Source organism: Salvia miltiorrhiza, chromosome 5 (assembly GCF_028751815.1).
Source record: "Salvia miltiorrhiza cultivar Shanhuang (shh) chromosome 5, IMPLAD_Smil_shh, whole genome shotgun sequence".
In the NCBI taxonomy this organism is placed as follows: domain Eukaryota; kingdom Viridiplantae; phylum Streptophyta; class Magnoliopsida; order Lamiales; family Lamiaceae; genus Salvia; species Salvia miltiorrhiza.
Window position 1 is genome coordinate 29,139,112 of NC_080391.1, and position 72,089 is coordinate 29,211,200.

General features: G+C 37.0%; 5 protein-coding genes, 2 long non-coding RNA genes and 3 pseudogenes across 23 annotated transcripts in view; 7 read left to right on the plus strand and 3 right to left on the minus strand.

The window, feature by feature from the left end:
* Window positions 1-2,607: 2,607 nt before the first annotated feature.
* On the plus strand, window positions 2,608-6,250 carry LOC131026343 (pentatricopeptide repeat-containing protein At2g37230-like; annotated as a pseudogene).
* Window positions 6,251-8,889: 2,639 nt separating this feature from the next.
* LOC131025768 (uncharacterized) lies at window positions 8,890-9,693 on the plus strand (annotated as a pseudogene).
* A 13,697-nt stretch (window positions 9,694-23,390) lies between these two features.
* LOC131026345 (alpha-glucosidase-like) lies at window positions 23,391-26,598 on the plus strand. Its single transcript, XM_057956200.1, has 4 exons — window positions 23,391-23,701; window positions 23,774-24,429; window positions 24,518-24,748; window positions 24,823-26,598. The coding sequence occupies exons 1-4, from the start codon at window positions 23,484-23,486 to the stop codon at window positions 26,376-26,378; spliced, it is 2,661 nt and encodes an 886-aa protein (XP_057812183.1). The 5' UTR covers window positions 23,391-23,483; the 3' UTR covers window positions 26,379-26,598.
* Window positions 26,599-26,957: 359 nt separating this feature from the next.
* LOC131026346 (uncharacterized) lies at window positions 26,958-28,430 on the minus strand (annotated as a pseudogene).
* A 430-nt stretch (window positions 28,431-28,860) lies between these two features.
* LOC131025769 (uncharacterized) lies at window positions 28,861-33,305 on the minus strand. Its single transcript, XM_057955553.1, has 2 exons — window positions 33,141-33,305; window positions 28,861-29,784 (listed from the first exon to the last, which is right to left on the minus strand). The coding sequence occupies exons 1-2, from the start codon at window positions 33,303-33,305 to the stop codon at window positions 28,861-28,863; spliced, it is 1,089 nt and encodes a 362-aa protein (XP_057811536.1).
* A 7,903-nt stretch (window positions 33,306-41,208) lies between these two features.
* LOC131026347 (alpha-glucosidase-like) lies at window positions 41,209-44,892 on the plus strand. Its single transcript, XM_057956201.1, has 4 exons — window positions 41,209-41,438; window positions 42,105-42,769; window positions 42,845-43,075; window positions 43,178-44,892. The coding sequence occupies exons 1-4, from the start codon at window positions 41,209-41,211 to the stop codon at window positions 44,683-44,685; spliced, it is 2,634 nt and encodes an 877-aa protein (XP_057812184.1). The 3' UTR covers window positions 44,686-44,892.
* LOC131026348 (uncharacterized) lies at window positions 41,949-43,343 on the minus strand. Its single transcript, XR_009102251.1, has 2 exons — window positions 43,210-43,343; window positions 41,949-43,111 (listed from the first exon to the last, which is right to left on the minus strand). It is a non-coding gene; the product is annotated as an uncharacterized LOC131026348 (long non-coding RNA).
* Window positions 44,893-48,377: 3,485 nt separating the features above from the next.
* On the plus strand, window positions 48,378-49,163 carry LOC131026349 (cell wall / vacuolar inhibitor of fructosidase 1-like). The gene has a single exon (XM_057956203.1). The coding sequence runs from the start codon at window positions 48,471-48,473 to the stop codon at window positions 49,089-49,091; it is 621 nt and encodes a 206-aa protein (XP_057812186.1). The 5' UTR covers window positions 48,378-48,470; the 3' UTR covers window positions 49,092-49,163.
* Window positions 49,164-54,348: 5,185 nt separating this feature from the next.
* On the plus strand, window positions 54,349-57,846 carry LOC131026350 (uncharacterized). Of its 6 annotated transcripts, none has more exons than XR_009102257.1 (5): window positions 54,349-54,560; window positions 54,680-54,801; window positions 54,900-54,985; window positions 55,065-57,357; window positions 57,539-57,846. It is a non-coding gene; the product is annotated as an uncharacterized LOC131026350 (long non-coding RNA). The 6 variants fall into 6 exon arrangements; XR_009102255.1 differs by having other exon boundaries at window positions 54,350-54,560; window positions 54,880-57,185; window positions 57,284-57,357; XR_009102254.1 differs by having other exon boundaries at window positions 54,350-54,560; window positions 54,880-54,985.
* A 10,890-nt stretch (window positions 57,847-68,736) lies between these two features.
* LOC131026351 (alpha-glucosidase-like) overlaps window positions 68,737-72,089 on the plus strand; it is a 3,389-nt gene continuing 36 nt past the window's right edge. Inside the window, exons 1-5 of one of the 12 annotated variants that reach the window (XM_057956213.1) lie at window positions 68,737-68,838; window positions 69,342-69,455; window positions 69,561-69,606; window positions 70,951-71,028; window positions 71,111-72,089. The exon at window positions 71,111-72,089 is cut by the window's right edge and continues 36 nt beyond it. In XM_057956213.1, coding sequence (XP_057812196.1) covers window positions 69,344-69,455; window positions 69,561-69,606; window positions 70,951-71,028; window positions 71,111-71,309 — 435 coding nt within the window. In that variant the 5' untranslated portion in view covers window positions 68,737-68,838; window positions 69,342-69,343 and the 3' untranslated portion in view covers window positions 71,310-72,089. The other 11 variants (XM_057956210.1, XM_057956212.1, XM_057956211.1 and 8 more) reach the window with 11 other exon arrangements.

A 72,089-nucleotide genomic window follows, 5' to 3' on the forward strand; every position in this document is an offset into this window, starting at 1 on the left:
GAACTCAGGACCACGAATTCATCCAAAAGGGTTACGAATCAACCGTAGATTTTGATGATCTAAGGGCTGAAAATCATTTATATTTTATACACTTAAGAGTGTTTTTATTCTAGCCCTCCCCTATATATATATATATAGGGGTGAGCTACTGTGAGATCACATTTTAAAATAAGGAGGTGTATTCGTTCAGGATTTTAATAGATTTCTACATACTTTTAAAATGTGGGTGTATTCGTTCAAATATATTTTGCATTCTCTTTGTTAACTCAATTTAGTATAAAATGTCGATTAATATATTCATGTATAATATGGATATACATTATAAATAGACTTAATATATTAAAATACCCACTTCCATAATATGTCTATGAAAAATACCCACCCCCTAGTAAGGGGGTGGGTATTCAATAGGCCGTATTTTTAGTTTCGATTAATTAGTTTTTTTATTTTTCAGGTTAAAATTTTGGACTCTAACCTTAATTCACTCGATTTTGGACTAGTCCATTGGATCCGTAAGTTTTTAATTTATTTACTTGTATAATTTTTTGTTTATTGATAATCATATTTTATAAGAAAAATAGGCCGTATTTTTTAATCAAGACACTTCGCCTCGTATTAAATTTAAAAAAATAGTGTTATTTCAACGTAAATTTACATAATAGTTAATATGTAACTTCGTTATCGATAAGAATTAGATATATATTTAACATAAATGACTATTTTTCTTTGATTTTTATGTCATAGACGTTGTTATTAATCATTGGAAAAAACCAAAATACATTCCACAAGTATCAAAATCTTATTATCGAATTAAAAAAATAAAGTAATAAAGTTTAAAAATTAATTATTAAGAAAAAGTTTGGTTAATCAGGCCAACCCACTTGATTTTTGGGTCAATCCTATTGGAATTGGGCTATTTTTTATTCGAGCCATTCATACTAAATTTTTTTCGAGCTAAAATTTTCAATCCTAATCCTCATTTTTATCGGCCAATTTGGATCGACCCATCTATTTCGAGCTTTATTGACATCCGTCACATCCCTAATAATACCCCTTCAAATTTTGACTAAGTAAGGTCTATTACTTTTAGACCGGTTTAAGCATTAATTATGTAAATCAAAGGCTTATTTACCCCTCCTACTTTTGACAAATAGTGGACAATGTTGTTTTACTATTTTCTTTCTTTATACAATTATATAAATCATTGATTTATTCCTTAAAAATCTAAACTAACATTAGTAGATATGCAACAATTTCTTTATTGAAGTAATCATAGATAGTTTTTGAATTATAAATATTACTATTAATTAATTATACTCCCTCCGTCCCAAACGAAATGTCATGTTTTCCTTTTTGGGTTGTCCCAAACGAAATGTCCTGTTTCCTTTTTTGGCAATACACTCTCTCTCTATACTTAATATTTAAATAATTTCCACCAACCCACTTTATCTACTTTATACACATTTCTTAATCTCCGTGCCGAAAAGAAAGAGGACATTTCGTTTGGGACAGAGGGAGTACTATTTTATAGGTTAAAACTAATTATTAATTTGTGAAATTTTAGACATATTAGCTAGAGTATCTAAATTAAACTATAATATAAATATAATAGTGAAATTAATACTATAAATTATGAAATCGAAAGGAATATAACTAAGACAATAATTTATTGTAATATAATACATTGATCTCATTATTAAATTTATTTTATAAAAATATAGTACTGTGGAAAAAAAGTATAAGGTATTATGAAATTGAAAATAAATAATAGAAAAATAATAGGATTGGATGTAACAGTATGAATAGTGTCACACGCTCATAACATTGTTTAATTATTTAAATAAATATCAAAAAAATTATATGAGTACGTATTATGGTGAGAATAGTGTCACATATTGACCGTGTTGTTCGTTTATTTTATAAATAATAACATAGTGAAATTGAAATCAAACATTATAAAATTGAAACAAATAGCTATAATTGTGAGAATATTGCCTCAAATTGACAACATTGTTAGATTATTTCATAAAAATATATTGTACTATGAAAACATAGAAGATATTGATGAAATTAAAATACGTTAATTAGATTGAAAGAAATTCCTATATTTATTTAATTAATGAATTCGGGCACCCAATGTCTGACATCCAACAAGGAATGCCTAACGCCTGACACTCTAACCCCCGCATCGACGTTAATATTATAACATTATTATTTCACAAAATAATAAGCTATATAAATAAGCAATCATATTCACTATCCACACTGCTATACCCAAATATAACTTTTGATGTATAAGAATTTTTTAGAAACTCAATTGTCATATAAAAATTGTTAAATATATGAATATATGTTTATATAACATTAAAAACCTTGAAGTAAGAGTAGTTACATATAGATGATAACGAAATTAAGTAATTTTTTTAGCATTTAATAATTTAAACATAATATGTTTTACAAAATATCATACAGTTAATTATATTAGTGAACCATCATTTGTAAGTGAAAAAAAGTAAACAAACCAAAATTGCTGATTATATTAATGTTGGGAACACCTATGATGAAATCATTTATGATTTATGATCGATGTAAAATAAATCTATCTATCAATTCTATAAAGTAATACATATTGCAGCCTCCATAGTGATTCTCTCTCCTACATGGCACTCCCACAATCCTTTATTTCATATTATCTCAAATGCTTTCTCCTCACGCCTAGCTTCAGCCTTCACATCTTTTTTCCCACAAATTTTACACAGCCACGCCCGTTACATCTCTCAAAGCTTCTCTCCCAATATGAGTTTCCATCAATCTTGCCACAAATCTCAAACAATCCGCTGTGTAATTGAGAGATTTATTCTCTGTCGCGACTTCTCAAACAATCCGTGTCGAATCTTCCCACAAATCTCAAACAACCGGCTCTGTAATTGGGAGATTCAGTCTCGCTCTGTCAATTTCCATGGCACAAATTAGGGAGGTGCTTCATCCATGGCTGCAACAAATTTGGGAGGTGCTTCATCCATGGCTGCACCCCACGCTACAGATCCATGATTCAAGGTGAGAGTGATAGATTTGGAAAGGCAAATCAGCGGATTTATGACATGTTTACACCTTGATTTTTTATTAAAATTCTTGGCAGGCTATTCCTCTACAAGTGGGCTTTAGAAATTCCAGAGAGAGGGAAAAGTTGCAGGTCATTCTTCGTCCTTGGAGCAATATACGGTAATTCTTTCAACTTTGAGGTTCTGAGTTTTGTGGGAAGGTTCGAGGCTCATTGAAGTTTAGTGCCATGTGTGGTTTAATGTTATTCCATCTCGATCATGGTTTTGGTTTTTTTCATTTTTGGAGAATGTTGTGTTTGTTTCGATTTTTTCAATTTTGGTCGCATATATATATATTGATGTCGTAGATTCAGTTTTCAATTTATTTAAAGAACTAACCACGGATATGCTATTGTGTACAGGTACTACTAGGCAGACCTTCAACGCTTTGATTTGGGGCTTTTTTCTTTCAGGGAAGGTGGAGACTGCGAATAGGTTCTTTGAAGATATGAAGACGCATGAGATTACGCCGGATGTGGTAACATATAACACCATGATTAATAGGTATAATCCGGTTGGGAAAATGGAGGAGGCAGAGAAGTATTTTTTGGAGATGAAAGGTAGGAATATTGAGCCTACTGTAATCACTTATGCGACTTTGATCAAAGGGTATGTTGCAGTGGAGAGAGTGGATGATGCATTGAGGTTGGTGGAGGAGATGAAGGGATATGGGATTAAGCCAAATGTTGTTACCTATTCAACCTTGTTGCCATGGCTGTGTGACTCGGAGATGTCTTAAGATGTCTGAGGCTCGGAGTGTGTTGAGGGATATGGTGGAGAAGCACATTCCACCTACTGATAACTCTACTTTCATGAAACTGATGCTTGGCCAGTGCAAGGCGGGTGATTTGGATGCTGCAGTTGATATGTTGAAGGCGATGATCAAGCTGAGTATTCCGTCTGAAGCAGGTTATTACAGTGTTCTGATTGAGAATTGCTGCAAGGCTGGTCAATATGATAGAGGTGTGAAGTTGCTGGATAAGCTCATTGAGAAGGATATCATATTAAGACCTCAGCGTACTTTGCATATGGAACCGAGTGCTTACAATCCGATGATTGAGTATCTTTGCAGCAACGGCCAGACCGCCAAGGCTGAAACCCTTGTGCGGCAATTGATGAAATTGGGTGTGCAGGATCCCATGGCCATGAATGCTCTCATCTGTGGGCATTCAAAAGAAGGGACACCCGACTCTGCATTCGAGCTTCTCAAGATCATGCTTAGGAGGAAGGTTGCTTCGGAGAAAAGTGTTTTTGATTCGCTTGTCCAAAGCTACTTGACAAAGAAGGATCCTGCAGAGGCGAAGGCCGTGCTGGATAGCATGATTGAGATTTGAGAATGGTCATTGTCCGGATTCTACGCTATATAGGTCGGTGATGGATGCCTTGTTTGAAGATGGACGGGTGCAGACGGCAAGCAGGGTGATGAAGACATGCTGGAGAAGGGGGTGACTGATCATGAAGATTTGATTTTTAAGATATTGGAAGCTTTGCTTATGAGGGGGCACGTTGAGGAAGCCCTCGGGCGAATTGAGCTGCTGATGCAGAGTGGCATTGCGCGCCCGACTTTGACAGCCTGTTATCCGTGCTATGTGAGAAGGGGAAGACTATTGCTGCGTTGAAGGTATTGGATTATGGCATGGACAGGGACTATAGCTGCGAGAAGGTTCTGGACACTCTGCTAGCTGCTGGGAAGACTCTCAATGCATATTCAAGATTATGGAGAAAGGAGGGGTTACTGATTGGAGCAGCTGCAAAGACTTGATCAAGAATCTGAATGAAGGGGGTCACACGAAGCAAGCGGATATCCTGTCTCGGATGATTGTAGGGATGGAGAAGCCAGCTCGTAGCAAGAAAGGAGATAAAAAAGAAGCCATGGCCTAAAAATTGATAATTTTAGTATTAGTTTTGAGTCATCTTGAGGTGAGAATTTGATCCCTCTATCTTTATTACTCCCTCCGTCCCAAACGAAATGTCCTCCTTTCCTTTTTGGGCTGTCCCAAACGAAATGTTCCCTTTCCTTTTTGGGAAAAAATAAGGGATACTAAGTGCCTAATTAAGTTACTAATTGTGTCTTAATTCAAACCTTAATCTGTTAGGCCTAAACTTATTTCAGCCCATTTCCACTCTCAGAAAACCCTCTCGACTGTGTTCTCCCACCGCCGTGCCCTCCGGCGAGACAAGTCGTCGGCGTCGGGGCTGGGGCGACGCCTGTGCCGCCGGCGGCTCCGATGTCTCCGTCTTCTTCCAACGTTTCCATGAGGAAGAAGCTTGTTAGTGTCTGAAATCGGTCATTAATTTTTTCGAAACTTGAAAGATTTTCTTCGATTCTTAATTCTCGACTTTTGCAATCTGCAGAAGCAGACTGTGAACAACTCAGGGCTAAAGCTGAAGCCGCCGAAAGTCGCGGCTGCGGCTGCGTCGAAGCCGAGCTCATCGAATCCGGAGGACTTGGAGATTGAAATCGCGGAGGTGTTGTACGGCTTGATGACTCAGTCGCAAGCCCCTTCATCGAAGAAGGAGGAGTCGAGAGAAATCAACAGATTGGGCAGCGATGCGAAATCGCATAATTCGTCACCGATTTCGAATTCTCCTTCGGCCAATAATCCCAATTTGGGATCCAATTCTGGGCCCCTTTCAGCTGTCGGTAAGTGTTAAATCACGCTGTGCTCGGTTTCCAGATTTTTCTGATTAAGGGAGCTAAAAATCTTGCTGCTATCGTTTTGCAGCTCCGAAGAGGAAGAGGCCGCGGCAGATACCGGAAAACTCGAGCTACGGCGCTCGGAGCAGCCCCGTTCCGGCGAAGCTTGAAGCTTAACTTTCAACCTTAAATAATTAAATGCTTTATTGTAGGACCCACTAAATTTTTAACTTTACACAACACCACTTAATACTCTAATTAACTTGCTCCTTAATAACCGTGCCCAAAAGAAGGAGGACATTTCCTTTGGGACGGAGGGAGTATGAATTAAGGTTTCTGTGTTTTGAATTATTTTGTAGCATAGAAATCCTTTTTTCAGTTAATATCCAGAGTTGATTTTCATTGCTTCAATCTGATTTGGGTGAGTGTAGTAGACCTGGATGTATATCTCTACAAACAGGATAAGGATTTTTGTTTGATCTGATATATCAGTATTTCTGTGGTTTTATATCGTGCTGTGTGTTTTTTTTTTTGAGGTAAAACCTGAACTTTCATTACTAAGGAACAGGAATGTTCAACATGGCTTTGGAGGAGTGAGAAAGGCTTCCCTGATGCTATTGTAGAAACTGATTGCCAAAGGTTGTTTTGGAAAAAAGAGAGAGATATTGGAAAAACAATTCACACAATCTCTGCAAGCCGCCAAGGGAATGAGTTTGCCGATAGATTTGCAAAAATGGCTCTTTGTAATCGCACTTGTCTGCAATCACTAAACGAATGATTATCTATATGAGATTCTTATTTCAAAACGAAGCCAAAGATTCTTGTCATATTAATTTAAACTTCATTATCATAAATTCATCAAGCTAAGGTTATATAGCTTGAAGCTTTTTGATTTTCTTTTCTTTTTTCCTTTTTTTTCTTTTTGGAATTATAAATATAATCCCAAAAAGGTAATAATAAGTCCATAAAAAACATACCCATAAATTAAAACAAACTATAATAAAATTTTATTAAGTCTTGTAACTTACTCCCTCTGTTTTTTTTAAGTGTCCTATTAATATAAATTTATTGTTCCTTTTTAAGTGTCCTATTTCAAAATTTGAGAATAAAAAATGACAAAGTTCCTATTTTACCCCTTTTTAAGTGTCCTATTTTAAAATTTGAGAATAAATTTATTACACTTTGAAAATAATAAATATGAACACTAAAGTAATACTCCAATTTCCTTGATATCTGTACTTTTTTTTCCATGGGACACTTAAAAAAACGGAGGGAATAGTTCTTAAACATATCTCCGACATAGGCAATCTTTGCAGATTTATTGGATTTAATTGTCTATTTAATTTGCATAAAATTCTTCGTTGTCAAAATCAATGAATTTTGATGATTAAACTCCACAATCATTTGATTATGTGACCCACCACTTTGTAGTTTTGTACACTTGTAACACAAATCGAATCTTTGTTCATAAGTCATATCTAATTCTTGACTAAATCGTAAATCATAGCACACCTATACACCTCACACTACCTTAAAATAAAAATAAAAATAAAATTAGAAAAATCAACTATTTCTAATTGCACCAAAATAGGGAAAAAAAGAAAAGTGAAATGGGAAAACCATTCTTGAATGGATATACTATACTCCCTCCTATGTACTCCCTTCGTTTATAGTGTTTTATTGAAAAGCATACACTCAAGAAATAATGAAATACTATTAAGATTAAAAAAAAGAAATATTACATCATATTTATTATTTTCAAAGTCTTATGGCTAACTCACGATAATACTAAAGAAATATGATAAAACCTGAACTTTGTCACTATTTTCATCTCAACCTTTGAAATGAGACACTATTTTTTCTTAATTGAATACTTAATGGAACAAAGTCAGTAAATATATATAATGTAAGTCTTTTCTCAATTGAATACTCAAAATTGCTCTCATGAGCTCTCATCATTTATGTATTTTTTATGTTTTCCATCCGAAAGTGATTGTGTTACTAAACATAAATATATTATTAATTAAAATTAAATTGAGCATAATTTTCCCTTACGGGTTTGCCTTAGAGGGATTTTAATGAGGCTCGGCCCTTAGTTTGCTCTTTGTGCTCTCAAGGGTTTTTTGTTTTTTCTTTTAATAAAATCGCATTTAATAATAATATATGCAAAAGCCCGAAAAAAATTTACATGGTAGAATATAAGGGGGTATTGAATATGCATTCAAAAAGCCCGAAAAAAATTTACATTATGAATATAAGGGGGTATAGAATATGCAATCAAAATGGAGAAGGAAATTGATGGATTTGAAATTTCGTCGCTATTATCTCTAATAAATGAGATCAATGGTAAACGATTACAGTTTGCTCATCAAGGGACCTATAACAATAATAGTAAAAAAAATTCAATTGTTTAAGAATTTTTTTTTGTTGGGGTTCATATTTTGAACCTATAATATTTGAAAAAGTTTTAAATAGGCCAAGAAAAAAATATTTGTTGGGGTTCATATTTTGAACCAATAATATTTGTTTAGCTATTTCTTCAAAAGTTATTATTTTATATGAATAATACATACTTAAGGAGATCAAATGTAACATTTTGTAACAATTGTAATTGATTTCATTAAGGTATAAAGTTTAGATCAAAGCAAATTGAAAGATAATTGAGTAGTGATTATTTAGTTATGGGAGTTCAGTAGCATGTTGGTAGGAAGCTATAACTCTCTCATTCAATACAATTTAAATGTGACTTGTAACCGATATTGAAAATTGCATTTTAAGGTTTTCAAACATAAAATAAACCATATGTTTCACACTTGAAGGAAGAAAGCAGGTAAAGCAAAGTTAGTTGCTTATATAAACATGTTTCAACATCCTGCATGACTTCTCGTATTTTTGTATAACAAAATATTTGATTCAATCTATTATAGTTTCGGGAGATTTAGAAGAGTGTGATCTTTTTCATATTTATTTTTCTCTGTGACGAGGATAGAATTAGGGATTTCCTTTTTTATAGAGAAAGTCATAATAAGATACTTTAATTAAAGCCATCGAAGGCCCAAATATGTAAGCCATACATATACAGATGGTTTGAATACAGAGTCAGATCCAGAAAAATTTAAGGACAAAGCTATCTTGGCTCCCACGAATGAAATGGTGGATACGATCAATGATTACACTATGTCTTTAATGCCGGCCGAAGAAAAAGTATACCTTAGTTCAGATAACATTTGCAAAGCGGATGGAGAAGTGGATGTTGATGATAAAGTGTTTTCTGTTGAATATCTCAACACAATCAAGTGTTTAGGATTGGCAAACCACGAAATAAAATTGAAGAAGGGATGCATCATCATGCTTCTTAGAAATATCGATCCGTCCAATGAGTTGTGCAATGGAACGAGGATGATAGTTACAGAAGTAGGAGAACGTGTGATTGAAGCAAAACTGATTTCAGGAAATAATGTGGGTAAGAAATTCCCAATTGCTAGAATGGTCATGAGTCCGTCGAATTTCACTAAATTTCCGATCCGGTTTCAAAGGCGACAATTCCCCATAAACGTTTGTTTTGCTATGACTATAAACAAAAGCCAAGGACAATCTCTTTCAAACGTATGACTTTACCTACCAAAACCTGTATTCAGTCATGGCCAGCTGTATGTTGCGATCTCACGAGTCACTAGCAAAAAAGGTCTCAAAGTTTTGATATGTGATGAAAATGGTCAGACAAGCAACACAACTACTAACGTGGTATACAATGAAATTTTTGATAGATTGAAAGGTAAGAACGATGTAACCTTGATCATCTTATTCATATCTTTATAGTCCAATAGCATTTATTAAACATTTATAATGCTATTTACTTAACATTGCTATTCTAGATGGATGGGAATGAGTGTTAGATTTCTATGTATGAAAATTGCTTATGTATATCGTATCTTTTACTTGCAGAGGCTATATGCGGATCTACAATTCTGGATTTGGAAACTTCATCTTCAAGCAAAAGCTTATGAAGGTTACTGTAGATTCAGGTTTGAAATGAGGAATTGAAAATTACTATTGTATTGCTTGCTTTTGAAGATGTGGCCAATTGCCTGTTTAATGAATTGTTGTGTTGAGTACCGTTAACTTTACTTTTCGTAACTAAGTTATTGCCAAATGTTGTACGATTTAGCTTCCTTATATGTCGTATATAACACTAATAATTGTTTAAATATTAATTCTAAAATAGAACAAAGATATAAAAAAAATATATCACACAAAAACTTCTACAGATAATATCAAATTAAAATAATAATATATATATCGTCAATATAATTAAAATTAAAATTAAGTATGCTACAAAATAATGACCCGTCGAATTTCGACGGGTTATACACTAGTAAACATATGAATCGTTTCGGGTTCAATATCAAAAACAACACAACAGTTCATGAAAAAAGAAGAAAGAAACATAGTATTAATCATAAAAGATTGAATTAGTTTAAAATTATTTTTGATTTTTAAATATGATAGCTTTTTACTTTCTAATGAATGCATTTATTACTATTCAAGACGGGGGGTTACCCCGCGATCTTAGTAGCTACTAAAATTAGACTAGATTAATTATTGATAGGTCTCAAATTGAATCCACTTCATTACATTTTAAAATATTATTCTAATTAAATTTCATTGATACACATATGAAATCATTTTTTTTATATATAAATTACATAAATAAATAAAGAAATTCCAAGGTTGAATGACAGAGAATTTGAACTCAGGACCTTAGGTCTCGGGCATTAACCTCCTACCATTATACCAACACACGCACATGAAATCATTTGTTTCTAATAATTTATATAGTTGCCGCTAATGAGGCCTAGCTCAAATGGTAAAACTGAGACACCCCAAAAACTCTCTTTTGTGAGAGACCTTGGATTCAATTCCCAGTGCATGCAGTATAATTTTCCCACTGTTGTATGAGTAGTAGCCGTGTGCATACAGTGGGGCCTTTGTGTGGGTATCTATGTCCCATTAAACATGATAATTTAATTTCTAGCACAATTATTAAGAAGAAGAGTGATTAAGGGGGGTGTATTCGTTGTGGATTTCCACAGACTTTAAAAAGTCCATGGAATTTAAATTTCATGGAATTCACATAGATTCCAGACGACTTTCAAAGAATTCGTGGTTGGATTTCACCCCGATTTTCACTGATTTTCGAAGACTTTACGGGATAATTTTGGAATTGAATTCCATGAAACCAGCGCCCGCGGAGACTGTGGAATGAGGAAAAAAAATCGAAGAGCTGTATTTAAAAAGCGTGGGTGGCTGGGCTGCCTGGGCCCAGCGACCGCGGCAACCCAGCGCCCGCGCACACCCAGCGCTCGCTGGACACTCTCAACGATTGCTGAGTTCCAGCGCTCGCTGGCTTCTTGGCCGCGGGCGCTGGAACTCAGCGCTCGCTTAAAACTTGATGGATTTCAATTCTATGGTTCTTGGCCGGATTTCGTCGTGTGTATTTTTTGGATGAAATCCATGAAAGTCATTCCGGATTTTAAGTCAATGGAATAACGAATACACCTAGATTTGTATGGATTTTAAAAAGTCTTGAACGAATACACCCAGATTTATATGGACTTTTAAAAGTCTTGAACGAATACACCCAGATTTCTGCAGACTTTTAAAAGTCTTGAACGAATACACCCAGACTTTTAAAATCCATAGAAATCTATCAAATTTCACAACGAATACACCCCCCTAAAAGTTAAAGTGATAGAGAACGGTGAAGCTCACAACTTTTTGTGAGATAAACAATTTTTTTTATGGAACCATTTGTAATGGGACAATCCAAAATAAAAAAATGGTCATGTTAAATGGAACATATGGAGTACTACTTTAATTAACTAGCACTAATTAAGTCTTAATCACTAATTAGAGAAAATTACTAAAATATCCTATTATATTAGTATGTATGAATAATATTACTCTAAAATTATATCTTGTCTCATGCATTCTCTAACGCCAATAATTAATACTGTGAAATTTAAATCTTAAAATTACTATTGACGTTCATCTACTAGTGTAATAATAGAAGATACAACACAAGTACTAGTAGAGAAACGGGAAATTCGCTTTTTTGTTTTTGTTGAAAACTGAAGTTTGCTTAATTTGAAAACAACGAAAATAATGTACTAGATATCAAATATATAATACGGTTAAGGAATTCTGCGCTCTCCTTAATTCGGGGTCCTACGTGGCATATCTAAAAATTGACCATTTAAAATCCCTGCAATTCTAGAGCCTCTAACCCAATTCTCTATCGCTGACGTGGCAATATAATTCCACATAATTTGTATTTTATTTATATGTTATTTTATTTATTATATTATACATCACAATTAAACATTGTAAATGAATATGGGATCCATAGATTCACCAAAGCCGACCACCCCATTTCTGCAATTTCCTTTCTCTGCGCCGATCACAAGATATCCTTTTCACCCCCACCGGAGATTCGCCCTACCAGCCGCAACCGCGATTTGCCACCTTCCACCGCGATTCGCCGCTCCCTACTTCGGGATTCAACCATGGATTCTCGCCGCATCGGCACCCACCGCGACTCGCCGCGCCATCGTCAACGGCCACTCCGACTCCGATGTTCTCAACATTGACCCGGCCTCCATCGCCGCTGTTTGCCACCTCCATTTTTCCTTCCCCCCCTCCCCGCGATTCCGCGATCTGCCTACGCCACCTCCATCGATAAACGTACCGCCTCCACCGTGATTCGCCGGCCCTGCATCGATCTAACCCATCCCATATTTCTCTCTCTTCAAGCATCTCAAACCATTTCCGACCATGGAGGTGTTGAAAGCTCAAAACTGCACTTCCCCCACCACGATTCGCCCCGCTGGCCTTCGCCGCGATCTGCCACCTCCCTTTCTCCCTCCCCCACCGCGATTCGCGACGTCGGCCCTGCATCGATCTACCCATGGTAAGTTTTTCTCCTCCATGGTAAGTTTTCTATTATGAAAGATTACAATAGTAAATATAGAATGATTTCTCTACTTTAGAAAGAACTTTTTTTGGAAAGATTAAAAGTATATACAAGGTAAATGTTTAACAATAGGAATGATTTCTCTACTTTAGAAAGAACTTTTTTTGGAATGATTTCTCTTTCACGCAATACATGGTAAGAATATATTAGGAAAAACTTGTTTTGTAAAGTTCTGATCTTTTGCTTAGAAAGAAAATTTTTTGGAAAGAATTTTAACAAAGGAAACTTAAACCCTAAGCTTCTTCTTCTTCTTCTTCTATGGCTGTTTGTCTGCGATTCACCTTTTCATTTATATTTTTTCATATTTTTGGTTTGGATTTTGTTAATTAACTCTATGTGATTGCTTTAATTCACAGTCGTTCAACCTTGCCTCCCCGACTCGCCACTGTCCCTGTGCCGTCGTCGGAGACTCCTCTGTCTCGACGAACAAGGTAGCCACCCCGGGCTCTCACAAGTGAAAGGAGAGTCTCACACAAACAGGTAAACTCTCCAAGTAGCGGATCCCTTATGAGCCGAATTCCATCAGTATTTTTATTTAATTATTATGTAGAGAGAGAAAGAGAGAGAGACTAATCGTCGAGGAGGTTGGTGTCTTTGGGTTATGCAGTGGGATTTTCAATGGTATGCAGTGCATTAGTGTTGAATAAGAGATGGAGAGATGCCTATTTTGTTATTATTCAAGAGAAACTTTGTTATGTAGTATTAAAGCTTCTGGTGGTTCCAAAGTCTTGAGTTTAGGTTATTCTTTGTTCTTTCATTTATTTCAGTTTCTGATAGTGGAAGCTAGGCAAGTATTCTGATACAGATTGATCAAAGACCACTTGCTTTAATGCCCATGTTTCTTGGTGATTTTTTTGTCCTTTCTCCTGATTTTTTGTTCTCTATTTCTTTAAATGGTTTTTCTGCTTGATTGGCACACACATACTTGGCTTTGGTGATGGCAGGAAGCCTCAAATTTGTATGCATGTCCAATGATGGTGTTGATAAACACATGATCTGGTAATTACTTCTGCTGCTATCTCTCTTTCTCAAACCTTATTATGTTTACGTTTGATGGAATTGAAAATTTGGTCTATGTTCCTTTAGGTTGTGGCATCTGCTAAACTCGAATTGTTGTGTGTTTTCTCACAAGGAAATCGGAGCTTGATTCAATAACTTTGTGTGTACTTTTACAGGCTGATAGGATTGAAAAACATCTTGCCAGGCAACTTCCTAATATGCCGAGAGAATACATTGTACGTCTCCTAATGGACAGGCGTGCCCCTGGTTTTGAACCTTTTTCTGTAAAGCTTGTGTGCAATTATTCAATTAGCTTCTTTTTATGTTGCTGGGTTTTGGTCATTTATTCCATTAGCGTAAGAACAAAGCTGTGTTGGTTTTGGTTATCTGCTGCTATCTCACAATAAATGAGAACGTATCAACAATAGTTGGCAGTTAGAGATGATTGAATTTTTTTTGAATTAGATTGATTTATCAATCTGTTGGTTGGCATCTATGTTTATAAAAGTTTTGAGTTATACAATTAATTCATGTAAACTAAATTATACTACTAATGATTGTTTTTCTTTGATGCAGAAAGACAACTTTGCTAGGGTGATTTTAACATTCTCTAGAATCGCAAATGAGAATTTTTTAATTTAAGCTGTGTTTTTTTCTTTTGCTTTTTAATGTAATTGATTATTACTTTGATTCCTCAATTAATATTTATCGCTATTTTACTAAATATTTGTGATTCAGTATATATTTTAAGTATATTGCAGTGTTCGATGAGTTATAGGCTGCTCAAAAAATAGTAAAATTTCAATTTATATCATGCATCTATCTCATAATTAGTCCTGCTAGAGAAAACATCATTTTTATAATTATTCCAAGTTATTTTGGAAAAAAGAAACACAACAATAAGTGGGAAAGTGACAACTCCTCGATTCGTGATATTATTATTAATTAGGATGTTTTGTTCTGGTATTATTATTAGCCATACATGATTATAATAAATCGAACATTTATTATGTTTTCGCATTGCTCTATATTATTTTCACTTCTTTTTTGGTTTGTTAATATGTTGTTATTTAATATTCCTATCTTAAATTAGTATGAGTTATAAATCTCTCAAGCCTCTGATACGATCCTTGCCGATCGATCGAACACAACGCACGCGGAAGACTGAACTGGAACGGAAAGGATGGAAATCCCAAAACCTCTGAATCTAACCCACGGAATGATTTAGGCGAACGGATCCCTAAACCCCAACGTGCAGTTGACGCAGCAACTCGGGGACGCTGAATGACACCCGACGAGGGTTGGTTAATCTCGCCGTTACGTCGATAAATTGAATTCGTCTTGGAAAAATCAAGAAGAATTCGAAACTCTCAAGAGAGAATAAAAACTCACAATTTGATTAAAGGTAGGCTCCCATTTCGTCCAACACATAGAAGCCTTATATAGGCAAAGGCTAAACCTAATCTAATAAGGAAACAACTTAAAAACAAGCCCTAATAAGCCAAACAAGGCCCTTACTAAATAAATCCGAAAATAACAAGGCCCTATAACTCATGGGCTGCGAAAATAACAAAGTTAAACTAAATAAAAGAAGTCTTCAAAATAAATCACATCTTCAAGCTTCGGCCCACTCGCATGTAATGAGATTAATTAGACTTGGGCCGACTCCACCATCTCCAATAGGTCTCTTCATCAACTCTTGAGCCCACACTTCTTGAACTAAGCTCATCAAGCTCTCCTTGAACTTCTTGGCTCGTGCTCTTGTAACCGGACCAACAGGGACATGCACCGGGTCGTGCACCAACGAACCTTGGGCTGCATCATTCCCCTCCTCTTGAAGAGGATTTGTCCTCAAATCCAAAGCATCACCTACATCAAAAGGACTCAAATCAGTCACATTAAAAGAAGCACTCACATTATACTCACCTGGTAAGTCCAACTTGTAGGCATTGTCATTGATGCGCTCCAACACTTGAAATGGCCCGTCGCCTCTAGGAAGTAACTTGGATCTCCGCTGCAATGGAAACCTTTCCTTGCGCATGTGCAGCCATACCCAATCACCGGGCTCAAACACTACTTTGCGACGTCCTTTGTTGGCTTGCTCGGCATACTGCTTCGTGCGCCTCTCAATATTCAGCCTTGCCTTCTCATGAATCTGCTTCACAAAATCAGCCTTTTTCTTGCCATCAAGGTTAGTATACTCATGCTCAGGTAAGGGAGATAAATCCAATGGAGTCAAAGGATTAAATCCATACACAATCTCAAATGGCGAAAATTGAGTAGCAGAATGAACAGAACGATTATAAGCAAACTCAACATGAGGCAAACAATCTTCCCAAGACTTAATGTTCTTCTTGATAATAGCTCTAAGCAAAGTAGACAAAGTCCTATTCACTACCTCTGTTTGACCATCAGTTTGTGGATGACAAGTAGTAGAAAACAACAGTTTAGTACCCAACTTACACCACAAAGTCTTCCAAAAGTAGCTCAAGAACTTCGAATCCCTATCAGAAACAATAGTCCTAGGCATGCCATGCAATCTAACAATCTCTCTAAAGAAAAGATCAGCTACATGAGATGCATCATCAGATTTATGACATGGAATAAAATGTGCCATCTTAGAAAATCGATCAACAACCACAAAGATGGAATCTCGACCACGCTTAGTCCTAGGCAAACCTAACACAAAATCCATAGAAATATCAATCCAAGGTGCTGTAGGAATAGGCAATGGTGTATACAATCCATGGGAACTCACCCTAGACTTAGCTTGTTTACACGTAACACATCGACCACAAATTCTCTCAACATCACGTTTCATATGAGGCCAAAAGAAATGCTCATGCAGAACAGCTAAAGTCTTAGCAATGCCAAAATGTCCCATCAAACCCCCACCATGAGACTCAAGCAATAACAACTCACGTAAAGAACATTTAGGAACACATAACTTATTCTTCCTAAAAAGATAGTCATCATGCCTAAAATACTCTCCACTAGCAGCTCTCGCACATGCTTGATAAATCTCACCAAAATCACCATCATGCTCATACAAACTCTTGATACACTCAAAACCAAGCAACTTAGCATCTAAAGTAGAGATCAAGGCATACCTCCGAGAAAGTGCGTCAGCCACCACATTCTCTTTACCTTGCTTATATTTGATGACGTAGGGAAACGTCTCAATGAACTCCATCCACCTCGCATGCCGCTTGTTCAACTTGTGCTGCCCCTTCAAGTGTTTCAACGACTCGTGGTCCGTGTGAATGACGAACTCATTGGGCCACAAGTAGTGCTGCCACGTTTGCAAAGCTCTCACCAATGCGTACAGCTCCTTATCATACGTGGGATAACTCAACGTCGCCCCGTTTAGCTTCTCGCTGAAGTACGCAATGGGTCGTCTCTCTTGCATCAACACTGCACCAATGCCAACACCAGAAGCATCACATTCAATCTCAAAAGATTTGGAGAAATTAGGAAGAGATAATACCGGGGCGTGGGTCAACTTGTATTTCAACTGCTGAAATGCCTCCTCTTGCGCCTTGCCCCACTTAAACTCCACATTCTTCTTAATGACTTCCGTCAATGGTGCTGCAACACTGCTAAAATGAGGCACGAATCGCCTATAGAAGCTAGCAAGTCCATGAAAGCTTCGAACTGCTGCAACATTCGTCGGCGTTGGCCACTCTTGGATAGCTCGTATCTTCTCGTCATCAACCTGTACACCCTGCGCACTAACAACAAAACCAAGAAACACAAGCTTGTCCGTACCGAAAATGCACTTCTTAAGGTTAGCAAACAACTTTTCCTTTCGAAGCACATCCATAACAGACCTCAAATGTTCAACATGCTCATCATGATTCTGGCTATAAATGAGGATATCATCAAAGTAGACAACAACAAATCTGCCAATGAAAGCACGCAAAACATGATTCATAAGACGCATGAACGTACTAGGCGCATTAGTCAAACCAAAAGGCATAACTAACCACTCATACAAACCAAGTTTTGTCTTAAAAGCAGTTTTCCATTCATCACCTTCCTTAATCCTAATCTGATGGTATCCACTACGCAAATCGATCTTGGAAAAGACACAAGAACCATGCAACTCATCTAGCATATCATCTAAACGAGGGATAGGATGGCGATACTTTACCGTGATGTTATTTATGGCTCGGCAATCACAGCACATCCTCAAAGACGAGTCCTTCTTTGGTACAAGTAGAACGGGTACCGCACAAGGACTCAAACTCTCCCTCACATGCCCTTTGGCCAATAACTCGCCAATTTGCCTCTCCAACTCCTTTGTCTCCTCCGGATTGGTTCGGTAAGCTGGTCGGTTCGGCAGTGTAGCGCCGGGCACAAAGTCAATCTGATGCTCAATCCCTCGAATTGGTGGTAAACCGGCAGGTGTATCGTCGGGAAAAACATCATCAAACTCCTGCAAAACAGAACGAATAGAAGGGGGTAGAGAAGAGAGATCGTTAGTAATAACCAAGTTCTCCTGATATCGCAACAACATGATCGGCCTCTCCTCCTGTACACACCACTTCAAATCACTAGCCCTAGCAAGAAAGGACTTATGAATCAACCCATTCTCCTTCTTCACCACGGGCTGCTCCTTTGACTTCACCTTGTCCGCCTCCGTTTGCAATTGCACTTGATCCTCATAAACTTGTTTAGGAGTAAGAGGAACAAGCGACACCTTTTTCTGCTTGTATTCAAATGAATATTTGTTGGTGAAGCCATCATGAATAACACGGCGATCAAACTGCCACGGTCGCCCCAACAGGATGTGGCTCGCTTGCATAGGGATCACATCACACACAACCTCATCCTCATACTTCCCAATGCGAAACGGAACCTTCACTTGCTTCGTCACTTTGATGACGCCTGTCTCATTCAGCCACTGCAAACGATACGGCTTGGAATGCTTCTCCGTGGTCAGCCCCAATCTCTCAACCATGGCTCTACTAGCCACATTCGTGCAACTCCCGCCATCAATGATCACACTACATACCTTGTCTTGAACAAGACATCTCGTGTGAAAGAGGTTCTCCCGCTGCTCTCGCTCATCGGGTTGAGTTTGGACACTCAAGGCTCTCCTAGCTACAAAAAGCTGTCCATTGGGCGCGAAAATCTCCTCACACTCCTCCTCATCATCGGTACCATCTCCATCCTCCAATTTCGGCATATCAGGATCGGTCTCATCACCATCTGTCACGACTTCGCCGTCATCTCTCATGATCATAATTCTCCTGTTCGGGCAATCACTCATAATATGCCCGAAGCCTTGGCACTTGAAGCACTTCTTATCTCGATTTCGACCATCAGTAACGGCCGGACTGCCCTGATTTGCTGCACCGGATCCCTCGGGTCGGGACCTAACGAACGACTTCTTCTCCTCTCTCGGCGGTGCCTCCTTTTTCCATTGATTCCCTTTTGACGAGGAACCATTAGGAACTGGTTGCGATTGCCTCCAATTGCCCTGATTCTGGCGGTGGTTGCTGCTGTTGTTGCCCCTCCTCTTGAGTTGATTCTCGATCTTGATGGCCATATGAACCATGTCCTCCAACTCAACGTAGTGCTGCAACTCCACCTTATCACGAATATCCCAATGCAGACCAGTCAAGAATCTCGCCATGGTCGCCTCTCGCTCCTCCACCACATTGGCTCGAATCATGGCAACCTCCATCTCCTTATAATACTCATCCACACTCCGACTGCCTTGCCTCAAAGTCTGTAACTTGTTGAAAAGCTCGCGGTAGTAATGATTCGGCACAAAACGCTTCCTCATCACAGCCTTCATCTCCTGCCAAGTCTGAATAGGCTGCTCATTGTTTCTCCTCCTACTCGTCACCATCTGATCCCACCAAACAAGTGCATAATCTGAAAACTCAATGGCTGCCAACTTCACCTTCTTGAGCTCTGAATAGTTGTGGCAATCGAACATAAGCTCCACCTTTCTCTCCCAATCAAGATACAATTCTGGGTCATTCTTCCCTTGGAAGGGAGGAACGTTCATCTTGATGTTGCCCAGATTGTTATCTTGCCACGTTCTGCCGCCATCATCCTCTTCGTCAAATCCTGTATCATCTACATGCTCCTCATACTGACGGTGGAATCGACCTCCGCCACCACCACGGCCTCCCCGCCCGCGGCGACCTCCTCGTGTGAAAGTGGTCTCTCGAGAATGAGACTGCTCCATCAGCTCGATCTTGTCGTACACTCCCTCGATTTCTGAGTGTAACATCTTGCCAAATTCTGAGCGAAGTGCCTCCACTACGAGTTTCAACTGTGGATCCATAACAGGGCCATCGCTCACATCCTGTTCATCTTTCTTAGACATAGTGACAAAGAAAACAAGAAACGGTTAGTGAAACAAAATAAAAGGACCTCACCACCTCACAAACACTCGTGTATCACTCAAGATGAAATCACTCAGCGCTCGTGTATCACACAATTCAACGGCTTTTTTTCACTCTAATAATCTCACTCTCTCGTGCCTTTTTCCACTCAATTTCTCTCTCAAGGAATCAAATTCCCTCAATCTACCAACTGAACTCAAAAACCAGCTGCACCAACGAGATTGCCAAACTGTCTCAACGAGAGCACTCAATGAAACGTCCCACAAGAGGTCACACCAACAACACTAAACGGATACGGAAAGATGGGAAAACCCCCAAACAGAAAGAAGACAATCAGAAACGCAGACTGAACAACCCAAAAAGTACTGCGCAGAAATAGGCTCAAAACGCTCTATACTACCCAAGGACTCCAGAAAACACAACGAGAAATAATCAAAACCCGGAAAAAATGTCCGCAGAAACTACCCCAAAAGGCTCTATGCGACGCCAGGGAACTGTAGGAAAAGTATGATGCAAGAATTTTTTTCGGAAATTTCTATACTCTTTTTTTTTTTTTTTTTTTTTTTTTTTTTTTTTTTTTTTTTTTTTTTTTTTTTTCGGACCCTAACAGACTATAGGTTCTGAAAAAAAAGAAAATTCAAGAACCAAACGAAAATTATGACGTATGGATTTATATGGATGTGTGTACGTCGTATGATGATGGATGTGTATAAGCGTGTATGTTTATGAGTAATTCAGACCACGCAGATATCTTAATTCGACAGATATATTATGGTATTGAAATCACAGCAGACAAGATCAGACGCAGAAAACGGAACAGAAGACTCGGACGTAGAGAACCCTAAAACGCAGAAAAAACGGAAACGCAGAAAACGGAACGCAGAAAGGAAACCCTAAAATTCTACCCTTGACACAGAAACGAAAACGAAACCTGGATACGAAACGCGGCTCTGGTGCCAAATGATACGATCCTTGCCGATCGATCGAACACAACGCACGCGGAAGACTGAACTGGAACGGAAAGGATGGAAATCCCAAAACCTCTGAATCTAACCCACGGAATGATTTAGGCGAACGGATCCCTAAACCCCAACGTGCAGTTGACGCAGCAACTCGGGGACGCTGAATGACACCCGACGAGGGTTGGTTAATCTCGCCGTTACGTCGATAAATTGAATTCGTCTTGGAAAAATCAAGAAGAATTCGAAACTCTCAAGAGAGAATAAAAACTCACAATTTGATTAAAGGTAGGCTCCCATTTCGTCCAACACATAGAAGCCTTATATAGGCAAAGGCTAAACCTAATCTAATAAGGAAACAACTTAAAAACAAGCCCTAATAAGCCAAACAAGGCCCTTACTAAATAAATCCGAAAATAACAAGGCCCTATAACTCATGGGCTGCGAAAATAACAAAGTTAAACTAAATAAAAGAAGTCTTCAAAATAAATCACATCTTCAAGCTTCGGCCCACTCGCATGTAATGAGATTAATTAGACTTGGGCCGACTCCACCATCTCCAATAGGTCTCTTCATCAACTCTTGAGCCCACACTTCTTGAACTAAGCTCATCAAGCTCTCCTTGAACTTCTTGGCTCGTGCTCTTGTAACCGGACCAACAGGGACATGCACCGGGTCGTGCACCAACGAACCTTGGGCTGCATCAGCCTCGGCGGGTATCCGACGTAGTTGGTGGCAGGTATCCGATGAGTAACGGGTGACGGATATTTGATGGGTAGTGGGTTGGTGGATACTCGACGGGTGGCGGATATCCGCATGTCGTGGGTATGGGTAGCAAATAGTAGTGTACAAGAAGTTGAAATTTTCTCTAAAATTTGCCGCAGTTTCGTGGTAATTTATTTGTTGGATAGTTTATTACATTTGTTGAGTGGTTAATTGCATTTGTTGGGTGGTTGGTTGCATGATGTCTACGCCGAGAAGCAGCAGTGCTCCTATCTCTCAAGCCTCGGCGGGTATCCAACGGATAGTCGGTGGCGGGTATTCAACGGGTGATGAATATTCGACGGGTGACGGATATCCGTGGGTCACGGATATGGGTGGCAAATAGTAGTGGATGTCAAATAATTTTTCTAAAAGTACATTTCGCAACGTAGACATATGTCATGTTTAACACTTATTTTATTAAATAATATTCATCATTTATAAATATATTATGAAAGAGAGGTTCACTCTTTTTTTTTTTTATAAACTAGTATAACATCAAATTTCCCGTCGAATTTCGATTTCTATTATAAAGTTTGACATCTCATATTTTTTTTTTTGATCGGGAAAAAAGGCATTTCATTAAAAAGATAAAGCAAGGAAACATTGGTACAAGAAGTACCAAGAAGTCAAGAAAAACGAGAACAAAACAGAGAGAAGCTAAAAGAAAAGCTGGTAAAGAACAGAATGAAAACAGACTGCCCCCAACTCAAACACAAGCAACGACATCTAGCAATTCGCATCAAGAAACCAGGAGCTGAAACCAGGAGGTGCTTGCCGGATCTTGTATGCGGAAATCCACCCCCACACTCTAGACTTAATCTCTACCACCACTTTATGAGAATTCCAAACTGCTTGATTGAATTTGCAGTCATTTCTCCATTTCCACAAACTCCAAACACAGCAGAACCAAATGCAGGTATAAAACGAAGTGTCTTCTTTCCTTCCCAGGTTACGAAACAGATGAAGATGGTTCTTTGCACTAGATGGGAGTACCGAAGATTTCCGGATCCAAGAGAGGAGATCGTACCAGATTTCTGAGGATGTAGAGCAGGAAAAAAGAAGATGATCAGCTGATTCAATTGCCTTCTTACACAGGACACATTCGGCTTCAACAGGCGAGTGGAGCACATTTCTTTTAAGAAGGTTTTCACAAGAAGCCATCCTTCCTTTGAACACCCTCCAAACCGTCGTTTTCACCTTCATTGGTACCGGTGCTTTCCAGATGATTGAGAACTCTGGTGCGTTTTGTACCTCCGTGGCCGTATCCATTTTTTGGCTGATCATCTCGTATGCCGAAATGATTTTATGTTTTTGTTTTTCTTATAAATTATAATTATAATATCAAATGATTCCCCACTAGTTATAATTAATTCAAGTTTAAGCCAATGTAGACGTCAATCATTTTCACACACCGCCACCTAAAAAGTATCATAGCTCTATCTATTTACTGCATTATTGGGAAGACTTTTAACCACACCAAATAATATTGCCTTATGAAAATTAATATATATATATATATATATATATATATATATAAATGATTAGATATTTCCTGTGTGAGTTGTCCAGTCATAGATAAGATAGTGATTCATTCCACTACTTGAAACTCACGATCCATCCATAATGGTCAAACCAAATTCCAAAGTCTTCCAATTATTGATTCTCGTCGCATTCTTCAATTGTTCAGCATTTTCAGCTGAAGCAGAAGTAGTCGGATATGGCTACCGTCTCCGATCTATAAAGGCCGATTCATCGCGAAAATCTCTCAGCGCTCTTCTTCAGCTCATCGACCACTCCTCTGTGTACGGCCCAGATCTCCCACTCCTCTCTCTCACCGCCAGGTAATTAACAATCATTAATAATTGAGTTGTTGGATTAATTTAGCATTAATTCGTAGTTGAAAATCGCGACAGCTTAGAAACAAAAGAGCGTTTGAGAGTGAGCATAACCGACTCCGACAAAACTCGTTGGGAAATCCCTAACGACATCCTCCCCCGCCCCCCGCGCCGCCATGGGGGCCGCATTTCTCCGCCGCTCCTCTCCGACGCAAGCTCCGGCCTCATCTTCACCCTCCAAAACACCACGCCCTTCGGCTTCGCCGTCCACCGCCGCGGCGCTGCCGCCCCCCTCTTCGACGCCGCCCCGATCCAAAACCAGCCCTCCACCTACCTCGTCTTCAAGAATCAATATCTCCAGCTGTCGTCGTCGCTGCCTCCGCAAAAATCCAATCTTTACGGCATCGGCGAGCACACGAGAGGGTCGTTTAGGCTTCAGCCTAACCAGACACTGACACTATGGAACGCCGACATCCCCAGCTCCAATACTGATGTGAATTTGTACGGATCGCACCCTTTTTATATGGATGTGAGGCCTAATGGGATGACTCATGGCGTGTTGCTGCTCAATAGTAACGCCATGGATGTTGTGTATTCCGGCGATCGGATCACTTATAAGGTGATCGGAGGGATTCTTGATCTGTATTTCTTCGCCGGACCAACGCCGGAGTTGGTGATGGAGCAGTACACAGATCTCATCGGCCGCCCCGCTCCCATGCCATACTGGTCTTTCGGTTAGTACATGCTTGCATAGTTTAGTTTAGTTTCATGTTTCATTAGCTTGTTTTTCTTAGAGATTTATAATTTTTTTTGTAATTATAGGATTCCACCAGTGCAAATATGGTTACAAATCTGTGTACGAGGTTGAGAATGTGGTGGCTAGCTATGCTAAAGCTAACATTCCTTTAGAAGTGATGTGGAATGACATTGATTACATGGATGCTTACAAAGATTTCACACTGGATCCGGTTAACTTCCCCGCTGATGAGATGAAGAGATTCGTCGATCAGCTTCACAAAAACACTCAGAAATATGTGGTCATTATTGATCCCGGTAAGATTATATTTCAACTAATTGTACGTAGAGTGGCGATGGCACCAAAATATAACACAAACTGCAATGTGTAGGGATCACTGTGAACGAATCGTACCCGACTTACAAGCGGGGAATGCAGGCGGATGTGTTCATCAAGCGCGACGGCGTACCTTACTTGGGCCAAGTTTGGCCGGGCAAAACTTATTTCCCGGACTTCCTCAACCCAGCCACCGGAGAATTCTGGACTAACGAGGTCAAGATATTTCGAGATGTTGTTCCGGTTGATGGTCTCTGGATCGACATGAATGAAGTGTCCAACTTCATAACCTCGCCCCCGACTCCATTTTCATCCCTAGACAATCCTCCCTACAAGATCAACAACTCAGGAGCTCATCGCCCCATCAACGAGAAAACTCTGCCTGCAACATGTCTGCATTTTGGGAACCTGAGAGAGTACAATGTGCATAATCTTTACAGTTTTCTGGAGTCCAGAGCTACTCATGCTGCTCTGGTTGAGGCCACTGGTAAAAGGCCTTTTGTGCTGAGCAGGTCTACCTTCGTGGGCGCCGGCAAGTACACGGCGCACTGGACCGGCGACAATGCTGCAACGTGGAACGACTTAGCCTACTCCATCCCCAGCGTCTTGAACTCGGGATTGTTTGGCATTCCCATGGTGGGAGCCGATATCTGCGGCTTTTCGCGCAACACCACTGAGGAACTCTGCAGGAGATGGATCCAGTTGGGGGCATTCTATCCCTTTGCCAGAGATCACTCCGAGCAGGGCAGCATCCCTCAGGAGCTCTATGTCTGGGACTCCGTGGCCGCCTCCGCTCGCATAGTCTTGGCCCTTCGTTACAAGATGTTACCGTATTTCTACACCTTGATGTACGAGGCCAGCACCAAGGGCGCGCCTATGGCAAGGCCGCTCTTCTTCTCCTTCCCTCATGACCCCAACACTTACGGAAACAGCGCCCAGTTTTTACTGGGAAGGAGCGTGCTCGTCTCCCCCGTGCTGGAACAGGGCGCTCTCTCAGTGAATGCCTACATTCCCAAGGGGAATTGGTTCAACATGTTCAACCACTCGAGCTCGTTGAGCCTCAAGAAGGGGCGGTATGTGCAGCTGGATGCGCCGGCTGAATCCATCAACGTGCATGTTGGCGAGGGGAGCATCATAGCAATGCAGGGCGAAGCTATGACGACGCAGGGGGCGAGGGCCACGCCGTTCCATTTGCTGGTTGTGATGAGTGAGAGTGGGAATAGCTCCGGGCAAGTGTTCTTGGATGATGGGGATGATTTGGAGTTTGCAGGTGAGGGAGGGAAATGGAGCTTACTCACATTTAACGCTGGTTTGGTGGGGAATCAAGTGTTTCTTGAATCGAAAGTTTTGAATGGGGATTTTGCTCTGAACAAGAAGTGGATGATTGATAAGGCTACGATTCTTGGAGTGAAGAGGGAGTTTAAAAAGATACAAGGATGTGAAGGTGGAATTAACATGGAAGATGTGAAGTTGGATGCAAAGGTTGAAGACGACAACAATGGATTCCTTAGGTTGGAGTTGTCGAAGATGTCATTTCCTATGGGGAAAGAGTTCAGAATCGAGATCGCCTCATGTCTGCAGATAAAGAGCATTCTAAAGGATGAATCATGAGGGTCCCACTTTGCCCTCCTTAAAACAGCGTCGACGAGGTCAATTGGGGGGTCTGTCTCGGACAATCCGCAGCATGTGTAAGTGTAACAAAATAAAATAAAACAGAATAAAGTTGACGCGAATAAAATGAATAAAGTTGCTGCATGCCTTTAGATTTCGTAGTTTACATGATAATGCTACTGATTAGCCTATGGTATAAAGCTCCTTCTCTTCTTTTCTACTTCAGTTTTTAGACTACACAGTCGTGACGCTCACCCAACCCAATCTTACTTCACTTTTTAATAAAATATTCATTTCTCTCTCATCCACTACACAACCCACAACCTAACATAATTTTTACTCCCAATGGTGAGTGGTGACACCAACCCAACCTACATATTCTTTCTTTTCACTTTATTTTTAAATTATATATCTAAAATAAAATATAAATTAAAATTAAATATTTATTTATTATATTTAATAAATAAAATAAATATTTTTTTAAAAAAATTGTAATTATATTATAATTAAACATTATCGTATATTATAATTGATATTTAACTCAATCACAAAGGAAGATTACAAGAAATAAACACACAACTGAAATTAAATATATCAAAGTACAATACGTGAAATTTTAAAATACAATTAGAAAATACAAATTACATATTTAATTGTCAGTGCCAAATTTTTCTCATATGTGCTCAATCAAATCACCTTGAAGAGTCCTATGAGCTTCTCTATTGCGAAGTTGGTCTCTATTAGTCATATAAGTAGACAAGCTCGCAATCCGTTCAGTAGAATAGCGAAAATGTTCGTCATCTTCTGTTTGTACTCTTGTAGGTGTATCCATAAAAAATTCTGTTGGATCATAATAATTTTGGTAGGTATCTCGTTCATCCTCGACTATCATATTATGCATGATGATACAAGCCATCATAATTTTTCCCATCAAAACTTTATCCCAAACAAGACATGGGCGTCGTAAAAATGCAAATCGAGCTTGTAGGACTCCAAATGCTCGCTCAACATCTTTTCGGACAGACTCTTGGTGTTGAGCGAACAACTTGTGTTTGCGGATCTGTGGGGAAGTAATTGACTTGACAAATACAGCCCATGAAGGGTATATACCAACAGTTAAATAATATGCCATATCATAATGACGGCCATTCACTACGTAATTAACCTTTGGTGCTCGACCTTCTAAGACATCATTAAAAATAGGAGATCGATGGAGTACATTAATATCATTACAAGAACCTGGTGTTCCAAAGAACGCATGCCATATCCACAAGTCGTATGAGGCAACAGCTTCCAAAATGATCGTTGGTTTTCCACTTCTCCCAGTATATTGGCCGGCCCACGCATTAGGACAATTTTTCCACTCCTAATGCATGCAATCAAATCATGCCTGGGAAACCACGTTGTTCTCAAACATAGAGCAGCCTTGCCAAATCTTGTTCATTAGGCCTTCTGATATACGTACCACCGAAGCAAGATATAACACCTTCCACAAAATGGGCTAAAGCATCTCTTGTAGAAGATGAACTCATTCGCAGATACTCATCGACAACATCGGAAGATGTCCCATACGCCAACACCCTCATGGCTCCAGTACATTTCTGCAATGATGAAAGACCTACTCTGCCGGTGGCATCTCCTCTCTGTTGAAAAAACTCATCATTTGCAGTAACAGCTTCCACTATTCGAATGAATAGTGGATTTCTGCATGCGAAATCTCCGCCGGAAGATTTCTAGAGTATACGTTGGGCTGTCACTGAAGTAGTCGTTGATCAAACGCTCTGCACCAAACTCGCGTTCCCTATCACAATATCTCCTGTTGGCTGTTGGAATTTGATTTCCTACAATCAGATTATGATTGTTTATGATCATATTTTGGATGATGCTATCAAGTTGACGATTTTGTTGATAAACTCGTTCTTCCCATTCATCAAGTTCATTGGAATGGGAAACATCAGAACTTGAGTCTGAATCAACCGAAGAGTTTTCATTCACAGACATATTTGTATGAGAAATGGAAAAATAATAGGGTGGAGGTATACTCGAGCAAAGATTGAGATGTGTTTGTGTTTTATTGAGATGTGTTTCATCTGGCATTTATAGACTAATATTGAAAAGTGGGATAACAAGTGCATGTGACTGCACTTAAAGCTTTGCCAGAATTGGTCTTTGTCATTTGGGAACCTAACGGATCCAATGCTTACATGAAATGACAAGTGCATGTGGATAGGAAAAAATGACAAGTGCATGTGACTGCACTTAAAGCTTTGTCAGATTTGGTCAAATGCTTTGGGAACCTAACGGATCCAATGCTATTCAAGTTTACATGAAATATACTTTTTCATTAATTAAACATAAAACAAGTACATAACACAATTTGCGAAAACTAAAATCAGACAAATAGAAAGCACACAAATTAAAAGCACACAAATAAAAAGTACATAAACTAAAATTACATAGAAAGCACATGATTAAAATACATTCACTCTCCAAACACAATTTTAGTTAGTTGACGTTTCATCTCTTCGTCTTCTGGAGATAAGTGATCTTTCGCCAACAATTGAAGCAACATTTTTTCTTTCATCTTCATTGCGTTTCTTTGCAACTTCTCGCGCTCCAGTTCGATTCGAGTCTTTATTAACTCAGCTTCGGTATCTCTAGTGAGTCTCATTGCACGAAGTTCTGCAGCAACAACAGATTCATGAGTAGATTCAGATTGTGAGACCTTACATTTTCCTTTCCTTTTTGCCTTATCTCTTCCAATGGGACGAGTCGCAGTTGACTGTTCAGATGTTGGAGTTTCTGGATTAGAAGGGATAGAAAATCCCCCATCTTCCGAAGTCTTTGATCTTTTCGAACTGCCACCACTTTCCTGGTCATCAGCATCTTCACTTTGACGACGAAAAACATGGGTGGTATCATGAACATTCCACTTGGGATGTTTACTCATAACTTCATTAAATACAACCAAATCTAGAAACTTATTTCCACCTGCTTCGTAAATGGAATGAGCTTCTTTCACAACATCGTTGTCGCTCATGCCACTCCTTCTTCGAGCATTTGCTTCCCTGCAAGCAGCAACCCATTTGTTTCCATTTTCGTTAAGACGTTTCCAGCGACCTTTCATCGATTCAATGTTTCGTTCGTTGAGCTCATTTGGATTTTCTGCTTGGGTGTTGTGATATAATTTATGAACACGTGCCCAAAGCGATTCCCCTCTTTGATTTTTTCCTCGAATGTTATCTTCGCTAGCATAGATCCAAGATGACATAAGGGCAACATCTTCCTTCACACACCAAGCTACATTTTTTGCCCCTTTATGATTTTTGTTTGGGCGTTGTTGAACACCCATAAACAAATTACGGGAGACATTTTCTGGTGTGGAAATTCTTTGAGATGTAGGAATCTGACTTAGATTTGGAGAAAATTGAGATTCATACAATTGAGAATTTGGTTGATTTTCGAAATTTGGAAAAAAAATGAGGAGTCAGATAAGATGAAAAATTTGCAGAATCTTGAGGATTAGGATAATCTTGGGAGTTTTGATGATTTTGAGAATTTGGATAATAATAATTGGGATAATTTGGATCCATAATGAAAATATAGTGAAATGAAGAAAGAGAGAGTTTTTGTTTGGGTGTAAAAATATAGTGAAGTTAGGCTCTATTTATAGAGCAAAAAATAAGAAAAATTTTAATATAATTTTAATATATTTTTTATAAAGAAAAAACATTATAAAATTTTGTTTATTCAAATATTTAATCTACCACTTAAAATTTGACAAGTGGCATGGAAAGAGAAAAGTGGGAGGGCGTGACTCTGGGGCGGCAGATCCCCCAGGTCACCCATTTTTGATGACTTTCTATTTAATTTAATCAAACTCCCCACTTTGTCGTTTCTGGTGACCCCGCCTCGGGATCACCGTTGGGGGTAGTCTTAGTTTATGTTCTGCAGACAGTCTGAAATGTTGAGATAAATCTCTTCAAGACATAATCATGTTGAATAAGCCATATAATTCTTTTGGCATCACCTAAATCCTTTGGGTCGAAATTGACTTGAAGATCTTGCTTAACAAGTTCAATTTCAGATTTACTTGCTCCATCTATGAGCATATAATTCACATACAATAAGTAAGTAAGCTACAACAGTGTTATCTCTCATGTTGATATAAACACAATTGTTATACCGTGATCTTTTGAAACCGATTTTCATTATATGATCATCAAATTTCTTATACCATTGACTATTACTTTATTTTAACCCATATAAATTCTTTTTAATGGAAAAACTTTATCTTCTTCTCCAGGTTGAACAAATCCCTCAAATTGAATCATATATATTGTTTTTTCAAGATCACCATGTAAGACTGTTGTAATTTTTTCAATCGTTTTTTAAAAATAAATAAATAAATAAATAAAATTAATTTAAGTAATTAGTGGGTGCATAGATTTATTGTAAACAATATTAGTATTACGCTTGTGCGATTCACGATTGTCACAGCCTAAACCATTTATTTGCTTTGCAATATTTATTTGAAAAATATTAGATTTTCAAGTTATGAAAAATCTTAGAATATATATATTTATTGATCGAATTTACAATATGTCAAATTTAGTCTAATCACGCCCCTAGTTAGTTGAATAAATTTATAGATTTTAATGTATTTTCAATATAAATGTATATTTCTCTCAAATTAATTATTCTACATGGACTTTATTTATTATTTATTCACTTTTGTTGGATTTTCATTATAATAAAATTTTATAAATTACTTATATTATTATATAAAATAGCTTTAATAAAGATAGTAGCGTTAAAATGAAGATGAAACCATCTTATAGTTAGAGGCGTATCAAATAAATGACCAAGATCTTGACAAAACTTTTTTATCAACTGATTATTAATTATCTATTTAAAATATCCACCAAAATATGTTGATAGTTTTATTTCAAATTTTCTATTACTCTTGAAAGGGTTTTTGGAACTCTTAGTTACTTTTTATTGATTTGCATTTCACAACATTTTTTAGGCGTTAATTGACTGTAAATTCACAAACTATTGGTGAATTTTGGTATTTTTCCAACTATATAAAGCTGTAATATAAATTCACAAACTTTAGCCGATTCCGGAATTAGCCCTGAATTTTAATTTCGTCCAAATCAAAATATACATGAAAAATTAAAAGATGATATAATATATACACATTATATTAAAATAATTTATACTGAAATATATACAGTACTAAAATTTGTACATAAATTCAACACTTATACTGAAATATATATATATATATATATATATATATATATATAGGGTTAGGCTAAAATAAGAACTAGATTTATATAAATTAAGAACCATTATTAACCAATGGATCAATAACAATCAACGGGTAGATTTGATCCCAAGATTTAGGCTGCATATTTCGTTGATTACAATAAGAGGATAGAAATGTAATCTCTTAATTTCGGTTATTATCCTTTCCTTAATTAAGGGGATTGTATTATTCAATCACAATTAAAGGTTTTATCCCATTATATCTGTAGAACACGATAACATGCAGACCAAGAATACTGAATTTTACTTATTTTTTATTCACCCACAATTACATAATGATTCACGCAAAAATACGTTGATATTCATTCAAATCGCATAAACATATTCATAAATTAAGATGAACAATTCATTGTTTCGTTGCTATTATTATGCTGAAGTACACATACTTTTTTATTCATACATAGTTGCATTGCGATTCATACAATAATTCTTATTTATTCATCCACTTTTTATGAACATGCTCATAATTTTTTGATGGACACATGAATCTTTAATTATATTTGAATAATCATATGAATTGACGTATGAATCATGTTCTCTCATTAAATTAAATGGTTGTAACATGTATTTCTCCATGTTTGGATGTAGGCGCAAACTTAATATTATTGTTTCATCATAAAATTCATTATTTCATTGTCGAACGGACGCATGAACGATAAATTCATATATTTATCTGCCAATTGAGAAGATATTCCTTTTCGAAATACACGATTAATGAATTTATTATTGTGTAGATTAATATCATATTACTGCTTATTAGTTTTTACTTTCATTATTTACAACGCTCCTAACTATATGTGTTGTACTGTCTAATTTAAACTGTGTATTGACATATGATCCAACAACTGCTCCGTTATATTTATACATTATACGAATGCGTGAGCAACACCTGAAATTATCAGATAATCTAAATTTTGATGACAGGTGCTGAAAACGACCAAGGATAAATCAACAATTTCCAATAATTTAAAACAATATATAAATTATGGACATATGAATCAAGGAAAAAAATAAGTTCATAGAAAATTTGAAAATTGGAGTATAGTTCATGATTTTTGGCGTAATTAATTAACCCTAAATAAAAAATAATTCATGCAATAGATATAGTTTTAATTCATTTATTGCATGAATTAGTTTTAGCTTATGTACGTTTTGGGAGAATCTGATTGCATGAATTGTTTTGGATTGCCATATTACATACTATCATAATATTATATCTACGAATTTTTTGCACTTATCATATGAACAACTTTTACAAGTAAGTATGAATATTATTATATATGCATGATTACAATATCACCTACGAATACAATCATGATAATATAATACATGGACGAAATTTTTGCACCTATTCTATGAACAACTTTACCAAATACGTACGATTATAATCAGCTCAATTCTTCTAGGTCCCTTTGGAAAGCCAAGTACCCGTTGAACGTCGTCCTCGATCACAGGAAGAGACTGTCCATTAGGTAAAATAACATCACAGCGCCTGATATCGAACGCATCCAAAACCCAATAGCTAAGTCGACCCGGGAGATCTTGGATGGTCAGATCTAGAACAACTTCGAATCCCAGCTTGAGGTCGTTCATCTCTGCAATTCCTTTCACAAGAGCACATGGTGTGGTCTAGGTAAACAATGAGTCGTAATCCTTCTCGGGCTTGATTACTTGTTGCTTGTAGTTAACCAACTCTTATTTTCTCTTCTCATGACGTGTTTTCTTCGTCACAACCACGGGATAGTCGGGAACAACGTTTGTCTCAATGTCAGTCTTTCCTCTAATCACCACGCCCACATTAAAATATATTAACAATAAAATCATAATGAACGAATTCTGTATGTAATAAAAAAGCATTCACGTACATACCAATTAAAATTCATTAACACAAACAACAATATTCATGCTAATTAGATAGCACCCATAACAAACTCCATAAAAAAAACTTTGCCAAAACATGTACACAAATAAAAGATGTCCACAAAAAATTCATATACCAGTAAATATATTTATTTATGTGGTGAATATGTCAACATTACAATCCTTAATTCACATTTTCAACATCAAAATCGCAAGGTTTAAGACATTCAGTGTTCACATAAAAAAAATTCATATCAATACAAGTATTTAAATAATAGCACATTAATAAGGTCCACAACAAAACGTGATCCACCAACTACTCACAAAAATAAATTCATTAACCTCTCTCAAATAATTCATGTATTCACCCAAGTATCCATTTGAATCATCATTATCATCTCGATTTTGGTCACCATTGTTGGACGATACCTGCTGCTTCAAATCCTTAAACGGAAACAGAAGCTTCCCATTCGTTTCCGGAACCCCCTGAAAACTTCCATAGCTGCTGCCAGTCCCGACCCCCCCATCCAGCAAGAGACAACGACTTGAACTCCGCCATTGGAAATCCCGGCCCCGACGATGGGTAGGGATCCGCCGGCGACGACATGAAGAAGCTCAAACCCCTCGACGTGGACGCTAGCCCCGTGAGAAGCTCCAGCGACGAGAGTTAAGGCAGCGGAGGCGAGGGGAGGTGGATCATGTCGCTGAGGGCCTTGAAATCGTGGTGGTGGGCGAGGTTCAAATCCTGATTAGGGTTTGACTCAACTAGAAACACCTCTAAGTTGACTTGCAATAAAACAAGGACATCCTAGCGATGGTAAGTTGACCCAGTGTCATCTCTCAAGGAAAGTCTTTAAGGGCTTTTAGTAGTATCGTAAGAAAAGGCAATAAAAGAAAACAGTAAAGGTTTTGATTTAAAAACGTAACTTAAACTTAAACATAAATTAAACTTAAACTTAACCTAGGCAATAATTTAAACAACTCGAATTAAACCTAACTTAAGGAATTAAATACTTGTAAATTTAAAGACTTCTAATCTAGGCGTGAAACTAAAGTGCATAATTTAAATTGCATAATTGAAAAGAAAGCATAAACATAAACGAAAAGCATAAACATGATTAAACAAAAATAAATTGAATTTAAATACGAAATACCGTAAACGTCTTGAACGTGCAATTGTGTCACTCAATCACAATCCAAGAAACTAAACTAAAAACTGAATTGAAATCTAACTTAAAGCAATAAAAACTCGAAACTATGAAAGCAATAAAATTCCTAAGCTTTGGATGCCAACAGATCGCAAAGATGGCGTCTAAAACTAGGGCAAAAGATTGATTGTTACAATGAAAAGTATGGCCCTATTTATAGACTTCAATTCCCTATGGATCACCATGGAAGTTGCCATGCAAAGAAGAATTCTAAAGGCAATAGAATCGTGTAAAATAAGGCAACTTCCAGCTGCAGCGCGCGCTCTGGGAACACTCCAACTTTGGCCGAATTCGGGGCTCTCGCCAGCGGAATGGCTTCCGCTCTGGCATTCGCCAGAGGAATGGGTCTCCAGCGGAATCGCTTCCGCTCTGGCATTTGCCAGCGGAATGATGATTTCTCTGACTTTTGCGATCCCGCTGTACTGGCTTCTATCCCCTCTGCTCTGACTCTTGACTCCTCTGGTGATGACTTGGCTACACTGGCTTCTTGATTTCGCTGACTCCAGAGAAATAGTGATTTCTCTGACTCCAGAGAAATGGTGATTTCTCTGGCGTCTGATTCCTCTGGCATAGCGATTCCTCTGGCATTTCTGTTTCCAGTAGCGAAGTGATTTCTCTGGCGCTTCCTTGCTCGCTTCGATTCCTCTGGAACTTCCGCGCTCGCTTTGATTCCTCTGGCATTTCCGCTGCTCTGGCTTCCGCGCGGGGTTTTAACTCTGGCGCCCCCTTCTCGGTTCCGGCACGGGGCTTTGCTTCTCTTCCATGCTAGAGTGTGCACAAACACACGATTCTTAGCCCAAATTCTCCAAGATTTGCACTCTTCATCTCAAAAACCTAAATCTCCTGCAAGGCATAAAATAGACCATAAAACGCACCAATTTCCAGAAGATTTAACTTAAAATAAGCACATGCAAACCCCTAAAATTAGAACAATTAGGCATAAATCAGGGTTTTTCGTTGAACCATCAATCCCCCCCAGAAAAACTCAGAATAATTTATTCACTATTTAAGAACGAAAATGTGTGAAATCCCGAAAAAAATCAAATGAAAAACAATGACCGTTCATAAAAAATCTCACTGCTCTGACCGCCCTTGGTTCGTGCCATCGCCGGAAAATGGGTTGAAGAAGACTGGAAATATGACCGCCAAGTTCGCGCCGCCTCAAAAATCTGGTCAATGCCTCAAGAAATTTCTTTAAGAATAACAAGAGATAGTGAAAATATTCATAGGGTTTAACTTTAATTGGTTAGGTGTAATTTAATTGGACCGATAAATCAAATTAATTTTTTAATCATATTTTCAAACCTTCTTCCCTATTAATTCACACAAATACTCGATTCATATCTTTGTTATATAATTTCAATCCAATCAAATCTCTCCTCTAAATTAATTAGGCGTCTTTCTCGGATATTTTCATATACCCATTTGGAAAGTCAACATATCATGCCAACTATACCCTTCCGAGATTGCCTGCGCGAATCAACTAATACAACACAATGAATAATCTGAAATGTTTACAACTTAATCTCAGCCGTTAAAAAGGTAGAGATCTAAGCTTAATATAAGTTCTTAAGTTATATACTAAGAGGGGTTTGTGGAATAACTGCCCCCCCTATATATATATATATATATATATATATATATATATATATAGGGGCGCGCTCCAGTGAGACCCCCTATTTTCGTGTAACATGAGTACAATGAATAAGACATATAATACTAATGAACAAAACGTATATCTAATGAACAAGAAGTATATACAGATGAAAAATAAAATTTAAAAAATTCGTAATAAATAAGACATATATACTGATGAATAGGGCCGTATATACTGATGAACAATGCAATATATACTGATGAATAACAAAATTTAAAATATTCTGCTCCCTCCAGGTTTCGAACCCTGAGAAAAAAAATCACCCTCCAGATACAATATCAACCATAGGATTGATAAAATAAACGCACCAGATCGTGCCCTAGATCTCACTAAAATTAGGGGGTCATTGGAGCGGCCCCCCACTACTACAAAAGTTTACATACATAACAGTACATAGATAACGGTTTTTTTCAAAAACCGTTATGTATGAGCGCACTTTTAGGAATAGATAACGGTTTTGCAAAAATCCGTTATCTATGTAGTGTTGTCTATATGCATAGATAACGGTTTCAATTAATTCGTTATGTTTTTGCGTTATCTATTAGTTACATACATAACGGTATTACAAACCGTTAAGCCGACCGTTATCTATGTGCGTATTTTTGAACTCTTACATAACGATTATTGAAACCGTTAAGTAAAAGTGTTATGTATGCGATTATTTCATTTAATTTTTTATTTTCATAATTAATTTATTTATTAAATAATTTAAAAATATTGTATAATTCTATCTCTCATCTCTTCCCCAAATCTCTCTCTCTCTTCGCGATCTCTCCCTCTTTGAGAGATAGTCGCCGCCGCTGCTGAGGCAAGTTCCGGCGAATGGTAGCTATTCGCGCTCTTCCGGCGACATCGGTCGCCGCGACCTCGCCTCTCCATTTTCCTCTAACATATAGCTAGGGCAAAGGTTGAGCCCTAGTTCTTCCCGCCCCCACCCACCCTGCATCGCGTCGCCTCTGACGCCGCTCTTCTCGCAGCAGCAGATCGGGCGGCGGAGCACCCTTCTCCCCTCCACCGAGCACGAGCAGACCACCCCTCTCCTCCACCGACGCCGCTCTTCTTGCAGCAGCATCAGCAGCAGATCGGGCTTTTTGCTTCTCCGTCTGCCACCTACCGCACCCGTCTCTCTTTCTCCGTCCGTTAGCCCTAGCAGCTGCCGCCGGTCGAGCTCTCAATCGCAGACCCTAGGAGCCGCCGCTGTCGCCACCGCCTTCTACAATAGCCACCACCAAGGTAGAATCCCTAATTATACATCCCTTACGCAAATCTCATTCCAAATCCCTAAATTTTGAACTTTGTTGGTAACAATATGATTTAGATTAGGGCTTTTGCTCGAATTTTTTAAATTGTCTGAAGCTATTTTGCTCAAATTTTTTAATTTTGTGAAGCTATTTTGCTCAAGTTTTTGAATTATCTCTCTGTTATTGGATTATCCTCAATTGTAAGAATGAAACACATTCTCATACATAATTCTCCAACTGGTTTTTATGTGAATAGTTATAACTTACAACAACTAGTGCCCTTCATGAAGAACTGACAGTAGGTTATATAGAATGAGAGTGCTCTAATTAAATTTTTTCAACTACCTTGCATCAATGGTTTTCTGAATGGTAGTCGGAGGCAAAGGTGTTCTTTTTTCTTGTCAGAATATTATGTGTTGATTATATATTTTCATAATAATGTAACACGGGAGGAGCAAAAGATATGGAATAACATTAATGAAAATAAGGCTTTGCAAAATATTGTAGTTTCTTTATAGCTGCAACTTCCCTTTAGTTACTATATTTCTCTTGAACTTTTTCAGTTTCCTTAATAAATTGAGGAATGCATAAGCAGAGGTAATGCCTCTCACGAAGTGTTGAATCAGTGAACACATCAGTTTCTAACTTTGTTCTTCTTAGATGCTTGCTTAGTTGATCTTGAAATTTTCTGAATTTGCTTCTGATTTATTGAATTCAATGCATATGATTGGTTTTGGTATTTGCATTAGGTCAAGTGACTTGTGTTTCTTGTCATTTATGTTCATTCCTTCTCTCTCGGATTGGTGTTTCTTCCATCAGTGAACTCATTTGCACTCAACTTCTTTTGTTTGAACCGAAACAGCTCCTAACCCAAATATGCCTCGCAACTTATCCAGCTCAACTTTGTATTAGTGGATGGTCTGACAGAGCATTTTATTCGAGCACTGTTCCACTTCTTTAATGAAGTCATCAAGGTATCTTGTTTTACTTGACCATTTGGTTTTTAATAACCTGTCCGTTTGTATGCTAGGCACTCTTTCTAATTGTGGAAGCAAACAACGAAGCACTTGAACTGGGAGATGCTTTATTAAGGTCAGTTCTCTTGTTTTTTGAAAGTTCTACAGGCAAACTGCTTTGGGAAAATTGTTACACCACCTGGATGACTATAATTGAGTACTAACTGGCATTGAATTTTTGAATTCAATTCTTGGTTGGCAGTTGTGCAGCATTTCCAAGTGAAGATTGGGAGATTGTGGACTCATACTTGGCGCACGTGGCGATGCTTTTGAGCATGAGGCAACTAGAAGAATGCGTAATGAATTTATGGTAGCTTGGGATGGCTTGAGGTCAAAAGACAACCAGAGAATCATAGCAGGTTGATTAACTAGTTCTTGAGGACTTGGTGCTAGAAACATTGTATGATAGAATTTTGTTTTAGCTATAAGGTAGTTGGTATTTTCAATTTTGAATCGAAATATGCAATGATGATGTATACTTGATATTTGGTTCATTTTGCTTAGTTGTTATTGTTGATAAATTAACATGATTAAATAAAGAAATTTAAAGGCCGTGCCATAGGGGGCTCGAACCCACGACCTTCGGTTTTAGACATTAACCCCCCTAATTGCTTAATCGATACACACACTACATCGTTTAATTTTGATGCAAAACTATGTTCGCCGTGCATCGCACGGGCGAATGTACTAGTTTGTACATAAATTCAACACTTATACTGATATATATATATATATATATATATATATATCAATTAAAATAAGAACGCTTATTAAAATATAAATTAAGAACCATTTTCAGCCCTTAGATCATCAAGATCTACGGTTGATTCATCACCTTGTTGGATATATTCATGGTCATGAGTTCGAATCCCAAAGGTAGCAAAAAATTATTTTTTCGATATTCATACCTTTGTACAGTTTATTCATGCGTGTTATACATAAAATTCATGCATTTTTGCTGGTTCGTAATTCTTAAAATAAGGGTGGTTTATTGAATAACTGCCCCCTATATATATATATATATATATATATATATATATATATATACATATATATAGGAATGTTATGCTACATACCTTATGTGAGCACCACTCACGTTTATCCCTTGTTAGCATTATCTTTTTTGTTTTAGACATTTATTTTTACTCTAATACTTTATAAATCGTTAATAGGATCATTAATTTTATACATAACATAAAAATCAAAGTCTAATTTATTCTTTTTATTAATTATTTGAAGTTAAAGGGAATATGAACAAATCAGACTTTGATTTTTATGTTATTTATAAAATTAATGATCTTAATAACAATTTATGAAGTATTAGAATAAAAATAAATGTCTAAAACAAAAAAGATAATGCTAACGAGGGCTAAACGTGAGTGGTGCTCACATAAGGTATGTAGCATAACATTCATATATATATGTGTGTGTGTGTGAGAGAGAGAGAGAGAGTGTGTGTGTGTTAATATATATATATATATATATATATATATATATATATATATATATATATAGTTTAATTTTAAAATTTGTATTTTGCTAAAATAATAACAAATACAACCTAGCAATAATTATGATAAAAATAGATGATCAAGGAACATGCCAATTTAAATATTTTTTATGCATTAGATGAATATATAGTTTAATTTTAAAAGTTATATCTTTATATATATAAAAAGCAAAGTAAATGTAATTTAATACAATTGCAAGGATATAATTGGAATTTATGGGAGAAAAAAAATACATGAATCCTATGCTAATGAAAACTGCCGTAAATTATACTCAAAAAAAAAAAAAAACAGCCGTAAATAATAAATTGGAAGAAAAAAAAAACTGCCCATTTAAATAATCTTGCATATAAATCGGCATTGCATATGCATGCATGTTACTATTTTTGTGAATTAAGTTTAAATTTTCAATCCCTTCCTCTCTTTTTTCTCATTTTGTTGACAAAGTATATTTTTCTCATTTTCATGAAATTCTATTTTGGATAAAATATGTAATATATATCTTGAATGAAAGGTCATGAAATTACCTTTAATTTGATATATAATAGTATATAAAACAAAATTAAAATGAGCAAGTTGTGATCATTTAGAGTTTTAACATATTAAAAAAAATTGTATTTTAAGAAGTGATATTTTCCTTAAAATGAGGAACCATATTTTTATATAAATTACATTGGTTGTATTAAAATATTACATCACTTTGCAAATAATAAAATTTGTATCAAATTTAAAGTTTTTAGTTTATATTAATAATTATAAAGCGTAAGAATAACTTAAGTGAGTCTAAAATCACAATCGCCGCGCGATGCGCGGGAGGTACACTAGTTTTGATAAAATAGAGAACCTAGCAAAGATGAAATTTGAAAATCACGAAATTAATGACGAAATACTCAAATTTGAAAATCATGAAATTAATGTACATAAATTCAACACTTATTATAAATATTGAAGATAATTATTTTCTCATCACACCACTATTCTGCTGTTCGAGCTATCACCGAAAATGATGAAAGCAAATTATAAAAGTCTTCAATTTGTTTTCGTTAGTTTCTTATTTTTATTCGCATCGCCCATTAAAGCAGATGATGAACAAGAACTGATTGCAAATGGGTACAGCGTTCAATCAGTCAACGCCGATTCATCGGGAAAATCGTTGAACGCTATTCTTCAGCTAATCGACGCCAATAATTCCTCCCTTTACGCTCCTCATATTCCTCTCCTCTCCCTCGTAGCCAGGTACTTACAATTACAAATTACAATCATCCATCATTTATTTACACATACATTTTCATTATACGTGATTACTGCAAATTAACGTATCCTTCTAGTATATCAATTAATCCAATTTTGATCGCATAAACATTGTCACATGCATTGATTTAAATGTAATTATGTATATTATAAATAGAAAAAAAAAAAAAAAAAAAGAGTTAATGAGCTCAATTAGCTCTTCTTGTATAAGAAAATGAAAAAATGTCCATCCAGATAAAAATATGGAAAAACTAGAATTTTTTGATGTAAATGTACAATTATATCCTTAATACTGTTACACATTTTTTCACAAAAATGTGTAATAACATAAAATTGTGTAATTGTGAAAAAAATATAACAGTGTAAAATACTCTATTACACACTTTTTCAAAAATTGTGTAATAATCGCGAAAATCGTGTAATAGTGTATTTTACACTGTTACACATTTTTCCACTTTTAAAAAGTGTGTGTATAGTGTATTTTACACTGTTCCACACTAAAAGGAGTATTATTTTTATATTTTTATTTATATGACTAGAATTTCCTATAACTAAAAAGTTTTGGCTATAGTAGGATGCTGCCTCTAAAAAAAAATGTATGAAGAATTATGAATAATTATGTATGAAGAATTCCACTCATGCACTTTGCAGCTTGGAAACGAAAGACCGTCTCCGAGTGACGATAACCGACGCCAACGCCACCCGTTGGGAAGTCCCCGACGACATCCTCCCGCGGCCGCACCGCCCCGACAACCACTCAACACCGCATGCGCCGCTGCTCTCCGACCCCAGCTCCGATCTCACCTTCACCCTCCAAAACACCACCCCTTTCGGCTTCGCTGTGGGCCGCAGAGGCGTCTCCGGTGACGCCCTCTTCAACGCCACGCCGAGCAACAACAACTCCTGGACGTACCTCGTCTTCACGGACCAATACCTGCAGCTCTCGTCGTCTCTTCCGACCAACAATGCCTCCAATCTGTACGGCATAGGAGAGCACACGAAGGGCTCCTTCAAGCTCCAGCCCGGCCAGACGCTGACGCTCTGGAACGCCGACATCGGCAGCTTGAACACCGATCTCAATTTGTATGGATCGCACCCCTTTTACATGGATGTGAGGCCTAATGGGATCACTCACGGCGTTTTGCTGCTCAATAGTAATGGCATGGATGTCGTCTACTCCGGTGACCGGATCACGTACAAGGTGATCGGAGGGATTCTTGATCTGTATTTCTTTGCCGGGCCGACTCCGGAGCTGGTGATGGAACAGTACACCCATCTCATCGGCCGCCCTGCCCCCATGCCATACTGGTCTTTCGGTTAGCATGCTTCACTTCAGTTTCATGTTTTTCTGATTAAGGTATGAGTTTTTTGTTTTGAACTGTGTTTTGTAGGGTTTCACCAATGTAGATATGGCTACAAAGATGTTCATGACGTGGAAGGCGTGGTGGCTGGCTATGCAAACGCTAGCATTCCATTAGAAACGATGTGGACCGACATTGATTACATGGATAAATACAAAGATTTCACTCTCGATCCACTTAACTTTCCTGAAGATGAAATGAATAAATTCGTCGATCAACTCCATAAAAACGGTCAGAAATATGTCGTCATTGTTGATCCCGGTAAACATATATAAATTCCATTCAAGAATGCTTCCTCTGTATATTTATATCCTTGATGAACATGAAGTTAAATTACTATAATTTCTTGGCTCTAATTTGCAGGGATTGGTATAAATGAATCGTATGCGACATACCAGAGAGGATTGAAAGCCGACATCTACATCAAGCGCGATGGCGTGCCTTACGAAGGGCAGGTCTGGCCGGGGAAGACCTACTTCCCCGACTTCCTCAACCCAGCCACCGGAGATTTCTGGACTAATGAGATCAAGATTTTCCGGGAGCTTCTCCCCATTGACGGCCTCTGGATCGACATGAACGAGCTCTCCAACTTCATAACCTCCTCCTCCACTTCAAATTCGAGTTTAGACAATCCGCCTTACAAGATCAACAACGGCGGAGGCAAGCGCCCCGTAGGCGACAGGACTGTGCCGGCGACGGCTCTCCATTTCGGGAACGTGACGGAGTACAATGTGCATAATCTTTACGGCTTCCTGGAGTCGAGAGCGACGTATTTCGCCCTGGCTAACGTGACCGGGAAGAGGCCCTTCGTGCTGACCCGCTCCACCTTCGTCGGCGCGGGCAAGTACGCGGCGCACTGGACGGGCGACAATGCCGCCAGCTGGAACGACCTTGCCTACACGATCCCCAGCATCTTGAACTCGGGCTTGTTCGGCCTTCCCATGGTCGGAGCTGATATATGCGGCTTTCTGAGAGACACGAATGAGGAACTCTGCAGAAGATGGATTCAGTTGGGAGCATTCTATCCCTTTGCTAGGGATCACTCTGACAAAAACAGTGGGCGTCAGGAGCTCTACCTCTGGGACTCCGTGGCGGCGTCGGCTCGCACAGTCTTGGCGCTTCGCTACAAGCTGTTGCCGTATTTCTACACGTTGATGTACGAGGCCAGCACCAAGGGCGTGCCTATTGCGAGGCCGCTCTTCTTCTCCTTCCCTGCTGACGCCAACACTTATGGAAACAACGCTCAGTTTTTAGTGGGAAGGAGCGTGCTCGTCTCGCCCGTGCTGGAACAGGGCGCGCTCACAGTGAATGCCTATTTTCCCAAGGGGAATTGGTTCAACATGTTCAACTACTCGAGCTCGTTGAGCCTCAAGCAGGGGGGGTACGTGCAGCTGGACGCGCCGGCTGAATCCATCAACGTGCATGTTGGCCATGGGAGCATCGTAGCGATGCATGGCGAGGCGATGACGACGCAGGGGGCGAGGGCCACGCCGTTCCATTTGCTGGTTGTGATGGGAGAGAGTGGGAATAGCTCCGGGCAAGTGTTCTTGGATGATGGTGATGATTTGGAGTTTGCAGGCGAGGGAGGGAGATGGAGCTTAGTCACATTTAACGCTGGTTTGGTGGGGAATCAAGTGATTGTTGAATCGAGAGTTTTGAATGGGGATTTTGGTCTGAGCCAGAACTGGACCGTTGGTAGTGCCACCATTCTTGGATTGAGGAAGAACAGCACACAAGGATGTGAGCTGCCTGCTGACAGCAATGGATTTGTAAAATTGGAGGTGTCGAATTTGTCTTTGCCTATTGGGAAAGAGTTCAAGATTCAGACCAACCCTTGTCAGCAAAAGAGGCTTCACTGGTTAAGGGGTTAGCTTATGCTTGAGGAGTATGAGTTATTGTCCGGATGGAATGCATGTTCAGCCACTCATCTGTTTATTATGTTGAGATTTGCGTACCTTTTAATTGTTTATTAATTATATGAGATTCTCATTGTTTGTTGATCGATATGTCAGTAGGATGTTTGCAGTCATGTACCTATAATTCCTATTTTTATATAAGTTCTTCAATCTCAAATGTTACATCCGTTTTTTGAATTAGAATAATAGAATTCATCAACTTTTTTACATGAGTTCCAAAAACCAAGAGAATAGAAGTTGACTTTCATTTTAAAAAGTAAATTGGTTCCAAAATTAATTTTATCTTGGAGGTGCAACAATTAAATTCAACTTTTATACCTATCTTTGCATTACCAATAAAGACACTTTAATATTCAGTTGAGATCAAATGTGAAGTAGAAAATCTCGTACGAGAAAGGAATCTAAAGTGCCCACTATATGTGAAAACTATGTGCCATTCCCATTCGTTGTGAATAAAGGCCTAAGAATAAAAAAAAAAAAATATATGAAAAAGACTGCGTCCGTCCACTTGAAATGAAAATTGTCCGTCCAATTCCTAAACTTTAATTAATTATTTAATACTATTTGCCAGAAGATATTTTGTTTCGTAGCCCAATTCAAAAGTGACAGAAAAACTGCAAAAGGTAGGCCGCACAAAGATAATTTAATTATTACTTTATTACTTAAAAAAAAGTGATGATTATTATCCAGAACTTAATTTAATTATTACTCACATGTTCCAGCTGAAATGTCCTGCTTTCCTTTTTGGGTTGTCCCACTTGAAATGTCCTGTTTCCTTTTTTGGCAATACACTCTCTCTCTACTTAATATTTAAATAATTTTCACCAATCCACTTTATCTACTTTATACACATTTCTTAATCTCCGTGCCGAAAAGAAACATGACATTTAAGCTGGGACGGAGGGAGTACTTTAAAAAAGTGATGATTATCTAATAAACGTACATAATCTTTAAGTAATTGGAATTTAAACAATTAAATAAGTCGATAGGCGCTACTACATAATTTAACTCACTATGAGGACATCCGTAATAATTAATCAATTTAATTATAATTAATACTCCATACTTTGAACTATAATTAAGGTTTATTAATTATAATTAATTTTTTTAATTATAATTAGAGTTGGTTAATTATCAATTGGAAATTATTAATTTTATTTAGAATTTATTAATCATAATTACATTATGATTAAGTTACAATTGATCAAATAATAAAGGAAATGAGTGGGGCCCAGGCCCGTGCTGATGTCGGCATCCTAGCCCGTTAAATAATTTAATAAATTTATTTGGATGCTATGTAAAACAAATATAGTTATCTCGTCGTACCTAGCATATATATCTAAGAATATATATTACACACGAAGAAATATCTATTGCAAACTTTGTCCTATAGTAATAAATTTCTTTAGTAGGCTAGTAGCTCCTCAACCGTGAAATGACGAGATAAGTTAAAATATGCTCAAATGCTAATCACATATATAATGTCACATCAAGTGTAAAGTACTCCCTCTGTCCACGAAAAAGTGCCCTACTTACCCCTTTTTTTTTGTCCACGAAAAAGTGCCCTGTTTACCTTTTTGTACATTCATACCCTTTACTTTTCAATTTATTTACAACTTATGTCATTAATAAATCCACACTTTTATTTAATCTATGCAATTAACCCCCACAATCAATCCCATTTATTTATTTATTTTCTTAATTTTCAGTTTATTTATTTATTTTCTTAATTTTCAGTTTATTTATTTATTTATTTTCTGAATTTCAAGTTTATTTATTTATTTATTTTTGAATTTTTAGTTTATTTATTTCCAGTTTATTTATTTATTTATTTATTTATTTCCAGTTTATTTATTTATTTTCTGAATTTTCAGTTTATTTATTTTCCATTTTATTTATATATTTATTTTCTGAATTTTTAGTTTATTTATTTATTTATTTTCTGAATTTCAAGTTTATTTATTTATTTATTTTTGAATTTTCAGTTTATTTATTTCCAGTTTATTTACTTATTTATTTATTTATTTCCAGTTTATTTATTTTCCAGTTTATTTATTTATTTATTTTCTGAATTTTAAGTTTATTTATTTATTTATTTTCTGAATTTCAAGTTTATTTATTTTTGAATTTTCAGTTTATTTATTTATTTATTTATTTATTTACTTTCGAATTTTCAGTTTATTTATTTTCCAGTTTATTTATTTATTTTTTTCTGAATTTTCAGTTAATTTATTTCCAGTTTATTTATTTATTTATTTATTTTCTGAATTTCAAGTTTAGTTATTTATTTATTTTTGAATTTTAAGTTTATTTATTTTTCAATTTATTTATTTATTTCCAATTTATTTATTTATTTTCTCAATTTTCAGTTTATTTATTTATTTATTTTCGAATTTTTAGTTTATTTATTTCCAGTTTATTTATTTATTTTCTGAATTTTCAGTTTATTTATTTATTTATTTATTTATTTATTTCCAGTTTATTTATTTTCCATTTTATTTATATATTTATTTTCTGAATTTTCAGTTTATTTTTTATTTATTTTCTGAATTTCAAGTTTATTTATTTATTTATTTTTGAATTTTCAGTTTATTTATTTTCCAGTTTATTTACTTATTTATTTATTTATTTATTTATTTATTTCCAGTTTATTTATTTATTTATTTTCTGAATTTTAAGGTTATTTATTTTCTGAATTTCAAGTTTATTTATTTTTGAATTTTCAGTTTATTTATTTATTTATTTTCGAATTTTCAGTTTATTTATTTTCCAGTTTATTTATTTATTTTTTTTCTGAATTTTCAGTTAATTTATTTCCAGTTTATTTATTTATTTATTTATTTCCGTTTTATTTATTTATTTTCTGAATTTCAAGTTTAGTTATTTATTTATTTTTGAATTTTCAGTTTATTTATTTTCCAGTTTATTTACTTATTTATTTATTTATTTCCAGTTTATTTATTTATTTTCTCAATTTTCAGTTTATTTATTTATTTTTTTTTTAATTTTTAGTTTATTTATTTCCAGTTTATTTTTTTATTTATATATTTCCAGTTTATTTATTTATTTTCTGAATTTTCAGTTTATTTATTTATTTATTTCCAGTTTATTTATTTTCCATTTTATTTATATATTTATTTTCTGAATTTTAACCTTATAAAATAATGACAAATAGTTAGTGCAAGATTAGTAAAAGTAACCACAATACATTAACACTACCCTTTTAGTCTTTTACACCACCTTTACACCACCTTTTTCAGCTTTCTTAAAACCCGTGCCAGCACCCAAATGGGGCACTTTTTCGTGGACGGAGGGAGTAATAGATAAATTTTGTGGATGAAAAACTAGCACTATATATGGAATTTGAACTTAATTACCACACGCGTCATCTACCTCCTAACAAAATTTATTAAATTAAATCTTACGAAAACTTGACTTGAGAATTAAATCAAGTAATCCAATGCTTAATTTGTGATCACTAGCGAGACATTACTTGGAACCAAATGACTGGAAAAATAAAAATAAATAAATAATATCAAGTCATTTGAATTACTAATATACTTTTTCATCGAACATATATATATATGTACTCTTTCTACTAATAATTAATTAAAATTGGACCTGCTTAAGGAGCGCTACAGATTTTCAATAGAAATTTAGTACTACAAGAAATAATCACATTCGACGTCACATTTTGAGTATTTAAATTAATAGATAATTATACAATAGAAACCTTAATCATGTCCAAATTAAATCCCTCAATATATAAATATACCACTCACAACCATCTCATTTTCTTAACCCTCCTTGCCATTATATTCAACACTCAACACACACACACAGAGCTAGAGATGATGAAACTCCCACTAATTCTACTCTCACTTCTTCAAATGCATGACATCACACAACTCAAGGAGCAAACCCTAGTCGAAACCGCATGCGCAAATACCCTTAATTACGACCTCTGCGTCGCCACCCTCCACGATTTTCCGCTCAGCGCCACCGCCGACGTGGCGGGGCTCGGGCTCATACTGGTCGACGTTGTCAACTCCAAGGCGGAAGCAGCTCTATCGGCCATCGAGGAGCTCAGGCGGCGCCACCCGGAAATGAGGAACGCGCTGGGCCAGTGCTGGATCTCGTACAAGGCGGTGATTGCGGCGGACGTCCCCGAAGCCGTGGCGGCGCTGACGAAGGGCGTGCCGAAATTCGCGGAGTCCGGGATGAGCGACGCGGCGTGGGAGGCGGAGATTTGTGAGGGCAGCTTCGGGAGGGCGGCGGCGCTGACGCCGTTGAGCGGAATGAATAAGGAGATTCACGACTTAGCTGAGGTGGCGGTTGGTATTATTAGAATTTTGCTTTAATTTGACACATTTTCTTTTCTTTCCCTTTAATTTCCTCATCATGTGTATATAATAATGTGATGTTTATATTTATATACGATCGGATATAGATATACGCCATAACATATAGATGAACTATACGTAAATGGCAGTGTTTATATATATTAATGAGTATTTGTAATATTATATACGTTGAATCGTTGATGATTAATACTCCCTCCGTCCCGCTTCAAATGTCTCCTTTCTTTTGGGCACGGAGATTAAGAAATGTGTAAAAAGTAGATAAAGTGGGTATAAAGTAGATAAAGTGGGTTGGTGGAAATTATTTAAATATTAGGTATAGAGAGAGAGTGTTTTGCCAAAAAGGGAATGGGTCATTTGGAGTGGGACAGCCCAAAATGGCAAATGGGACATTTAGAGTGGGACGGAGGGAGTATGTTTTTTTTTTTTTTGAGAATAATATGTTTTTTATTTGGACTGCGTCTGTGTATTTATTTCTTTACATTTTCTTTATGACAAGAATATTCGACAAGCCCTAAATAAAATTGAGCCGCTAAATTATGTTAATTAACACGTATGAAGGTATGAGCACGGTGCACGACGAATATCGAAATTAAACGACATATTTAAATAAATAATTATAAATATTAAATATAATTAAAATATAAATAAATGCAAAATATATTTTAAAAATAAAAATAAAATAGAGTTAATATATCCAACTAGCCTATTAATTTTATATAGTAAATTTTAAAAATAGCCTATCAAATAAAAACTTTAAAAATTGATCATTTTTTGTGTAAAAGTACAAAATTACCCCTAAAATTAAAAACTTAAAAATTAGCCAATTTTTTCTCCAAAAAACTTTCTATCGTACAACAATATTTAAAACTTAAAAACTTAAAAGCAGCAGACAATAATATTTTCTCTCTCTCTCTCTCTTTCTCTCTATTGTACTCCCTCCGTCCCAATAATGAAATCTCCTTTCTTTTGGGTACGAGTATTTAGGAGAGTTAAAATAGATGTAAAAGTAGTAGGGACCACATAATTAGTGCTTTAATTAATTTTATTTTATTTCTTAATTAAATTGACTAATCAAGTCTCTGCGCCTCTCTCTCTGTACGTGAGTTCTGCCGCCGCCGGCGAGGCTGTTGGCCGTGACTCCATTCCCCTTTCTCTGGCTCACTGAGCACCAACACATACACTCAATCGATCCCTAACTCTCTCTCTCTTAAATCATGTTCAACCTTCCTTCCCAAAATCGAAACATGCAAGTTCAGCCCCAAAATTTGCTCCTCCATCTGGAATTCTCATTCATTCTTATTTTTTTCTAAATTTTTAATCACTTTCCATATCTAAAAATCATTAAATATATAAAATTCATTAAATGTTTAAAACTTATTATATTAATATTCCACATATCTTGCACGAGTAAATATATATAATGATTGTAATACGGTCACACACAAAGCTTTTGTAGGTGACGTCATTGGATGAGTATTGCCTTTGTACACACTTTTGGGATATTGGGTTAATCATGTGCATCTTCTTATATATAATAAGATTGTCCAATCCTATATGACTTTTTCTCTATTTTTAGTTCTTATTTTTTTAAATTCTCATGGCTATCTTAAATCCTTCATCCAAATATTAACAAACTTCACCAATTGTAGTAATGTATTTATTAGAATAAGTAAATTCATTAACAATTAAATTTGACAGATAATCAATTATTGTAACAACTTATATTTGACTTTTTAGATATTTATAGACTTAAACGAGTTCGAGAAAAATTAGCGGATATCACTATACGTGTTTTGACGAGAACTGGTAGTAAAAACACTTATGAGTAGGGTATGCGACATGATTGGTATATAAATTCTAAAAAGATTTCGTATAATGTATAATTTCTATATTTATTATAAATTAATTTTTAATCTTTTATAATTTATGTTATTTATTATCAATGTATACTTTGTAATGTCTAGAAACAGACATATTGATTCTAAGCTTTTCTTGACTTAGATAAATCAATAACTATAACAATTTATATTGTTTATTTGGATATTTTATAAAATTTAAATGTGTTCGGATAATTAACGGATATTATTATATGTTTGGAAAGAGAGTTATGTTTGTCAGTTTGGACGGGCGAATAATTAAAATTACTTTTAAATCGGGTTTGGCACGAGTAAAAATGTATATAAGTTTTAAACGAGTGCATAAATTATATAGTTTCATACTATTTATTAGGGGTGGAAAATCGGGTACCCGCGGGTACCCTACCCGCAAAATGCGGGTACCCGCGGGACGAAAACCGCCGAAAATGGCACCCTCACCCGACCCTCTTCCCCGATGCGGGTACCCGAATACCCGCAGCGGATACCCGCTGCGGGTATGAGGGTACCCTCACAGTCCCACGATTTTTTTTTTAATTGTAATTTTGCGGGTTTTTGGTCCCGCTGGAGGGTATTTCGTCCCGCAAGAGGGTATTTTGTCCCGCATTTCAAACTATTACAAGGAGAATTTAAATTCAGAAAAAATAAAGGATTTCAGAAAAAATTTAAATTCAGAATTGTCCAAACTAACCGAAATGGCTTCTTTCACATTACCTGGTAAATTTAAATTCAGAAAAAATAAAGGATTTCCTCATGAATAAGCAATAAATAAGTCATTTCTCTCATTGCCATTTCTTAATTAAAATAATTCTTCACTCATTGCTGCATCTTAAATAATTCAAGTAAACTGAGAAATTACCTTACTTCTGCGTTCTACCGGAGACGGGAAGAGGCGGGCAGCGCCGGTGGGCGGTGGTGGCGACCGCGCGAAGGAAGAAAGCGTCGAGGGGGTGGCGACGTGCGAGCACGAGGCAACAGAGACGGGCGGGCGCGATGCAGCGTACTCCCAGGCGCAGCCGCGCAGCAGTCAGCACAGCAGCGTACTCTCAGCGGCGGCGACGGGCCGGCGCGGGGCAGCGGCGCCGGCGGCGAAGTCGAGAAGGGAGAGAGTCGAGAGCCAATTTCAGGTCAGCAGCAGCCAGGCCCAGCAGGAACAAAATAGACTAAAAATGAGGGCTAGGAGAGTTTTGGGGGTTTAATTCCTAAAATCCTAAATAAAATTATTAATTTTAATTTTATAATTTTAAATCTGCGGGTAATGCGGGTATCCGCGGGTATACCCGAGGGTACCCTCTACCCGCAATTTTTGAGGATACGATACCCGCACCCGACCCTCCACACCCGATACCCGCGCGGGTATCGGGACGGGTGAGGGTATACCCGATACCCGCAACCCGATTTTCCACCCCTACTATTTATTGTTAACACACACATATAGATGTTCAGGAATCCACATTTATTTTTTTGCAGAAGACTTCACTAATTGTAGAATCTAAATAAAAGATTATCTACAAGCTTGTGTGAATTTTTCTCTATTTATTAATATTTTATTATTTATTATTTATTGTTAATATTTTTTTTAAATGTTATGAGTTTTTATTGAGATAGATAACTAATTATTGTAACAACTTATATTTGATTATTTAGATATTTAATAAATTTAAGCATATTCGGGTAATTAGTGGATATTACTATTATGAATTTAGCTCTGACTTTGAAATCTAGATTTGTATGATAATTGCATCGGTACTGACTGAAAAGAGCAAATCCTTATTATGGCAAAATATTAGGGAATGGTAATATTTAATTTTGTACTATAACAAAAAGCTATTATGAATTTAGAATGAGAATGAATAGTAACATTATTTTTAATTAAATTAAAAACGAATATGAGTATATAAAGGAAGTTCATAATCTGCAGATTGTATAATTATCAAATTTATACTTGAAATTGTGAACAAAATTTATACTCTCTCCGTCCCATTAATAAAGACATAGGTCTTTTGGGCACGGAGATTAAGGAAAGGTAGATTAGCTGTTAAAGTGTTGTGGCCCACCACTATTAGTGCAATTGATTAGTTTTAATTTAGTGTATTTATTTATTTCTATTTAATGTTTTAGTTGAATTTTAAATTTTTGTAATTTCATTAATGTCTTTATTAAACCCCAATTCTCTCTCTCTCATCTGCTCCGACCACCGCCGACCACCAGCGCCGCCGCCGCCGTCGACCATGACCGTCGATTCCCTCTGCTATGCCGCTGAAAATCGAACCCATAAACAATTGCAAATTTGTGACTGCAGAAACTGATTCAAAAACTGATTGAATCAACCCAGAAACAATTGGACAGATTGAAAATTGCAAATTGAAAAATCGAACCCAGAAACAATTGCAAATCGAACCCAAAAACAATTGCAAATCAAACCAAGAGATAATCGAACCCACAAACAATTGGGGCGAGGAGATGGGCGGTGGCAGAATTGGGGCGAGGAGATGGGCGGCGATAATGGAGGATTCCAGAACCAAGGCGGAGGGGTTCTTGCCCAAAATCGAACGCTTGCAAACCCTAGCCCCCAGCTCTGCCGCCCTGCAAACCCTAGCCACTAGAACCAGATCTGTCGGAGAAGAGAAGAGAATGGGTGGCGGTTGTTCGGTCAGAGAAGGCGGCGGCGGCAAACACAGAGGTAGAGAAAGAGATGAGCGAGAGAGACGAGGGAGAACCGAGAGGGGAAGAGAGAGGAGTCGGACATAGAGAGATGCGAGGGGAAGAAGGAAGGCGGTCGCGGTGCGGCCCCAGAGCCGCCGTCGGCTGGAGAAGGAGAAGCAGGCGGCGGCGAAGAAGGAGAAGAGAGGGGGAGGGGCGCCGCGCTGTTCGGCGGGGCTAGGGCTAGGTCTCGGCCCTCTGCCCCCGTCAGTGGTCGGAGAGGCGAGGGGTGCTCGACGGTGGTGGGAGGCTCGCCGGAGAAGCTGGATTGAGAGAGAGAGAGCCGAGAGAGTGAGAGAGGTGGAGAGGACGAAATTTGGCAAAAATAAGATTAGGGTTTTTTTGTCTCTTATTTATACCATAATTAAGGTGCAATTAATTAGTGTATCTTATGCCCTAATTATTTCCTTTTTGGAAATGTGTCTTTATTATTGGGACAACCCAAAAAGGAAAGTGTGTCTTCATTAGTGGGACGGAGGGAGTATATAATAATTAATTCCCGTCGAATTTCAACAGACAAGAAACTAGTATTATTAAATCAATGAGAAATTAGCACTGAGTTTCGGCGATTAACATAATACTTGGCAAACACTAAGAACCCATCTATATCTATATATTATATAAAACACCAGTTTAACAGTAAAATTTTAGCTCCAAATTTTATCTCTGCCACGTTCTCTCTAACTATTAACCACGATTGAATTCTTCTCCCACGATTTTAATGAATATTTCTCAACATCTGAAACCATTTTCGTCAACTCTCTTTTCTTCTAGATTCTATAACCGCCGATCCATCGCTCACCAAACTCAATTGAAGATTCGGCTGCCATTTCTTGATCGTCAGCTGCCGCCCTAGCGCCGCCGCCTCAGACCAACGTCGCCCAAAATGGTAAAAGCAAAACCAATCAATTTCTTCCCCTCTCTCTCTCTCTGTGTTTCTATTTTTCTCCCATGATTTTAAAGAAAAATTCCCAATATCTGAAATTCCTTTTGTCAACTCTTTTCCAGATTTCATAACCGCTCCTCGCTATTCCATCATTCACCAAACTCAATCGAAGACTCGGCCGCCATTTCTCGGTTGTCAATCGCTGCCCTAGCGTCGCCGCATCAGACCACTGTCGCCCAAAACAGTAAAAGCAAAACCAATCAGTCTTCCTCTCACTTTGTTTCTATTCTTAATCTCTTATTCAACATATTTGAATTCACAGGTGAGTGTGTGTCTGTGCAGACAGTGTGTGCAAAGCAAGACACAAGATCAGTCAATACATTGAGGCCACTGCATCAGAAGTTAGAGAAGTGTTTCTAAAAGTTCTGGTACTAATTTCAATTTCATTTTTTTCGTAGGTTGATTAAAATTTAAAGTGAATTATTGAAACTGGATTTTTAAATCAAGATCGGATTTTAGTTTGAAAAAAACCAACATCAAACATGGTGGTTCACTGTTTATCATCTTGAAATACTGCAACATAGAACTTCGGCTGATGCAGCCCTCCACGAGCGGCAGATTCGCCAATTGGAAGGGTGCCATGTTGGTGTATTTCTGTGCACCAGCGGCAGTTATGGTTCAAGGATTATATTCTCTTTTTTATTTCAGTGCTCTTTTTAGAGGTGTTTCACTCTTCACACATAACTGTTGGACTTATGTTTTAATGATTTTTTAGAACATAAAGTTGAAAGTAGTGTTTTACGTATGTATTCTGCTCCTTGGAAGATAAGTAGTTCTAATATTATTTTATATGTGACTTTCACTCTATTGATCTCAATATTATCTGAGTTACCGTTGAGTTATCGTCATCTGCCAGTCATGTTCTTTAAGTGATTTTTTAGTATACTCCAAATATTTTTTTATTTATATTCTCTTTGATGAATTCTTTGAATATACTGTTATTGTGATTATTTTATGTTAATTTTATGACAACTGGATTTTATTACTATTTTTATTTGGTAGCTTGAGTTCTAACTTAATGATTTGGTGAAGGAATTTGTGGATCAGATTATGTAATTATCTGAAAAATTGGAAGATTACCGCTTAGCTTTCGTTGAGACTATATTGTCTACCAGCTTATGCTTTTGAATTTGTACATTATACTCTTTTGATATGTGCTCTACCTTTTCAGATGACCACCTTAGTTGTTGTTACTTTTGTAGTTTGGAATATAGAATATTTTATTTTTATGGTAAGAATATTTTACCAATTTTATTTGATGGAATATGAAAGCATTTCAGCATTGGGGATCATGAGATTATTGTGCTACGCCATTTGAGTAAGAAATCATGACCTCCATGCTAACTAACTGGTAAGTAAAAGGTATAAATTACTTTTTACGAATCATATTTACTTATCATTCTCTTGATGATCTAAGGTAGTTTCTTTTATTAATTCCAGTTTTTCTCCATTTCTTTCCACGCGTTTGAGTTAAGCTAGAAATTATGTAGTTTGAATTAAGCTAACAATTATGTAGGATTCGAGAGGACAACAAAAATATATTAATGACAACAAAGTTTGTGGACACAAAAATATATTGAGGAATAGTTCATGAGTATATTGTAATCAAAATAGAGAAATGTGAGTGTTAATCTATTCCAGAGTCGAACTCTGCCTCTTTTTAGAGTTTTACTAAATTCTAACTTTATTTTGTATTTTTTTTGTTACGTCTTGAGATTTTGGTTGCGATATACCAATATTTTGGGACTTGAACTCTAAATGTAGTTTGTTTATTGCCCTTTTATCTTAAACTTTTTGTTACTTTAAATCAAGTTTCATTTGATTGTTGACATAATGGTTCTAGATTTGGATGCCTATTTCTCTCACGTTATGGTCACATTTAAGCAGTCCTTTACATACTCACATATGTTTCTTCCCTCCACTTTGTTTGTACTCTATCATTGATAACTATATATTGATGTTCTGATTGTTCAATGCACGTAATTCTGGCCATATGATCTTTATGTTCACTATCATTACTATTCTTCATTGCTTATTTAATTCCTCTTTTAGGCAAAGTACTGGAAGCAATATGTTGAAACTCTCATGGCCGGCAACAATAATGAAGCAACAAAACAAGTTTTTAGTCGCTATCTTTTGAATTGCTTGCAATTTCCTCTTTCATATATTTTCTGCAGTTTGCTGTTTTCTTTTGCAGTCTTGTGTTTGATGTAGTGGTTTATTATCTTGTGTTATACTGTAGATTTTAGTGCTCATGTCTGCCCACGTTGCAATTCTACCCTTTCACATGCTTTACTCATGTTGAGACCTAACCGTACTTTCACAATTTCTATGCGGGCGCTGCTACATTCGCTTGATAAGGAAAGTTAATGATAAGAAGTGATCTTGATCCTCAATTGGATCATGTGCGTCTGAGAATGGAATAAATCAATTGGATTACTATGTGATGTTAACAAATATATTCAGAATTTGAGCTTTAGAAGGAAAGGCATTTTGTCAGCAAATGGTGGATCAGAGAATTTTCCAATGAGAATCTGTGAGGCAAGATACCTGATTTGCAGCCTTAGTGTAATGGATTCCATTCCAGTTTATGTATTCTGTAGTGTCACTGCATCCTTTGGCTGTCACCGAACTTCCATTCAAAATTAACTTTCATCTCCCCGCAGGGAACCCGACTGTCGTAGTTCAGTGGGGAACCTCCATATCTGCAGCACGCGCCATCAATGCCTGCTCGAATCCTGTAAGTCCCTCCATATATGTTATTCAATATTTTGCCAAAGTATTTCAAGAACAAGAGACACTTTCTTATTAATTCTGCTTTACCATATCTAGAGTAGTTTGCAATGAGGTTGGACTTAATTGTGTAAATATGGATGCATGTGATGTTTGCATCTTGATACTGTCCCTGCAACATTTTGCAGAGAGCATGCAGCTGCAGGTTGAATAGCCTTGAAGCTTGATTGTGAGAGCTGACACATCCGAGCTCATCTAGCTTGGATGCGTCCCCTCCAAATTTGGCAATATTTTGAGGCAGGCAGTCGAGGGGGCCCGTGTTGTGAATCCAGAAGTTTCTAGCCCCTTCATCGTATAGTTTCTGCAAATATTTGATTCATCATCTTCTTCTGAGTTATGTATGATGTGTGCGAGAAAAATATCCAAGGAATAGCCTGCCAACCTTATATTTTGATTATATTAATATTTATATTTATTTATTTAAAATATTATTTTATTTCGATTCTCTTAAAATATTATTTTATTTCGATTCTCGCCGTGCATCGCACGGATGGTTATACTAGTTGATAAATGAAAGTGTAGTTGCTTTTGTATTGAATCCATATGTGTAATTTTTATTTTTATCAAATAAAATAACAATGATTAGAGTCATTAGACGTACAACCCATATCATTCAATAATAATATCACACGAGCAAATAAAATCGTACAACCATATGTCGCTTAAATTGCATCCTTTAAAATTTAATCAAACTCGAGTTGTACAATAAATTCAACTGAAGAAAGAAAAGCTATGCATTAAACTATCCAAATAATAATAATAATAATAATAATAATAATATTAATAAAATTTAATCAAACTCGAGTTGTACAATAAATCCAACTGAAGAAAGAAAAGTTATGCATTAAACTATCCAAATAATAATAATAAAAGTTATGCATTAAACTATCCAAATAATAATAATAATAATAATAATAATAATAATCCCGAGAAAAATACTCCAATCTAATCCAATCTCATCAAATCTGTGTAAAGTCTGTGACTTTAAAAAGTCCATGGATTTTAAATTCCATGGAATTCACATAGATTCCAGACGACTTTCAAAGAATTCGTGGTTGGATTTCACCCCGATTTTCTCTGATTTTCGAAGAATTTGGGGGATAATTCTGGAATTGAAATCCATGATGCCAACGCCCGCTGATTCCCATAACCGCTGGAAACCCAGCGAGCGCTGGGTTCCAGCGAGCGCTGGGAGTAAGTAAATACTATATAAAGGGCCAGCGAGCGCTGGTGCCCTAATTTTTTCATACTTCTCAACCTCTCCCAGCGCCGCTCCAGAACCTCCCACCCAAAAAATCACCTTCAACTACAATTCTTCCATACCACTACCCTCTAAAATCACCTTCAACGATATAATGGTCCGAACGAAGAACACAAACGGCGGTAGAGAGGAGCGAACTTTGAGCGAAAGGTATGAATGTCCATTTGAATTGCAAAGCGAATTAGAGGGAGAAATATTTAAGAAATTCAACTTGAATTACATTACTCCTCCGCATTACTTGGATTGGGAATTGATTAATGATTTGAAACTTAAGCAGCAAGTTGGTTTGTATTTGAAGAATCTAGGGATGAAAGAGTATGCTAAAAATATTGCATTTTCTGGGTATGATCCTCTATGTTATGAATTTATGACTACTGTGGAAATGGGTGGTGATATGAAATGGATTAAAGTTAGGATGTATGAGCGAGAGTATCGCATTAGTTTGGCTAGAATGAAAGCTGTTTTTGGTTTCAGTATTGGTGGATTATCTGATAAAACTCGGGGATGGAATGTTAATCAAGCGTGGAATCGATTGACTGACTGTGATAATTGGGATAGTTCGGGTATGCCTAGTGGGTACATTAAGGATCCGGCGTTGGCTATTGTTCATAAATTTCTTGCATATAATGTGTCTGGAAAGGAGCAGGCGAATAAGGTGAATGCAGTTGAGGTATTTTTGCTGGAGTGTGCTTTAGATGGCACAAAAGTGTGCATCTCACAGTTTATTTGGGCTGCTATGATTCGGGCGAAGAAGCGCCCTACTGCCCATGCTTCTTTCGCTACTATTATCACTGGTTTGGCACACAAGAATGGAGTTCTTGCTGCGACAGATGGGCCTCAGCATGGTCAGGATGAGCTGCATGGTGAGTACATTGATTATAGTGAGCTCAGAGCAGCTCAATTGATTTCTGACCGATACACGCTGGTTCCTCATGAGAAGAGGAGTTGTGTAGTTAACTACATACACTCCGAGATTGCAGCAGGCCGTCGTCCCCGCATTGATCCTGGTGCCGGTCCATCTAGGGGTGAGCAAAATATCCGAAATCCGAATATCCGATCCGAACCAAACCGAATTTTAAAATTTGGTTCGGATTTTTCGGATCGGATCGGATTGAATTTTAAGCAAATTTCGGATTTTCGGATCGGATCGGATTGACACCTTAAAAATCCGAAAAAATCCGAAATCCGAATTATATTTATAATATAATTAATATTATAATATTATAAATAAATATATATAATTATTAGTTTTTAAATAGTTAAATATTTCTAAATTCTAACCCTATACTCCCATTTTGGTTGATTATAATTAATGGCTTGTTAATTATACCTTAATTTGATTGTAATTATCTAATAGGTTAGGTTGACATCTATTTCGGATTTTTCGGATTTTTTCGGTTTTCGGATTTTTTTTTACGTTTCGAATTTTTTTTTCACATTTCGGATTTTTCGGTTCGGATCGGATTTTATCCGAAAATTTTCGGATTTTCGGATTCGGATTTTCGGATAATACGGTTCGGATCGGATTGAATTTTAGAAAAATTTTGGATTTTCGGATCGGATCGGATCAGGCAAAAATCCGATCCGAAATCCGAATGCTCACCCCTAGGTCCATCTAGGACCGCCGGCGATGATGAAGAAGAGGAGAACGAAGAAGAAGCTGAAGAGGAAGCCGAAGAGGCAGAGGAAGAAGACGAGGGGAATGGAGAGCGAGCAGCTGGTGGTTCAATGTCGAGAGACTACTATCAGCAGGTTCAGAATGATCTCACATCATTCCGTGCACACTTTGATTCATCCATGAGAGCATTCCGAGCTCATTTTGACTCATCGATGACATCAATGAGGGATGATATGAATGCTCGCTTTGATGCACAAGACCAGCAGATTGCCGAGCTGCAGCGCCAGTGGGATTCTTGGAGACCACGTTTATGAGTTTTTATATTAATGTTGACATTGTTTTATGAGTTTGGATAATTTTATCTTTTGAACAATGATTAATGTTTGTTTTAATGAATTATGTTTGCATTTGATTCATGAGTTTCATGTTTTCATTACATTTTAATCATGTTATTATGTTTTTATGATCATACAAATGAAATGAAAATAAAAAAATATACACAAATTTGTAACATAAGCAACCCCAAAAAATATGAATTCCACGGAATTGAGCATGAATTTGGGGGTATTTGTTTGGGATTTGAGTAAAATCCCCAGAATTCGAGCATTCTAAATTGGAGCTCCAGCGGCCGCTGGAAGCCAGAACACGCTGGGAACCCAGCGCTCGTTGGGAACCCAGCGTGTTCTGGCTTCCAGCGGCCGCTGGAGCTCCAATTCAGAATGCTTGAATTCTGGGGATTTTACTCAAATCCCAAACAAATACCCCCTAATTCATGCTCAATTCCGTGGATTTCATCAAATCTCCAACTAATACACCCCTAATTATATAATTCATGCTCAATAAAATCAACCAATATCCATTAAAAAAATCTATAAAAATAACGTCAACATCCATAAAACATCCAACATTGAAAAAAAAAATGTTAATTCAACCACATCCATCAAAACACCGCCTTAAGTATTATATTCGGTCGCCGCCTGACCGTCTTGATCGGTTTCAGATATGTGTCTACTTTGCCACATAGCATTAGCAATATTTGTTCTCCATATGTTCGCTTCATTCCGCTGGGACAGTTGGCTTTGAGAAAGATATTTCAAAATGTCTGTATCGTTCTCAACATCTGGTGCAACATTTCATTCTTCAACCTCGACCGGAAATTCATCAGAACGACACTCCTTTAGGAGAAAGTTATGCAATCCAGCACAAGCCAAAACTAACTCTGCTTGTGTTTGAAATGGGAACGGAGGAGCTGTTCTGAAAATTGTGAAATGTGATTTGAAGATTCCAAAAATGCGTTCAATCACGTTTCGCAATGATGCGTGTCGAAGATTGAACAACTCATCTGCATTTCTTGGATTACGACCGTCAACACCGAAATCTTTGAGATGATATCGAACGCCACGTAACGGAGCCAAAAACTGACGACGATTAGCAAATCCACAATCTACTAGAAAATATTTACCTTGAGGCACGTGGAGTAGAGATGTAAAATGGTACGGGTCGGGCCAGCCCGGCCCGAACCCACTGGGCTTTCGATTTTTTCGGGCCGGGTCGGGCCGGCCCAAAATTAGATCGGGCTACAAAATTCTAGGCCCAGCCCAGCCCCTCTCGAGCCATCGGGCTAAGCCGGCCCATAATTTTTTTTAATATTATTTTTTTACACAAATAATAAAAAATAATTTAAATTAAAAAAATTAACTCAAATTTAAATTAATAACTTGGGCTCTTATATCTTAATTTCGGCACAAACATCTCAAATTTGAGCTAGAATACACCATATGCTGCATTGCTACTCTACACAAATGGAGCAATTAAAAATTCATAACAAATGATGTATTTAATTAGTGCAGTATTAATCGACAAGATAATTCTCATAAAAAAATAAAAATCAAAATAAAAAACATAAATCATATCATTGTTAAAATCAAAACTGAACCAAATATAAATGAAAATCCCCCAATACTTCAAAGTATTTAAGCAAATTTATAATCCTAGTAAGTAATAATAAATGCTAAATATCATCAAGAATCAAGATTCAAATGATTCAACATCAACAACATTAGAGTCTTCCTTGGACAATCGTGTGTCTCCATCTTCCTGCTCATCTATGTTACAAGATAAATAAACAATATAAGTATTAATAAATGAATGAAAACAATATAAGTAAAAAATGAGTATGTTAATTAATAGCATTACCACAATCATCACCAACAACAACATCAAAACCATGCAACCAATTCCGAGTACAAATGAGTGCTTGTACATTTTCAGGAAGCAAACGGTTCCGATACTTGTGCAAGATGCGACCACCAATATTAAATGTTGATTCTGAAGCAACAGTTGTGATTGGAATACTTAAGATATCAGAAGCCATCATTGCAAGTCGAGGAAATCGTTTAGCACTTATTTGCCAATATTCAGTGACATCTAAAGTAGTCTTATCTTTCAAATATAAATCAAGCTCAGATTCATCATTACAAGCTGATTGTTGAAGAAATTCTTTATCATACTCCTAAAAAAGAAATAAATATATCAAAAACATATAACAATCAACAAAAAAAAATGGATGATAAACGGACTTTATATGCATAACCATTCTAAAGGGCTAAATATAAATGCAAATACACTAATCGAGATAATTGCAAATACATGCATAAATAAAATAACCATTCTAAAGAGCCGAATAGAGATAACAAATATATTAATTGAGATAAAAATTCATTTCAAGTTTTTATCATATCCCCTTTAATTTGAACAGTTCTATACATAACCTCAATTTCATTTTTATAGCATCTAAAATTAAGCAAAAGACAAATAGTTTTTATTATATCTTTTTGTCCTAATAGCCCCCAAACTGTAACCCCCGGTCCAATCTTCTTAGTTAACTTTAAAATAAATAATAAAAATAAAACAAGTAGACTTACATCCATATCAGGAGCTACATCGAAAGATGATGAACTTGTGATTGGAGTCATACGTGAGTTTAAGGCTCCAACTCTTTCATACTCAGCAAAAAGCTTATACAATGCATCCTTCACAACTTTTAACTTGGCTTCATAGTCATTGGGGTACAGCTTTTTGTACACATAGAGAAAGAATGTCAACTTTCTCTTTGGATCAAGAACACAGCCAAGTGCAAGAGTAGTAGAGTATGACTCCCAATACTTATCAAACTTAACTTTCATCTTTTTCGCCATTTCCTTGATCACCTCATCATTGGAACTTGAGAAATCGTTCAAGTTCATCTCTATTGTTGCAATTTGCTTGAAATACAAATTTGAGGTGGAATAGGATGATCCAGATATCAAGTTAGTGATAGTATAAAATGGGGCTAACAATTTACTAATCTTTTCTGCTCTGTCCCACTCTTCATCACTCGGACAATATTTGTAGTTGGGATCATTATAACTCAAAGTAATAAATGCCTTACGGTACTTGATAGCACTTTCAAGCATCATATACGTCGAATTCCATCTAATGCACACATCCAACCTTAAGAAACTCCCACCAACATCACTTAAGTGCACCTCTTCTACACATTTTTGAAAATCCCTCAACCTTCCATCTGATGCCTTCACATATTTCACACTATTTCTGATTCTTTTCAAAGCATCATCCACGGCCTTTAAACCTTCTTGAACAATTAAGTTCAAAATATGAGCACTACACCTCACATGAAAGAACTCACCTCGACATAATAAGGCATCTTGCAAATTCAATCTATCTTAAAATTCTCACCATACTATCACAAGAACTTGCATTATCCAAAGTGAGTGAAAAAAATTTAGATTCTATCCCCCACTCTTTAAGCACGCCAAGAAGTTTAGAAGACAATTCAAGACCTGAATGTGGTGTATCTAGTTTACAAAATGAAAGTAATTTGTTATGCAACTTCCATTTTGAATCAATGAAATGTGCAGTCACACTCATATAACCTTGTGTAGTCACAGCAGTCCAACAATCAGACGTCAAACAAATTCGTCCATTATGAGAAGCTAACAAACTCTTTAGCTTTTCCTTTTCAGATTGGTACACTTTCAAACAATCAGTTCTAGCCGTGTTTCTACAAACAGGCTTGAATTCCGGATTAATAATATTATTCACCTCATTAACCCCATCATATTCAGCATAATTAAATGGAAGATCATGCTTAATAATAGCTCTAGCCACTGCATCTCGATATGCCTTACTATCAAATTTCCATTTCTTCACTAATGTGGCTTGATTATCCAACAAAGCACTCACATCATGATACTGAGGGGTTTTAAAACATTTATCCGCATGACGTCTTAAATGCGTGGTTCCAGACTCAACTTTGCAAGTAAATAGCTTATGACAGTGTTTGCATTTGCATTTTTCTATCCCATTTACTTTGCCGACCTTCTCAAAGAAATTCCACACTTCAGACCTAGGCTTTTTATAAGTTCCCTTATTAGTTTCTTCAACATCATCCTCTCTAACATTTTTAGCACTTTTAGAAGTAGTACCTGGAGTGCTCTTAGAACTCGGAACATTAATCGATTCCATAACTTGCACATCATCATCCATATCCTCCAAAATTTGAATTCCATCCATTAATCCAAGGATCTGTAAAAAAAAAAAAAAACAGATGAAGAAACGTGATAATTTGACTCAATTCTCAAATCTTTAATAACAATCTTACTCAAATCTAAAATTAAATTGCCAAAATAAGCAAATTAAGAAGCATTAACGATATGTAAAGTGAAGATGTCAATGACATGCACGTCAGTTTCATAGAAATTCAATCTATCTACATAATTATCACTTTATTAAATATTTAGATATTTTAAAAATCAAACATTGCTTTATTAATGGACTTGTCAGATAACTGTCATTGCCATTTAATTTATCAACATTACAAAGTTAGTATCTTAGTTTAATTGATGTATTTTAACTTTTAAGATGGAAGAATAAAATAATCTCAACATCATCATCATTAGCTCACTTTCTCAAATCTATAAATTCTTCTTCATGCATGTAATATATAAATATTGGATTCCATATTCTCGATTCTCGTCTCTCTAATATTATATCATGCAATTCAAGCCAAGTTTCTATTCATTGATATACGTAATTGAATTTATGAGTTTGACACGACATAAAACAATTCAAATGGAATAAGTCTTACCTTTTTGAAAGAAGCAGTCGTAGAGTTGGAGTAAAAGTCGGTGATCGATGGCGGCCGTGGAAGGTAGGGTAAGGCCGAATACAGAAGAGTTTGTGTTCAAGAGTTTATTTAGGGTTTTGTTTATATCTTATGTTTGCATAATATAAATAAACATGAATTAAATTTTATTTTTGTAATCCAGCTTGAGTTAATTTAGTCTTTTAAAGTTTCCTTAATTAATGTATATAAATATAATTAATATATATATATATAAAATAAATGGGCGGGCCAAAAAAGCCCGAAAACCCCGGGCTTAAAAGCCCGAAACTCGATAAGCCCGACGGGCCAAAAACCCCGGGCTTTTAGGCCCGATTTTTTTTGGGCTCTATTTTTTCAAGCCCAACCCGCCTCCTAACCCGGGCGAGCCGGGCCGGCCCATCGGGCCGGGTCGATTTTGACATCTCTAACGTGGAGTCCATTTGGTCTAGACAATGCATCACTCAAAATTTTGGAATCATGGGCCGAGCCTTCCCATCCACTAAGCACATAGATGAACTGCAAATCAAAGTTGCAAGCTGCCAAAATATTTTGCGAATTCACCCCATGACGGTTACGATAACAGCTCACGTCTTTACCTCTTATCATGGCCGGGATATGAGTGTCATCTATAGCCCCGATACAATCCTAAAATAATAGGTGAATGTGTTATACAAAAACCAAAAATAATTAATATAATACAAGAGCAGAAATATTATACCTTGAAGTAAGGATAAAATCTGGTACTTTCCCGAATTTTAGCGAGTATTGCGCCAGTCGGCTTAACCATCATGTCCGGTGCTATGGTGTTCAATGCTTTCAAGATTTTGTTGAAGTTCTGACTAGCAGCAAAATGCGAACGACCAAACCTTTGACGAACGTTACAATAACGATCGTTGTGCCCTACAATGATGAGGAATGTTGCCAACATTTCTTCAACAGTTGTATATCGTGTATCATCCAGATGGGCTTTCTCCCTAATGATCTGGCATAATTTGATGAAGACGTCAGGATACATTCTATACAACTGTCGAAACTGACTCGGATCTCCATCCATCATTCTCGTAATAAAACGGAATCCTTCCCTAGTCTTTGGTCGTCGCATCAGAGCGTTGTCAGCAGTCGGATGTAGCGTCATAATATTTCCCAATAGAGTGATAACTACCTTAGCTGCTTCCATCAGTTGCCTAACAAGATCAGAAAGTTCAATCTCCATCTCTGTTTCGATTTCATCCTCAAGTTCTTCATCTATGTCTTCTTCAATTGCAATGTTAATTTTATCTTCATAATTCATGCTGCCATTTAAAACAATGAAACAATAATTGAAATAAGAATAAAAGGGACTCACAAAAAATAGCCTTTTAAAAATACTCATAAAAAACCATTCATTAATCAACAAAATAAAGTATTAAAACATAAAACCAACAAAACAATGTACTCATAAAAAGATGGTGAAACAAAAATAAAAACATAGTTCAAAAAACATGACTAAACTATCCTCTATTTCCTAGTCTTGAATTCTATCCATCTTTTGCGTTCAGGAACAGTCATTTTCATAAATCCATCTTTTCGTGACTTTGTAACAAGCAAGTCAAATGCTGTGTAGCGGTCATCTTCACTCAAATCAGGAATTTCTAAGATAGCATCCCAAGTTGTAAAACTTTTTTCCTTTTCTCTTCTCTCCAGCATAGTATCTCGTTTCATGAAGAGGCTTTCAACTCGATCCATTGTGCTAGTGACTTTTTTAATTTCTACCATGAGCTCCTGATGCGAACTATTTTCAGTGTGGCCTGAATTTGTCTCAAACTGGCATCTGCTTCTTTTGGCGGGAGCTCTTCTCTGAGTGGACTACACAGGCACTTCAGTGGACTCCAAAGGTGATTTGGAGCCGGATAACGGTGGATCATCTTCACCCAGTACTACAAACGCCTCATTAGCAGCATCGTAATTCAACTCCTCTATGAGCGGACCTCTACTTTCATCAACTCCTATTGTCCTAGCATCAGTAGCACTGCCCACTCCAATTGCGTTTCTTCCTACAGCCACACCGTTTCCAACAGTAAGCCTCTAGTCATCATAATCCGAAAAACTCTCAGTGCGTAAGTATGCATCTTTTGGGTGAGCCTAAAAACATAAATAAGAAAATTATTAATTAACTATATTATTTAAATTAAATTATGTTTAAAAAATAATTGATAACAAATTTACCTCTATATACGCATCCCATACTTCATCTGGGGCCGTGAATTTTTTGGTGTCGTTGTCATAACCAAAATCAGAGTTAAACTTCAAGAGTGTTGAATACGCATTCCAACGGCTCTTAAACCATTTGATACGACTTTGGTAGTGATTATAATTTTTATTGGACCTAAGTTTTACATTGAGAACAGGCAATATCCTTTCCTCTACTGTTGCTTTGCTAAATATACCACTATTATCGCGCTATCCCCTAATTTCAGATTCAGCCAGAATTCGTAACAAGGCATCACTTTGTTCCTGCGTCCATGCTTCATACACTGCCCTTTTTTTGGAATCTTGTGGTTGAGAGTCTCCCATAATAATATTACTAGACACCGAACAGTACTGTATGAATGAATAAAAATAAAAAATAAAAAACATCAACAAAAAACTAAAATAAACTCACATGCAATAGAAACACAGCATACAGTTGCTAACAATTTATAAAGGTACAAGATTCATGCTATAGAAAAATTGCGTAATTAAAATACTATGAAGATATAAAATTTATGAAAAAATACCTGGCTAAAAGCTAATATAGAACCCTGAACTTGTCTTCTTTTTTGAAGGGGTGGTAGGCCTCTGTCGAATGTGAGAGGAGAAAATAATCGAAGAGGGGTATTTAAAAGCGTTGCTGGGCTGGGCTGCCTGGGCCCAGCGACTGCTGCAACCCAGCGCACGCTCAAACCCAGCGAGCGCTGGACTTTCTCAAGGGGTGCTGAGTTCCGGCGCTCGCTGGCTTCTTGGCCGCGGGCGCTGGAACTCAGCGCTCGCTCAAAACTCCATGGATTTCAATTCTCGTGGTTCTTGGCCGGATTTCGTCGTGTGTATTTTTTGGATGAAATCCATGAAAGTCATTCCGGATTTGAAGTCAATGGAATAAGGAATACACCTAGATTTGTATGGATTTTAAAAAGTCTGAAACGAATACACCCATATTTATATGGAATTTTAAAAGTCTTGAACGAATACACCCAAATTTCTACAGACTTTTAAAAGTCTGGAACGAATACACCCAGACTTTTAAAATCCATATAAATCTATTAAACATTCATTCGATTGTTTTTTCGATTGCTGCAGTCAGATTCTCAGCGAATCCACGAAATCATATCTCTAATTTGATAGAAATTCATCCAATTCTTCGCAGGTAAGAATCCTCCTCATAACTTGATCTTCTGATTTTATTCAATTTTCGAATTATCAAATTTCGGGGCTATCAAGTTGTACACGATTTCGTGATTCGCGAAATTCCTTTCCGAGAGATCTCGTCTCTGTTCCTTTCCTTTGAGCGTTTCTTTTTTTGATTACGTGAAATTGATTATTCCTCTGTGGTAATGTAGACTTTTTTTTCCCCTTTTTGTTTGATTATTTTGGATCGATTTTGTTTCAAAATTATTGTTTCGTGGTTTTTTATCCACAGAATAAGATAATCCTTATAGTTTCTTTGATGTTAGCTTTTCGATGAATGTTAACACTATAAATTAAATTACCATATTTTCTGGAAGTGAATCCATTTCCCCATATCTGAAACTCTAGATATGCTCGGAAGTTACTTAGAATTTTCCCATAGGCCTGTATATGCTATTTTTTCTTTATCGTATGCTAACTTTTTTTGTTTTTTTTTTCCCTTTCGGGTTTTGGATTTTGTAGATATGCGAAGCAAGATTTTTTGCGCCGGGTGTAGAACGGTGCTTCTTTACCCCAGAGGAGCTACTAATGTTTGCTGCGCAATATGTAATATGATCACTCCTGCGCCTCCTGGTGGTAAATCTTGAAACTCATATATGTAGGAAATATTTTATTATTCTATGCAAATGTACTGCTTGAACAACATCGTTGCAAATTACTCCCTGTTCTGATATTTTTCAGTTGATATTGCCGGTGGTAGTTTGCTTATTCCTCTTAAGCTTCAAGAGTGAGTAATATCAATTTGAAATATTACAATTTATTGTTCTTTGCATTGCACAAATACGAGCATTATCACTTTGCAAATGGTATTATCTCTAATTAGGGCACCCGTTGCTTATGTTTTATGTAATTATTTTCTATAGCAACTGCATTCGTCCAGTAGTTTGCAGGTCTGTTTTCTTCGTTGACAGCATGCGACTCCCTTCAACATTGTATTGTTCATCCATGGTAGTTGAAGAGGTCATTAGATGAGTATCTTTGATAGAGAAAAGAGCAGGTGAATAGAAAGATTTACAATAGAAATATCAGTAAATAATCCCCGTGGTCATCCAAAAGGCCAATACAAAGGCTAATTTTCTCCTGTCCAAATGCTTACCCAAAGCCCTTATTTAGTAATTGCGACTCCTAATAATTTTGCACATAACCAGACGAGGTTTTCAATTCTTTCCTTATTTGTGTGCACATCCAAAGGGAATATCATAAACCTCCCTATAAGTTTTGCTCAGCAAGGAATGTTTCATTTTTTTTCCCTTAGAAAGAGGATCAATAATGCTTCCCCATTTCCCCCCTGTGATGACTCGAACCCCCGACCTAATGGTTGGAGGGGAAGCATGTTACCAACGGAGCTGCACTTCGTTGTTCGCTCAGTAAAGGATGTTGTCAGGATACAGTATCCAACATCTCCTAGATGATTTATTTTGCTCTGTTAGAGTGAAAATAGGATTTGTGGTAGTAATCTTCTTATATTGAATCCTTCTCATCTATTCTTGATTTTTATCTGATTGTTGCTGAACAATGAATTTGCGGCCCCAGCATCAGCAGCACCACCACCAGCACCTCCACCAGCTCCTAGTAATGTTGCTCATGTCAACTGTGGAAACTGCCATACCATGCTGATGTATCCTGCTGGAGCTCCATCAGTTAAATGTGCAATTTGCCATTTCATTACAAATGTTAATGTTAGTACTGTGCTTTCACTTTTCCGTTTACTCTCCCTTACACTCACCTCTGAACTAAAAACAGTATTACAAATAGGACTGGGACAACCAGTTTTCTGTTAGTAGCCTTTGCCAAAGACTTAGCTTAAAAAGAGGAAAATGCTATCCCTCTGTTCTTTAGGTACATGCTTTCTTATTTTATTGGTTACAGGCTTAACGACTGTGCAACCAAGGAAAGCATACAAGAATGCTAGAATACTTGAACCCCGTAGGTTTGTTACTATAGATTGTGGTTATGATTTAACGTCACCAAATGTTTTTTGATATTATATTAACCGATTACTACAAGAATTACCGCAGAGAATGTGAGAAGGAATATACTGGGGAATATACTGATGTCTTTTCTTATGCAGAATGGCAACACAAGGGTCCCTATTCCTGTACATAGACCTGGAGGGATCACGACATCTGCATCACCACCTACTTACTTGGTTAGTTTCTCCTTGTACTTTCCCCCTGTTAAGAAAAACATATGTTTTGCACATGGATAAGAAGTTTCTTCTTCTGTTGCAGGCACCATCTCAGTCTCACAGTCAAACAGTCGTCGTGCATAATCCCAGGAGCTCTACCTCTGGGACTCCGTGGCGGCGTCGGCTCGCACAGTCTTGGCGCTTCGCTACAAGCTGTTGCCGTATTTCTACACGTTGATGTACGAGGCCAGCACCAAGGGCGTGCCTATTGCGAGGCCGCTCTTCTTCTCCTTCCCTGCTGACGCCAACACTTATGGAAACAACGCTCAGTTTTTAGTGGGAAGGAGCGTGCTCGTCTCGCCCGTGCTGGAACAGGGCGCGCTCTCAGTGAATGCCTATTTTCCCAAGGGGAATTGGTTCAACATGTTCAACTACTCGAGCTCCTTGAGCCTCAAGCAGGGGGGGTACGTGCAGCTGGACGCGCCGGCTGAATCCATCAACGTGCATGTTGGCCATGGGAGCATCGTAGCGATGCAGGGCGAGGCGATGACGACGCAGGGGGCGAGGGCCACGCCGTTCCATTTGCTGGTTGTGATGGGAGAGAGTGGGAATAGCTCCGGGCAAGTGTTCTTGGATGATGGTGATGATTTGGAGTTTGCAGGCGAGGGAGGGAGATGGAGCTTAGTCACATTTAACGCTGGTTTGGTGGGGAATCAAGTGATTGTTGAATCGAGTGTTTTGAATGGGGATTTTGGTCTGAGCCAGAACTAGACCGTTGGTAGTGCCACCATTCTTGGATTGAGGAAGAACAGCACACAAGGATGTGAGCTGCCTGCTGACAGCAATGGATTTGTAAAATTGGAGGTGTCGAATTTGTCTTTGCCTATTGGGAAAGACTTCAAGATTCAGACCAACCCTTGTCAGCAAAAGAGGCTTCACTGGTTAAGGGGTTAGCTTATGCTTGAGGAGTATGAGTTATTGTCCGGATGGAATGCATGTTCAGCCACTCATGTGTTTAATTAAATAAAATGTGAAACTTCGCTACTGTAGCTTGATTATATGCTTGGTTTGCCATTTATGTG

Bases quoted from the DNA above. Each gene is read 5' to 3' on its own strand.
- LOC131025769 (XM_057955553.1), bottom strand. From the start codon at position 33,305: ATGAACGACCTCAAGCTGGGATTCGAAGTTGTTCTAGATCTGACCATC. The intron at 29,785-33,140 runs GTACTTGGCTTT...AATCTAAGTCAG, and splicing joins TCGAGGACGACGTTCAACGG to ATTCCTACATCTCAAAGAAT.
- LOC131026345 (XM_057956200.1), top strand. From the start codon at position 23,484: ATGGTCAAACCAAATTCCAAAGTCTTCCAATTATTGATTCTCGTCGCA. The intron at 23,702-23,773 runs GTAATTAACAAT...AAATCGCGACAG, and splicing joins CTCCTCTCTCTCACCGCCAG to CTTAGAAACAAAAGAGCGTT. The intron at 24,749-24,822 runs GTAAGATTATAT...TGCAATGTGTAG, and splicing joins TGTGGTCATTATTGATCCCG to GGATCACTGTGAACGAATCG.
- LOC131026347 (XM_057956201.1), top strand. From the start codon at position 41,209: ATGAAAGCAAATTATAAAAGTCTTCAATTTGTTTTCGTTAGTTTCTTA. The intron at 41,439-42,104 runs GTACTTACAATT...TGCACTTTGCAG, and splicing joins CTCCTCTCCCTCGTAGCCAG to CTTGGAAACGAAAGACCGTC. The intron at 43,076-43,177 runs GTAAACATATAT...TCTAATTTGCAG, and splicing joins TGTCGTCATTGTTGATCCCG to GGATTGGTATAAATGAATCG.
- LOC131026349 (XM_057956203.1), top strand. From the start codon at position 48,471: ATGTCCAAATTAAATCCCTCAATATATAAATATACCACTCACAACCAT.